At 42.8% G+C, this 72089-nt stretch overlaps 2 protein-coding genes across 3 annotated transcripts; one reads left to right on the forward strand and one right to left on the reverse strand.

Annotated features, from left to right (window-relative positions):
* Positions 1-15380: 15380 nt before the first annotated feature.
* On the forward strand, positions 15381-17937 carry ADO (2-aminoethanethiol dioxygenase). Its single transcript, XM_027062089.2, has one exon. The coding sequence runs from the start codon at positions 15683-15685 to the stop codon at positions 16493-16495; it is 813 nt and encodes a 270-aa protein (XP_026917890.1). The 5' UTR covers positions 15381-15682; the 3' UTR covers positions 16496-17937.
* A 4170-nt stretch (positions 17938-22107) lies between these two features.
* EGR2 (early growth response 2) lies at positions 22108-29689 on the reverse strand. Of its 2 annotated transcripts, none has more exons than XM_027062090.2 (3): positions 28559-29689; positions 25906-26014; positions 22108-24583 (listed from the first exon to the last, which is right to left on the reverse strand). In XM_027062090.2, exons 1-3 carry the CDS (start codon positions 28655-28657, stop codon positions 23331-23333), a joined length of 1461 nt encoding a protein of 486 aa, XP_026917891.2. In that variant the 5' UTR covers positions 28658-29689; the 3' UTR covers positions 22108-23330. The 2 variants fall into 2 exon arrangements, with proteins under 2 accessions (XP_026917891.2, XP_053063748.1); XM_053207773.1 differs by lacking the exon at positions 28559-29689 and adding an exon at positions 27640-28466.
* Positions 29690-72089: the final 42400 nt, after the last annotated feature.

Raw genomic sequence — 72089 nt, forward strand, 5'->3', positions numbered from 1 at the left:
TATATTTAATGTACACTACAGAAGTATACTCCAAAACTACTTTATACAAACTACCAAGCTTATTCCAGCCTAGAACCTCTGCCAGGAATGTTTTACCCAGATCTTAGGATGCCTGGCTCCTTCTTATCCTTCATGTCCCTCTCAAAAGCTACATTCACCAAGAGAGTTTCTCTGTTTCCAGACTAAGGCAGTTGTCCAGTCATAGTCACTATGTGATCTTTATCTCAGTACTCAGGGTGTTTTGAAATTATCTTGTTCCTTTGTTTTCTTTCTTTGTCCATTTCTCTCTTCTAGAATGTAAGTTCTACGCAAATAGGACTCTTGCCCATAGAAGAGTACCTAACACATGGGTGGGTTCATACAGCTTTGTTGGATGAATGAACGAATGAATGAATGGCCAAATCAATGGTGGATTTTCTTGTTTTTAATGGATTTTCTAATAAATGTTCTTGTGAGGAGAATTTCATTTCCCAGTGGTACCTGGCAAATGAAGCATGTAAATGGGAAAAACTGTTGTCGCTGAGACTATCTAAACAATTTAAGGAATAAAATGTCTAAGTCCATGCTATTATTAGAGAATAGAACTACCAGACTATGAATCACAATTGTAAAACAGAATTATTCCTTACTTTTTCTTACTGATACATACCATCACTTCATCTTTCTTCTGACTCCCAGGGAGCTGCTGCACCCAAGGACCACCTCTTTATTTTAAAGCAACTTGGTATGAGTAAAATTATTAACTTTGAAAAGCCCACCAAGAGCTTTACTTTGCACTCTGAGCATCTTTTTCAGTACCTATGCTGTACAAAATGATTTCTGTTTTATCCACGTCCCTGCATCCTCCTTACCTCCACTCCTTCTGTGAAATCTAAGCAGAGCCCCAAGTCCTTACATCTGGAAACACTAGAAGTCAGATGCTACATAAATCTATTATCCCCACCAACATTATTTCTGGCTATGCCAATGTGATTCTACCATGCTAAAAAAGTCACCTGCTAAGCCAAAAATTCCACAACCAGTAAGAAATATCAAGAAGATTTGTCTTTGCAGATAAAATAAACATTGCAGTATTTAGCGTACTTTGCGAATTAAATAATTAGAAGCTGGATGCCAAAGGGCCAAGGTAAAAATATCTGCATCCTCCAGGCTTCCTACATTCTTTATGATGGACTAAAAACATACAGTGAGACTACGGCTAAACAGAAAATTCATTTTCACTAATCCTGTTCACGTAGGCAGAAAATTCTCTGTTTTTGTTTTAGAGCAAGAAAACTGCACTACTACCAAAAGTCCACTTCATACATTTGGTACATTGAAAGAGAAAACATGACAAACTGGGATCTGCTGCTTGTGTCTGGCTTTCAGCTACAGTGCATCGCTGTGGGCTTCCCCAAACAGGAGAACAAAAGCCCAGGTGGGAGAGAACACACATTGCTGACTGTATCAGGGGAGAAGCTAGAAGAGAGGAGATGCTCTTATGGGAAAGTTCGGGCAGGATTACCAGATTGTTGGAGAGAATTCCATTAAGCAAGCCAGACTCCATGCCTCCATGGGATACACCATGCACACAAAGCCAAACAGAAAAATGTGGGACTCTTGCACATACAGACAAGTGGGAAGATTCAGGCTGGGCCTTCCCTCTGAGTTTGTCTGCCTGGAGTTCTCTGCTCTATCCTTTCCATCAAGTTGTTCCCAATTCTTTCGTGGAAATCTGGGTCAGGTTGCACATCTTCAGCAAAGCTTTTTCTAACACATCTTGCCTAGGGTTGACTTTGATGGATTTTGTGAGCCCGTACCTGTCTTTACTAATGTGTAATAGACACTATCCAAATCCCCCTAATCTGCTGTTTTCATTCAAGCCACTTTGTGTCCTGTCCTGAGGTAGACTATAATCTCCCCACCATGAGGGATGTACGTCCCCTATCTCCCCACAGTTTGGTACAGTATTCTCACAAATCGGTTATTTAATAAAAGCTGGCAGAATGACTTAGCAAATTATTTTCTCACAGGATTCATTCCTGAAGACCAGGGGGCCCTTGCATAAGAACTGGACTTTGGGGAACACTGGAGTATGACTGGAGGAAGACAAAGTATTAAACACATTAGGCTAAGGAGGAAGAGGTAAAGAAGACTGGCATTCACCCAGGAGAGGGCAAGGAAAGACCTCTGAACCAAACAGTACACTTTAAGGGCCAAGGAGAGGACAGGAAGCACTGAGGGGATCCAGAAGAAGCAAAGACTCAAGGTCAGGAGAGAATGGTGGCACTAAAACCAAAATGAGAAGAGGGTTTCCAGAAAAAAAATGTGCCAAATGCTGAGCCAAGAGTGACACAAAGTGAACATTTCTGGGTGTGTGTGGGTGAGGGGGGTACTGAGGTAGGAGAAAGGTGAATGGGAGAACAGTCCACAGTTACAGCACAACCAAGTTCATCTGCCAGATATAGAAGAATTGTTAGGCAAAGGTTTCCCCTAAGCTGCTTTCCAGTGCCAGATGCGCTCCCAGGATATTATCTCCCAAGCCACACCCAGCTCTCATGATGTGTGATAACTGAAACCTGAGAGTTTCCAAGGTCTCCCCCCTGATTAAGGTGTTCGTTTCCATGTTGATACTTTCTGGCACTTCATTTCTCTTTCAAGGTAGTATAAGAAATAATTAGATAAAGCCTCTCAGGAACTCAAAGTTGTCATGGCTGGGGCTCAGTTCTCCAAGTGTCCACTGCTGGCCATTCGGGGCAGCCTTCCCAGATCACCTGACTACTCAGTACAAGGGCCCAGGAGAGGACCAGCTTCCCTGTGGGACTCAAAAAAACAGCTGAAGATATGAGAGGCAGAGGCAGTCTCCTCATGGGGCCCTTTCCAGCCTCAGGTAAAACTTGTTCTCTAGCAGTAACACACATGGATCAACAGTGCTCTCATCTTGGCCAAAGTCTGCAGCCAGAGTCATACATGCTGCCCAACTTACGCCCCATGCCAGGGAAAGGAGAGGAGGAAAAGTGACAGTGCCATCACTAATCACAAATTCTTTTTATTTATTTATTTATTTATTTATTTATTTATTTATTTGAGAGAAAGAGAGAGAGACAGAAGGAGAGACAGAAAAAGAGAGAGCAGGGAAGGGGCAGAGAGAGAAGGAGAGGGAGGATCCCAAGCAAGCTCCGAGATGTTAGCACAGAGCCCAACACAAGACTCGAACTCAACAGCCACAAGATCATGACCTGAGCCGAAACCAAGAGTCAGACGCTTAACCAACTGGGTCACCCAGGTGCCCCTTTAATCACAAATTCTTAGATTGACTTATTATGTCTTTGACCATCCATTTTAATGCTTCATACCTGATGCTCAAAAATCTAAAATAGACTGTTTACCTCCCCTCCCAACTTTTTTTTTTAATAGAAAGAGGAAAGTAATTCAGAATCTAACCCTCTGTCACTTGGGCAAATTACACATTAAAGCAACTCTCTGCACCAAATTTTCTTTCTTCCTTTGCAGTGCTGTCCTCACTTTCCCAGAAAATTCCCAATTACTATTCCTTCTGGGAGTGTATTCCAGAACGTGCCTTGATTTAAAAAGTGCAAAAGGAATAAGCCCCACAGTCATTAACGTGTGCTAAGATATCCATGGTACCATTCTGAATTCTGCTAAAAATATGTCAATTAGATGTATGTAGTCTTTGTCCTCAAGAAATGTACAAGCCAATCCATGAATTCCCCCTGCCATCCCTGCCCCCAACAGTGAGGAGATGGCCCAGGTGGCACCATGTTGGATTCCCATCCTCTGGCTGCGCTCTGGGGCTTCTGCCATTTTACCTCTTAGGGTTTTGGTGACTATATTCATCAACTCCAGTAAGACACACAGCCTGAAGTGGGAGTTTCTCAAAAGGAACTAAATTGCGCAGATTTGTGCAAAATCTTAAAACAAATATATTTCCATCTAATGTTGCCTTATAAAATGTTTATAGGATGGTTCTTTGGTTGAAAACTTATTAACTAAAGTGTTTTCTATCAGTAATATAATTCAGGGAATTGCTGCAAAATCCATGGAGTTTCAAGACAGTAACAGACCACTTGTTCTGGTCTACGGTATCTCATGGTTGTTTGCTGACAACACCAAACAATTTCTGCAGTAAGTTTCTCTAAACTGTGTTTGTTCAGAGAAATATAATCTAAGGAGAGCTGGGTGGCATGATTCTTACTGTCCTGGATGTGGACATTAGTTTTCATATCCTGTCCCTGGATTTCTACCTACCTTTGTCTGTTGGTAGTAGTTTACAAATGTCTCTCTGAATAAGTGGGGGCCAGGATAGCTAACAATAAAGAATAAATGGTAATTTAAGTAAGGATAACATGAATTCAGAATCATTAAGGATTTTTTTCCTAGAGTTCCTAAAATCCTTTAAGAATTTTATTCTTTTGGAACAATTTAAACTTTCAGTCTGTGTTTCACCTTGTCTGTAATTTTCACTCTATGAAATCATGCATATGTTAGAGTTAGAAATGCTATAGAAAATGTCTAGTATTGCAAAAACAAACAAAACCTTAAGGGAAACGTGCAACAACATTTGAAAGCAGGATTGGGATCATTTTCAGAGACACTTATATTTTAAGGAGAAAAAAGGCTAGAGCAAATTACTCAAAGGTGAACACTCATATGGCCATCAGTGTTAATGTACTATTGCTATTATTATCAATAATAAAAACCCTATGTCTATGTGAAACCTTGTAGGAAAATCTTGAGCTGAGAAACGAAAGGTAAAAACATAATGCTAGATTGGAAAAATTATGCCAAAAGGGATAATGTGAAACTTGCCAGTGGGGTATAATATTAAGACAACTGCTTACATAGTATGTATAAGTCAAAACTAAAAACAGGAACCATTTAGTCCAGTTTGAGGCAAGGAACCTAAAAAAAACAGTGAGGTCAATGCAGAATGTTACACTATACAGCCTGAAAGTAAAAACTTGTGAACAAATGAGAATATTTTACTTCAATGTTCAGTTTTGAAAGCATGTTGGATTAACCACTAGAAGATATAAGACCAGTAACTAGTCAAGGAATCTATAATCTTTTTTTTTTTAATTTTTTTTTTAACGTTTATTTATTTTTGAGACAGAGAGAGACAGAGCATGAACGGGGGAGGGTCAGAGAGAGGGAGACACAGAATCTGAAGCAGGCTCCAGGCTCTGAGCTGTCAGCACAGAGCCCGACACGGGGCTCGAACTCACAAACCGCGAGATCATGACCTGAGCCGAAGTCGACCGCTTAACCGACTGAGCCACCCAGGCGCCCCAAGGAATCTGTAATCTTACATAGTGAGCAGTAAAATGTTTACATAAATTAATCAGGCTCTGTGCAAGTTCCTGCAAAGCAGATGCCTGTTGTCTAAATCCAGCTGTAATCTGTGATGTATTCTGGCCTCCTCACTTTAGGAAGAAATCAGGAAATGAAGAGGCAAGTGACACTGGATGGGAAAAACAAAAATACACAGAACCTATACTTAGAAGTTTGGCCATGGTCCAAGTGCCATGATACAGTAATTCCCTAAAAAAAAGCCAACCAGACAAATACCCAGCATGAAAAACTGAAAGCCTAGAGCTACATGGAAGCTCAGTGTGGGGAGCTATACTAAGACTTTTATGCAGATACCCTGGGATCAGTTTCAGCATGCTGGCCTTCAGGTATCCATGTCTCTCTCATGTTTTAGAAAGCTCCTTTAAATGGAGAGTTATTTTAATCATTAGAGAGTTTTGCTTGTTTTGTTTTTTGAGTTTTTTTTGGTTTTTGTTTTTGTTTTTTTTTTAGCTGAATATCAGCCTGAACACCTACTTATGAGAGGTTGTAAACTGTACAAGCAGGGCCATCCATTATGGTCTCCACTGAGTGGTGCTAGAAGGTCCAGGCAGCCACCTTATAGGCCTGAAACTACCAGTCACTGATGTGTTGGACAACAAAGGAAGAAAACAGGCTTCACCTGGCTCAGATCTCCTCTATCGGCATGGATGATAGGTTTAGATGCTAGATAATGTAGTCAATCCTTCTGTCGACTTTTAGATTTCATTTACTTCTGACTTTTCAGAATTAACTTGGGATACCCAACACAAAGTGGCAAAGAAAGTACATTAAAAAACAACTACCATACAATCTACTACAGACTTTGCTACAGTATAAAAAGTTTGGGGTGGGGGGACGGTACTACACCTGGGTGGTTCAGTAGGTTAAGCATCCACTCTGGATTTAGGCTCAGGTCATGATCTCACAGTTCATGAGTTTGAGCTGCAAGTCGAGCTCTACACTGGCAGCTCGAGGTCTGCTTGGGATTCTCCCCCGCTCCCTCATGCTCAGGCATGCACTCACCCATGCTCTCTTTCTCTCTCTCAAAAACAAACAAACTTAAAAAATTTTTTAGATTAATGTAAAAAAGGGGGGGGCAGGGATTTAAAGATACAGGGAGTAGTAGAAAAAACAAACTGAAACAAGGCAAGAGCAACTCAGGGTGACCCATTAAAAATGTGGTCTAAAGGATCTTTTTAGTACTTCCCACCTCCCTTTCATCCTTCCTTTTCCCAGACGTGGTGCTTGCTTCCCATACACCTACCAGCTCTCAATTCCTGAGGAAATTTTCTTCGGGGTTCTCTTCCCGAAGGACCTTTTCATAAAGAAAAAGGTAGGTAGATATACGTTAAAACATGCTAGTTTTTAGCTGAAAACTAAAGTTTCAGTTTTAATGTAAAAAATGATCCTTTTAGGAATATTTACATTTTAATAGAAGGAGCAACTTCCAATATTATAGCAGGCCATTTGGAAAATTCAAGTAGAATTTGAGAGCAAGAGTATTCTTTCAGTGCCCCCAAAACCACTCCAAACTGGAAGATCAGCAAGGCTCATTTGTTTTATCTCTACTAACACTTCACTTACTAAACACTATCTAGATGTTCAAATTCAACACACTTTTTTTTTTTCATGTTTTAATACTTGTACAGGAAGAAATTGCCACAGTCTTATTCTACATCATTGATTATCAACCTGGAGTGACTCTGCTCCCTAGCCTGGGGACTAGTCAACATCTGGAGATATTTACTGTTATCCCAGGGTGGAGGGAAATGGGGGACAGTTGGTGCTACTGTCATCTAGAGGGTAGAGGCCAGGATGTTGCACAGGACAACCCCCACAACAATGAATTAGCCAATCCAAAACGTCAATAGTGCTAACGTTGAGAAAACCTGCTTCATATGAACTAACTGCTATACAGTTGCTATCTGGAGGGTGTAAACATTAATGTGGGTGAAATTACTATACCATGGTAAGAGTAAAAATGACCATAATTTGGAAAGACTATTTTCTTAACATTTCTGTAACATCTTAATTCTGGCTCCGAATTATTTAAATTACTTTTTCAAAACAGTCAATTGAATAAAATGAAGAGGCTTTATATAGTTCATGTAAGTTTTTCTATTTTGGAAATAAGAGTTTTGATTAAAATTGGCATTTCTGAAACTCTAATTGCTAGTTATTGCTGAGGAAAGAAAGAAAAAAATTATTTCCAAGACCGACCAGATGGGAAGTCTCAAGATAAGAAATTATAAGCCAATGCTCCTATTCCAATCACAAGAAAATTGCTGTTTATACATTTTTAGTTCTGCTTAAAAGTAAGCAATATATTTATTCAAATGGTTAGCTCACTAATTTTTTAACACTGAATTTAATCCCCTAAATCTTGTTAAATTATTAATAAGTAGAACAGCAATGTTTATAAGAACATTCTGTGTATTAAGGATTCCATAAACTTGAATAGAATCAAAATGGTTTCTGATGTGGCAAAGGATATCTCTTTATAAATGTATAATCTGCCCATAGAAATGTTTAATGTCCAATTTTCAAAACCCATTTCTGGTTGAAATGTAATGGATGTTTCAGTTCATATGCACCAAACCAGAGCACCCCAAATGTCTTCTTAACATTTATACTTTAGTATCATTAATTCTTAGCACCTGCGCACTTTGGTAACTTCTGCTTTTCCACGTTGGAAAACACTCTCTCCTAACTTTATCACTCCCCTCACTTCTTCCTTTTTCTGCCATTCCCCCCATGTGAGGAAAAACCATGATGGTTCCTTCTGTCATTCATGAGATTGAAAACTGTTCCCAAATAGGAAAAGATGGCCAAGTAAGGACTTTCACTTACTGAAATGCATCTCAAGCACTTGCAAGGGCTTCCAAACAGAAGAATCTCCAAGCTACTAAAAAAAAGCAGGTGGGTCTTTTTTGAGGGTCTTGTTTTAGGTAGATTTATGTTTCCTTTCATTCAAGTCTGCTCAAAGCCACTAAGAAAGAACTCCAAATTGCAGTACATCTCTTACTAGTTGCTTGGATTTGACAAATAAAGCAATCATCAAAATCAAGAAGTGTGCACTGCTTTCAAAAACCCTATTTGTTTGACATAATATAGCAGTGGGATGGCTAGGGAAATAAACGGCATTACTTAACATAATCACTTAATGTTGTGCAACCAACAGTCAGGTCTCATTGCTTTATCGCTTACAAAGAGTTTGATGATAATAAAGTTGATTGTTAGTGTGAAGATATAAATTGTTCAGTAGTTAGAGTTGTTAATGAAAGGGAAGAAACACAAAAGAGGAAAAATAGGTTTTAGCAGCTCAAATTCATTGCTAATTGCTTGTGCATTCATTATAGGCTGACCAGGGCTAATTATCTAATTAAACTAAAGTTCTGCTGCCTTAGAGGAATTTCGCCCGCTATGATGTTGGTTGTCAATTACCTCAGCAGGTCCTGTGGAAATGTGCAGTTAACTCAAGGAGTGTTTTGCTTTTCCCAATAGCAATACATGGTACTCTTGGTGCATGATAATTTATGTTGAGAATTTTTTTTTAAGTTTTTCCTTAAAAAATACTGTGGAAACTTAATAACAATGGTAAATATTATTTAAGCAAGAGTCTTGTTCATTTTATTCAATGATTTATATTCAAGAAATGTCTATATAATCTGCTTTAGGTAGAGACAACACAGGTACAAAGGAGAAGTCAAATATCATTGTATGCATGTTACTAAGTGTTCTTTTCACAAGTTTAAAAATACATTTTCAAAGTGTCTTTTGTGGTGCTCTGCAGTATTTCACAGTATGAAATTATATTACTTATTGTCATATAATTATAATTTTTAAAATTCATAGGTTTTTTTTTAAGCTAGAAGGAAAGCGGTAAACCACGGGAACTAAATTCTTCACTTTATAAATAAGAGAAATGAGGTGCCAAGAAGTGAAATGACTTACCCAAAGTCACACAATGGGTTGCTAGAACCAGGAAAAGAACTGGTATCTTCTCAGGTATGCTTTCTTCCTTGATTCCGCTGTTCCACTTTCAAATTATACTGTCACTTTTCATGCTTTCTCTAAAATACTGTAATAGAGCATCTAGTTGGACAAGGTTTTTGGTGTTTGTTTATTTGTTGAGTGGCTTTTTAAAAGAAGGCTGTATAGCATTTCACTCCTCCAAGGAAAAGTATAATTATACTATACCTATTTATTTCAAATCAGTCAAATGCCCTAGGATGTGTTTTGTTCCTAGGGAATTTGATCCCCAATTGGTGGGACCATAAACCATCAAGCAATATTTACTATGCATCCTTTGAGAAAGACATATCCCAAGAAAGTACCATTTCATTCTAAAGAGTTTTTCCCATCTTCATTTCTCTTGATCCTGGGACATGATATCTGTTCCCTGCACCAACACAGAACTCTGGAACCTTCTTCCCCTTCTCCTTCTGCAGTCACTTCTCAGGCAGGCAGCAGCAATGAACATACAGTTCTTTTCTGCCAAGTTAGAGAAGATGATTTTCCTTTTTACTGCCTCTTGAAGATGAACATCAACTGTTTCACCACTTGTGATTCAAATCCATTAATTAAAATAAATATAAAGTAAAAATCTTTCTTTCAGCCAAGAGGAAAAGGACAGATGGGGAAGCGGAGGAGGTGGAGACAGCTGATGTCTTCTTAGAGGGGGAAAAAGGGAAAGAAAAACAAAAAGCATGAAATTGGGGGGAAAAGTTAATTAAGAGAGGTAAAAGGTGTTTGGATTTAATTTACAGTTCAGAACTATTTTGGTTCTCATAATTGCACTCCTTCAAGAAGAAGAGGAAAACCTCTCTAATATGAAATTGGTAGGGGAGTGTTCTCTTAAACCACCTCCAAAAATAGTAATACCTGGCCTTTGGCAGTATTGGCAGACTGAGCACAGCAAAAGCTTCTCCTCATTCATTCTCTTTTATTGCAAAAGCCACACCTTTTTCCCCCCTCTACCTTCTCTCTGCATGCTCCTAATTTTTAACTTCTTTCTCCCTTGCCTCCCCTTGCCTGAAATAAGACATTGGCAAGGAAGAAAAAAGATGAACCAGTTTTAAGTCCTTCTCCATCTCAGTGCTACATGCAGTGGTCTATAGAAATCACACAGTTAGAAAACAATGTCCTATACCTTATATCACACAACACAACCCCTGCAATTTTTTGGTGCCATGTGCACACCAAAAGTCTAACCTGAACACTAAAAATTCCTGAGCTTAGCATATTTAACTGAACAGCCCATACATACAAATGATTTGATTTCAGATAACCACACAAAGTTAAATCAGAGTAGAGTGGAGCAGTTACTTTTAAGATGTTAGTGGAGATGGAAAGAGCCAAGAGAGTTATGGTGCAATAATTTTAGGTAAGTAAAACAAAATACATGGTTTTGTCTGAATTGTCCTTATAATTGTCTCCATCATCGATGATGAGCCAATGAGATGCTGGAAGGAATCTTAGAGATCATATCCCAGAACCACTAAGAAACTAGGATCTAGTGAGGACAAGTGACTTGCTCAATAACACACAGCTAGTTAGTAGGAAAGCCCTGCCTAGAATCAGCTCTTCTGCCTTCAGAAGTATTCTTTTTTTTTTTTTACAACCTGACATTCATGATAATAGATGAGAGATACGTGCTAACATTTTCTAAGAACTGAAAGGAAAACCACAATATAAACCCCAAATATTCAAATATAATTAAGCATGAGTAAGTTAGTCTAAAAGTAGGAAAAATTTTTTACCAATTTAGTTACCATGTTCTATACTAACGTAGAAGACAGATCTAGGAATAAGGTGGCAAGAGCTAAAGAAACCTTCCTGCCTGCCTTTAAACAAACAAACAACTGCAGGCTAGGAACTCTGAGCATTTGAGAATGTCAACACTTTGGTACTCTTTTGACCGGGCCCTAGTATGACCAAAATAGATGGACAAAATGAATCCTGAGGAAGGATTTGAGGGGAAAAAAAAAAAAATCAGAATGTAATCTATCTCATGAATTAAGGAAAATAAGTCCTCATGAAGAGGAAGGCCAGGGGAAAAGATAAAATACAAGCCTATTCCCAAAGAATGAAGAGATCAGAGAACTGTGGAGTTAAGAGGGGGATGTGTGTGTGTGGGGGGGTGTATTTGGGGGTTTTTCCAGTTCTTCTTGCTTCCTGGTTAATTGACTAACTATTTAAAAAGAAATTCAGCCTTACTCATGCTTCTGTGTGCCTTGCCCATTCCTAAATTTAATAGTTAAATGTGGACAAGAGGTGAGATTTAAGTTTTGTCAGTCTCACCCATCACTACATCGCTGTGAACTCATGAAAAAAAATGTGGAGAGAATACACTTTAAGAAATAGGTCATCAAAGCAACAGTTCATCAGCAAGCCCTGTCAGATCCACCTACACAACAGATTCCCAATCTTTACACTAGTTCTTGTCTTTCCTCTGGATTACAGCCTCCAATCAAGGTTTCTTTGCTGTTACACACTTCCCCCACCAGTCTCTCAGAAATGTAAAACAGGTAAGTCATTCTCCTGACCAAAGCTCTCCAAAAGCTCACTGTACTTACCTGTGACAAAATCCACCTCCCCATCATGGGCCTCAATTCCCATACCCCCCTAACCATGTCCTAGAAGGCCTATAAAATATGGCCCTTGCCTACCTCCCCAACTTCATCTCCCTGCAGGAATCTCATAGCCCTTCATTCTTGTCCCCAGTTATACCAAGCTCCTTCCCAATGAGTCAAAGTCATAATATCCTATACCCTGGTTAACAACCTTAAGGCTGTTTCCTGGTCTTGGAATGTTCTGACCCCACATTGTTCCATAGCTGACTCCTTAATATTCAGGAGCAGCTCAAATGTTACCTTCTGATCACCCCTGACAACCCAGTTTAAAGTAACACATCATACACACACACAAATATCACACCATCCTATCATCCTGTTTTGTCTTCATAAGTTTTATCTCTGTCTGAAATTATGCTGCTCACTGATTTATACTGGGTAACGACCTCCACCCCAAAATACACACACACACACACACACACACACACACACACACAGGTAAATTCCTTGCGAAAACAGATATTCCTTGCTGAAACCCCAAAACCTAGCACAATGCCTGGTATCCAGAATCTATCAAATGATAGATTCTGTCCATCCCAAACTTTTCCAAAATCTTGTGTCTGTCTTGTATTTCTATCACTTGTTCACTGTCACTTCTCCTTTGTTCCCTTTTTTGACTTTCTTTTGATCTTCATTTTGCTTGCTCCAACACAAAGGAAAACAGAACAAGGAGCATAAAAAAGGACATTAATGGTAATAGAAACCTACTCACCCAATGCTACTGGCAGTGGTGCAGGTCAAGTGAAGTGCTTCTTAAAGGCAAAAGCTCTTGGGATGACCTCATCCATTAGTGCAGCTCTTAAGGACAGCATCAAAAGAAATTATGGAGGTAGCCTGTCTGTGGCCTAAAAAAAGTACTATATACCCTGTGGACACTCAGTAGTTATTAAAACTTTTAATGTGCAAAAGATTCAGATTCAGTAGGTGTAGACAGGATCTAGGAATCTGCATTTTCAACAAATGTCCCCAAGTTATTCTGATACAACCAGTCTTTGAAAATTTTCAACTCTTTCGCCAAACAATAATAGCAAGGACCTGAAGGATGGCATCACCAGGTAAATGGTTTAACCAATAAAAAGTTTTTATCTCTACCTTGAAATTGATTCTCAAGTCAAATTCCATCTCAATATTTGCTGAGTATTATTTAAATTTATTGGTGTTAACTACTTTTTAAATTGCTTTTAACCACTTAAAAACCATAATAATAGCTACTATTATAGGATAGCTACTATGTTCCATATGCTATTATGACATTTCTACACATGTCTCTTATTATCCCATTTTATAGATGAGTTTCAGTTAAATAAGTATAGGTAACTATCAAGAAGTGATAGATTTGAAAATCAAATACATCTATATGTTACTAAAGTCTGAGTTCTATCGAGTCTATCTATATCTCCCACTAATTATATCTTAAAAAAAGCAAAACCAGTAAATAAAAATCCAGATTTGTAAATAAAGACAGGAATTCTTTCTCTTAAATTAAATATTCCTCACTTTAGAAAAAGACTGGGTGGTTTAGTCAGTTAAGCATCCGACTTCAGCTCAGGTCATGATCTCACAGTCTGTGGGTTTGAGTCCTGCGTGGAGCTCTGTGCTGACAGCTCAGAGCCTGGAGCCTGCTTCTGATTCTGTGTCTCCCTCACTCTCTGCCCCTCCCCCACTCGCGCTCTGTCTCTGTCTCTCAAAAATAAATATTAAAAGAAAATTTAGAAAAAGACTGCATGGGATTTCATTACATGATGAACTTTGACAGTACAATTTAAATACCTTAACAATGGCATGGCAATCTGAAAAGCAAATATTAGGAGTCCTTTCCAAAGCAAATAATCACTGTCTTAATCAAAATCACCAAATATTAAGAACTGCTTCAGAATTTACAGATCTAGCAGTGATTCTCAAACTGGGCTGAAAATTAAGAATCACTTGCATAGCATCTTTTAAAAAAAAAAATCTAGGCTTCACACGAGTTCTTCTGTATCACAATCTCTGGGGTATGACCTCCAAATCTTTATTTTTATAAAGCTCCCAGGGGCTTCTGATGAGTAACTAGTGTTCAGGACTGTTCTCCTAACCCCAACATTTTACAAGTAAATAAATTGAGGACCGAAAGGGTACGATCTGCCTAAAACATACAACTTGTTATTAGCACAACAGGTTGGAAAAAACAATTTCCTAACTCCACATTTAGTGCTTTTAATACCAACTCAAACGTTTGGGTTTTTTTGGTTTTTTTTTTTTTTTTTTTTGTAAAACTGTACTTTTTTCTTCACTACTGATTAGGCCCTGCTGATTACTATCCTTGAGCAACTTATTCGCTCATCTGCAAACTGGGATTAATAACAGAGCCCATCTTTTAAGAGTTGCTATGAGGATTAAATAGTATAATATTGCCTCGCATATATCAAGTGTTCATTAGATAGGTTACACAGCCCACTAAAAAAGCATGCCTTTTTTAGCTGGAGAGGATTTATGGAACCACTATAATTACAAAATGAGCAAAAAACTCATGTTTAGCTTTGGAAGCCCAAAAAGATTTTAAACTCAGGGTGATGATCGAGAGCGTGCCTCGTTCTCGCACACCATTGTTTCTCATAAGATGCCCCAGAATCATCTAGTGAATCAGTTTCTACACGACAACCAGTAATTTGTATTTTTTTTAAGCTCCTCCCTACCTCCCCCTTACAACCAGGTGCTTCTCAGGCAAACCATGGTTTAATAACCTTTGGTATACACAATCCTTGGCCACAGCAAATGGCCTCTCGAATCCCAGCAAAACTATCTGGCTCTTTAACCGGAAGAGCAGCGTCATCACACTCTGATGCAAACAACAGCTGGGGACGGCTGTGCAGAGGAATCCTGATCGCTAGGGACGGCCTCGACCCTCTCATCTCCCAAGAAACTTGGAAAATTACGAAAGTGCTGTCCCGTAATCCCCGTGGGTAGACTGTGCTGCCTAGGTGGCCAGGAAGACATGAAGTTAACTCAACAGCCTCCTTCCCAAAGGTAGGCGCCAGAGAAGAGCGACCCTGGCTGGCTGAACAGGCCGACCGGCGCCAGAAAGGTTAACGACCCTCTTGCCCCGTTCCTGGCGATGGCCAAGAGCCTTCACCACGCCTCAGGCCAGCTGCCGGAAGTGCGCCACTCCGGCCTGCTGAGGATGCCGGGAGTTGTAGTTAACTGGCTACTTCTCTTGCGTCCCAATTCACCTTCTCAAACAAGCAAATACCTTGAAACAGTTAAAGAAAGGCTCTTTATAAGAAACAAATCCAATCTTTCCTTTTCCAGCTGGCAAAGGAAACTCTGTCAGAGCTCATCCGTAATATCGGACTACAAGTCCCAGCATGCTCTGTAAGGCGGCCAGCGCGCCCGGCCACCGTCGTAGGTGTGGGCTGCTTGAATGGAACGTCGGGCGTAACGCAAAGCCTTACACCGTCCGCGCGGCCGGTACCTGCTCGTCTGGCGTGAGTGCGGCGCGTGGGTCGTGCGCGTGCGCGCTCGCCGGAGGCGCGGGGCTGGTGCGCCGGGGCCGTTGCGGGCGCAAGGCTGCTGAGGTTGGCGGCAGCGGTGCCGCGCGCCCGTAAGACCGGTAGTTGCGGGGCCTCTCGCTTCGCCCCGGGCTGCTGGCAGCCGTGGCGGCCACCGGAGACCGCAAGGGGCGGAGGAAAGCAGGGGGCGGCGGGGGCCAGCCTCGACACGCAGAGGATCAGCCGAGCATGCCCCGAGACAACATGGCCTCCCTGATCCAACGGATCGCCCGCCAGGCGTGTCTCACCTTCCGGGGCAGCGGGGGCTGCCGCAGCGCTTCCGACCACGGCGCGGCGCCGGGCTCCGAGGCCCCTATGCCTCAGGGCTTCCCGGAGAACCTGAGCAAGCTGAAGAACCTGCTGACCCAAGTCCGCGCGGAGGACCTGAACATCGCCCCGCGCAAGGCCACGGTGCAGCCGTTGCCGCCCAACCTACCACCGGTCACCTATATGCACATTTACGAAACCGACGGCTTCAGCCTTGGCGTGTTCCTGCTCAAGAGCGGCACGTCCATTCCGCTTCATGACCACCCGGGCATGCACGGCATGCTCAAGGTGCTCTACGGCACCGTGCGCATCAGCTGCATGGACAAGCTGGAGGCGGGCGGCGGGCAGCGGCCACGGGCCCCGCCGCCAGAGCAGCAGTTCGAGCCGCCGCTCAAAGCCCGGGAGCGGGACGCCGTGCGGCTGGGCGTGCTGCGCTCGAGGGCCGAGTACACCGAGGCCAGCGGCCCCTGCGTCCTCACCCCACACCAGGACAACCTGCACCAGATCGACGCTGTGGACGGGCCCGCCGCCTTCCTGGACATTCTGGCCCCGCCCTATGACCCGGACGATGGCCGGGACTGCCACTATTACCGGGTGCTGGAGCCTGTCAGGGACAAGGAGCTCTCCGGCTCGGCCTGCGACCTGCCCAGAGAGGTGTGGCTCCTGGAGACCCCTCAAGCCGATGACTTCTGGTGCGAGGGGGAGCCCTATCCAGGTCCCAAGGTCTTCCCTTGAAGCCGCCAGCGCCCGGTTGCCGTGGGGCGAAGACGTGCCCTGTTCACATCTGGGCCTGGCTACCCGCGACCCACCATAAGGGCTCTCTCCCTACCCGCAGGCCTGGGCTTTGGATCTACTGGAATGGGCTGTAGCTGCTTTCTCCGGAGCCGTGGGAAGCACTGGCAACTGGAGTGCAGCCGCGGGGTCGGGTTAAGGGGCGGGGAAGGCTAGTAGACTAGGTTGTTTCCTGGCTCTGTCACTGCCATTGGGGTTTTGATTTGGGGGAAAGGGGGGCAGGGGACTATCTGAAGCGCTTCCATCCTAAAGCCATAATGAAAATAGTCTTTTCTCTGTTCTTTATACTATACAAAATACACTAAAAGCCCCCACACCCCCTACCCCGGGTAAATAGGATTTGTTTTCCACCTATGTCCCTTTTACTCCTTACTGTTATAATTCTAATTTATTGAATGCATGACCCAGTGGTTTGAATTGTTTTTAGTTCAAGTCACTGGTAAAAACTAGGTTTAACAAGATGAGCTACTATGTAAAGTGAAAATTAGATCATTTTTCCAGAGTTGGAGTATCACCCCCAAAGCATAACTATTCATGTAGAGGACAAGATTTGTTTTCTTTCCTCCTCTTGCCCGGTAGCCACATCTGGTTTACTCTGGCAGCATCTACCAAGAAATCCAGCGCCTGCATATCTCAGTGACAGATGATCACTTAGAGCTTATTGTCCCCTTGAGTCTCCAGATCTGGGAGTTAAGCAGATTTCTTGTTGCAGATTCACCTTTAATGCAAAAACTATATTACCTTCAACTGACTTTTTTCATTTTGGGGGGAGGGTCTTCGTGAGCTTTAAGAGGTGATAGGTTAATTCTGGGTTTTCTAACCAGAAGATTCAAAGGAGCTGAATCGCCATGCTTCCAAACAACTGAATGTAAAACACTTCTAGCCAGTTGTTGAATTCCATGCCCCTGTTTACTTCCAGTTTTTCCTGCAAAAATAGAGAAAAATGTTGATGACTGTTTCAAATTCTCAGGAGCTCTAATGTTCCAGAAGGCTGCTGGTTCCAGCTGTGTTGTTTTGATGGCAGTGTTCTCCCAACAGTAGTGAGCCAGAGCTTGCCTCATCTGGTGTGGTTTCTATAGGAAGAGAGAAGGCACACATGATCAAGGCTACAGAATAGAGAATTACCTATACTGCTGGCCATTTTAGGGCACCAGAACGAGGGACAAAACACTAACCAACCTCTTAAACAGTTGTGCTATCTGTAACTAGTTTTATTTTTGTCCTTTCGGTAAGCTCAGCAACTTTACCTTGTTTACAACTGTATTTACACCATTTGCTTCAGGCTATGGAGCACTATTGTTTCCCTCTTTTTACTATTTATAGGATTCCTTTTTCACAACACTTTTAATAAAAACAAACTGTAGAAATAAACACATTAAAATCTGCCCAGCTGTTGTCTAAGCCCTCTTGATTGACTTGCCCAAATGGCAATCGAGTTCTAAGGTCTGTATGTAATAAAGGGAGACTTGCTATTGGTGGAAAGTGTTGACACTGGAGAGACAGTATGTGCCTTTGCCTCTTTATGCATACTGGGTTACTGTGGCCCAGAGTGAAGGAATATTTGTTCCCAATTTTTTAAATAGATTAAGAAAGCAAATTCTTGATTTTTTTTTAAACAAAAAAGACGCTTATTCCATGTGAAATGCCACCCTTATAAAACCTGAAACAGGCATAATGCCAAGCCTTTCCTCCAAGGTTGCTAACGTTTTATGGTGGCTTCACATGATGCTATAGTTTAATATGCCTTGGGGCAGTTTGAAGCAGTTCATAATGCCATTCAATTTAAAACTAAATCCTAGATATGCAAATGATGATTTTCTTAGAAAAATGTTCACAAAATGGGTTTTTTAATAGCACAGTAATGAATGTGGTTATCAATCACATGCCTACCCGTTCTGAATTATAGCAAAAAGTTGATGAATTTATAAAATTATTGACAGTGATGTATATGCTATAATACACCCTAGAATGCATTAAAACTACAGAAATATTCTAGCAATAGAACAGTAAGCAAGAAGGAATTGTTTTTCCAAACTTTATTGTGAAAAGTTTTAAAGTTCTCAAGTGCAAACAAGCTGAATGAAAAAAAACTAAGGTGCTTTTCAAAAGAACTGAAATTGTTGCAGGCCAAAGTAGCAATATGGTATCTCTCTAATTTAGTTCAGTAAGGACAGTGAAACTTGTGGTTCACTAATATATTGAGTAAATTAATGGTGAAAACAGAACTTGTTTTAGCCACTAAGAAGAATATTCTTACTACAAAGACAAAATGTCGTGCAGCAAAACCTGGCACCTCTGCGCTTAAACTGTTCGTCATGACTGACTTCATGTGCTGCTATTGCGTTTCCGTATATTACTGCGATATAGACTATTTTAGTAACGACTGAGGAGAAAAGTCGTCTTCCCCTACACAGACTGATGAGCACAATGATACTGATCACTTTCCTGTTGAATAACAAATGCAATAATTGCCTCTCCCGAGTGAGAAGTCTGTCTCAATACTTCCAAAGCGTTTTAATTCCCTGATATATCAAAAGCCAGTTTTATTAATGGTGTGTATTGTGTACCTACCTACTACTCTGAGAATTGATTTTTTTACTAAGCCTGATTCACGTGGATTGAGGTTACACTAAGTGCTGTTTGTTAATGAAAATCATGGGCCCATTTTTAAAGTACTAGTTGTCAACAGGAGTGGGTTCTCTGAACTTTCAAGGCTAATAGCTGTTAAATTCTTCCAGAGTCCACACCTTTTATTCCTCCTTTTTCATTGTCCCCTTGTAGATGCCTCTGCCTTGGCATCTCAGGTAGACTGTTACTGATTCCAAATGACTTTGTATCTTGTGCGCTAGCTCTACTGCTCAGCGTAGAAGCAATATGTCTTTAATTCAGGGTTCAGCCCGTTACTATTCAACTCTAACCTGAGGGTAGTGCCACTCCTGTAACCCTCTTCATCTGAATTCTGAGAGCCAGGTTACAAACAGAAACCAACCACTGATTATTTCAGTGTAATGAAGCATCTACTGTCAAGGCAATCCTTTGTTAAGCCCCCTACATACTGAATCTTCAGATCCAGAAATTAAAATCAGTGTACTTATGAAAAATAAAAGCATGTTTGAAATTGTTAAAGAGGTAAATCTTATTTGATTATTGCAAAATGAAAAATACTATGATGTCCAGTTACTATTAAACATTCATTGTATAAGATTATGTTGTACTGAAAACTGGTGGCTTTCTGCAGATTCCAAAGTCCAAGTAGTAGAAACTTACATAGTCCATTTCTTTGTGAGCTTTTTGAAACAATCTGATTGAAAACACATCTGAAATTAATGTGGAATCATGTTATTTTGCTACAACAGAAAATAGTTCCCCTTTATGTTTAACCTAAAGAAAATAAACTAGTGCAAGAAAAGAAAAATACTTTTATCCATGAAGGAAAAAATGTTTGGACTTAAATATTTGTCATTTTCTGTAAAGTTTGTTTAATTATAGTTTGGACTAGCAGCATTTTAGGTACTTGATGATGCTGACCATTCTATACACACACACACACACACACACATATATCAGGGACAGTTAAAATATCACTACAGCCATTTTCAATATATACCAAACAATTTGGCTTAATTTCATTAGCAATTGATACTTAAATACACTCATTTATGAATAATTGAAAACCTTGTTTAGTTTAATAGACCTACTTATTCTCCAGAAGTTTATTTTTAAACAGGTTTACTATCAGAAATACTGTTCAATAAGGCATACTGAATATAAGAAGGATCAGACTTAGCTTTATATACTTTATTTCTTGAGCAAAGTAAAAAATGAAACACCTGGATGAAAGTACGCTGAATGTTGCAAGCTGAGAGTGAAATCTGGTGAAAGATTGACCTAACATGTTAAAATCAAGAAGTAAAAGCCACCAAGCTGTCTCTGAAAAAACACCAAGATATGTTCCTCATGGTATGTTATCTCTTCACCAAGCCCACCTCAAGGTGAAAGTGATTATGTAACCAATTTGACTATCATCAAAATACATTTAATTAACATTAACTTATTCTTTTAAAAAGGACTTCTTAAAAAGCTATTTTAGTCCCGCTTTGTGAACAATTGTTTATATTATCTTGATTGAAGGTGTTCTGAAATTTAAGTTGGCAGGACAAATTACTGTATTTTAATATTATGAAATTTTGCTAGGAGGAGAGTATTCATTAAAACACAATTACCAAAATGTGGCATTGTTGTATACATGTTTTAACAAAATTAGCCAAGCAAGGATGATAATAAGCTGACAAACTACGAAATATGAATCTAATGGAATAACATCAGTCACTAGAACAATCTGGCACTGGGGTTTAGAAAATTTCTATTTAGTAGTTACTGAAAGAGGTATTCTGCATCTTTGAAATACAGAAAGAGAGGAAATAAAAGGATTAATTACCTCCACAAGTTAGATCTAAAAATTCCAGCCCTCTGAAGAGCAAAAAGTTTTGAGGAGTAGTTACTTGCTGTCTGCTGTTCTAAAATACAGGCCAATTACCGACCACATATGAAGGAGGCTGACAGTGGCAAAGGACAGATGACAGTTTTCAGATGATACAGCTGAACAGTTTCTGCTCCAACATGTTATACTTATGTGAGGATCCAGAAGCAATGGGTGAACTTCAATGATATTGAGGCCCAATTCTTCACAGAGGCCCAACCCATTTGCTTTGTATGACAGGTAGATAACTCTTTCATGGTGAAATTTATATTTTAAAATTGCTACAAAAGGCTCACACTAAAATGAACCCTATAGAGTATTCTTTTGCAAACTATTATCAAGTAAAATGGAGAACCGTATTTGCCTATTTGATTCAGAATGTCTTTCTTTGAGATTTTATTAAGCTGGTGTGCAACTATTTTATCTAATGAGCTGGGTATTTTGATAGTCTCTAGGCCCACCAAACATATGGCAGGTTAGTGATCCTTCCAAATAGGGGCAACCAGGGAGAGAAGACTAGAGAGAAATGAGTCCTGGGGTAATTCCTTTGGCAAACCATGAATGCTGTTTTCAGCAGTGTCTGAGTGCATTTTTGATCTGAAGAGGCGATAGCATTTTTCAAAAAGTTTTCTGTGGTCATGAGACTAATCCTGGAACCTAAAAGTCATTTCCAGCTTGACCACGCCACCACACTTTCCACAAAGCCACATCTCGTCTGAGTTCCTGGCCTTGGTCAGAGTTCTGAAAGCAGCCACAAATGTGTAGTCTCCGAGTGGGCACTTGTTTGTAAGTATTTATTTTCCGGAGCCCACTCAGGAGTCGAGAGAAGCTATAGGCTGTTAGAGAGGACGGAACAATGAGTCAAAACAACGCCTCCCCACTTTTACACTAATGCATGGGGGAAATCCCCGGAACGCTAGCATTTGATTATGAATGGAGATTGCTTGGGGGGTGAGAGGGCTGGTGTTGAAAGGCCAGCAAAGAAAACCTGGGAGATCCTAGCTTGGTCAAAGCACTGGATAACTTTTGAACTCCCACCAAGTAAATCTTTCATCAACGATTTCTGCAGCAAAGATATTGTTGAAAAGTATTTATTTACACTATAGTCATAAACCATCCATTATCTGAATATCGGTTAGTGGTTTTGCGTTAGAATAAATCATTTCTATTTCCACAACTATTAAGAGCTAATAACCAAACAAGTCAGCTCCAGTAATATTTACATTCTTATCTGCAATTCAACTACAAAGGTAACACTTTTAAGTCACAAAACAGAGCATACAAAAATATACTTTCTAAAAAAAAAAAATCCAAATATTAATAGGCAGAAATATACAGCCATACTAAACCCAGGGAGTGATTTTTTTTCCATAGTAAGGCAACCCATTTACATGCAGACCCTTTAACATTGTCTACATCACACAAGGCACCAAGGACACTTCCAACACAACTGCATGCATCCTAGTTTCAGAGAATATATGTACATCCCCTTTAAATAACTTAATCTCTGACTCATTTCAGGAGATCATAAATGCTTTTTTTCCCGAAGGTTCAGAACTTGGAGAACAGTGCACATCAAAAATACACAAAATCTGAGTGGATATACACTGAAAAAATAGTCTTTACACTTCTCAAACAACTCAAAAAGGAGCAGATATTGCTATGTCCCTCCCATCACATTGCACTTCCGTTCTCTGAGTTTATAATACATATTGCTTAAAGGGTTGGAACGACTAGATAAGCTTTGATTCACTGTTCTAGGGCCACAGAATGCAGCATAAAGGCCATGCTTCATTCACTGTACAGCATCCCCAAATCAGTCCCAAGCCATAAAGTGCACATCAGCTTTGCTTCTTTTTGCTGCCCCCACCTGAAGGGATCAGCATCTCCCAACCTACTATTGTAGAAAAAGTCTCAAATCAACTCTGACATCCAGAGTCAAACCTGTAATGGGACAAGATATGAGAGAAGGGAAGCAAAACCTAGTCAAACAACCCTTTAAAGCAGGGTCAGGCCTCAGCCCTCTAGGCCAGGGACCCCACCCAACACCCTTCTGCACCTCCCCATTATCTTAGGGTGATAGTCAACCCACCTAAGAGACACTAAAGTGGGCTAAGTTTTAGGAAGGACCGGTTTCTAAGTGAAAAGGGGGCAGTGCTGGGCTCCACCAAGGCCCTTCGCCCAGGAAGGGAGAGGGGGGCAGGAAAGGGTGGTAGTGTTTGTTGTGCAGTTGAAGTGGACCAGTGGACGAAGGGCCTCCGGGGCCTCAAGGAGCTGGTGTGTCAGCCTGAGTCTCATTCAAGGTGTCCGGGTCCGAGAGGAGCAAGGGGCGAGGGACCCGCCGCCGATAGTGCCACTGTTGCTGCTGCACAGGGCCCCCCCAGCCTGCGTGCCTCCAGTGCAAGAGGCTGCGGAGGCAGCTGGCACGGATGAGGAAGGCACACTGCTTTTGCGCTCCTTCTGTCTCAGGTGGATCTTGGTGTGGCGCTTCCTCTCGTCACTCCGGGCGAACTTGCGGCCGCAGTAGTCACAGGCAAAGGGCTTCTCGCCAGTGTGGGTGCGGATGTGGGTAGTGAGATGGTCACTGCGGCTGAAGTTGCGCATGCAAATCCGACACTGGAAGGGTTTGTGTCCCGTGTGGATGCGGATGTGTCTGGTCAGCTCATCAGAGCGGGAGAAGCGCCGGTCACAGCCTTCTGCTGGGCACGGGTAGGGCCTCTCATGCACTGGGGTCTTGCTAGGCCTGTTGGGGTACTTGCGAGGCCTCAGAATGGGCCGCAGCGGCAGGTGGTGCGGGTTATAGGCGGCGGCAGCGGCTGCTGCCGAGCTGCTGCCAGGCAGCCGGGGTCCCTCACTGCCTCCACTGGCCCCTGGCCCCGCGGCCCCAGCACTGGGACCCGCCAGGGTAAAGTTGCGAATGGTGGAGAGCGGAGTGAGTGGAGGAGGGACTCGCAAGGAGTCCAGGGGGCAGGGAAAGGGTTTGCGGTCTGGGCCAGCTGTACCATGTAGGTCTCTCTGGCACTGTGATGGGAAGAATCCAGGATAGTCCGGGATCATGGGAAAGAGACCCGGGTCCGTGGCTGGCTTAGGGGAGGGGTAGGAAGGAGGCGGTGGGTAGGCCAGGGAGGAGGATGTGGAGGTGGTGGCTGCTGACAGGAATGCCGAGGGGTCCTGGTAGAGGTCTCCTGCGCAGCCAGAATAAGGAGGAGGTGGTGGCGGTGGAGAGTAGAGATGGTCCAGGTCAGGCTGGGTCTGAGACATGGTGCACACACCCAGGGGTCCTGTGGCCAGTGGGTTGGGGGAGGCAGAGGTGACGCTGGACGAGGCTGTGGTCGAAGCTGGGGAGGTAACCCCTTGCAGGATGCCTGCACTCACAATATTGATGATGCCTTCTGGGTAGCAGCTGGCACCAGGGTACTGGGGGTCAATGGAGAACTTGCCCATGTACGTGAAGGTCTGGTTTCTAGGTGCAGAGACAGGAGCAAAGCTGCTGGGATATGGGAGATCCAAGGACCTCTTCTCTCCAGTCATGTCAATGTTGATCATGCCATCTGGGGAGGGAAAAGAAAGAATGGAGGTGGAGCAATGAGAATGCAGCCAAGAATCCCTTCTCACCCACTCTCACACAGGTCCATTCCCAAAGCCCAGGATTCTAGCATAGTAGAGCTGGGGCAGAGCCCAACAGGTGGAAAAATTGAAGCCTAGGGGACAGTAAGAAGAGGGTAGCCCAGGATCCCACTGTGGCAGCCAATGACAGTCTGGGACTCAAACTACCTCCAGAAAAGCAGGATGAACTACTCCCAACCCCCACACACAACCATCTGTGGCTCTCCTCCCCAATAAAAACACCCAATAATAGCAACAACAATATTAAAAATTCCCCATCTGCCTGGAACTTCTCTGCCTCTCCTTTGCCTGGGGGTCCCACGGCTGGGGCTCCAGGGCAGACCCTAACCAGAAGACTGATCCCAGCCAGTGCCGCCCGAGAGGGGAGCCTGAGAAAGAGATCAGAGATTTCCTGGATGCTCCCCATCCCCGGCGCTTCCGTCCCTCCCTCTCCCGCTGCGCTACAGCTGACGGCTGCTGGAGGGTATGGGGCTCTGCAGTGGAAGGAATCTATAGGTTTCCTTTCCCTTCCAACCTTCCCGGCCATGCCCAACACCCGCACGCCCTAGCCCGAGGCCGGTGGCGGAGCTTCGAGGAAGGAGCGGGGGCCGCGGGAGACCACTTTCCACTGCATCGCCAAGGAAACCAGCGGCTCCGGTGCCCCCGCGGGCCTCCTTCGCCACCCGGGGGCTGCTTCCCGCCGTTGCCCGCCCTCCACCTCCTCCTCCTCCTTCCCGCCTCGCCAACCCCCTCAACTTGGCGGGCGGCGCGCAGGTGGGGGCGCTCCTTCTGGCCGCACCCGGAACGCGCTCGGAGATTTTCCCCGGGTCGGCTCTGCCCGGGCGGGAGCGGCGGACGCTTTCCTCTGGCGCTTCGCCGCCGCTCGGCTCTCCAGCTCTCCTCCGGAGCCCCGAACTTTCCCGTCACTTTGTCCCTGCCCCGGGAGAGGAAAGGCCGAGGTTCCGCCGGCCCAAGGGCCAGCACAAGCCTGGCGGGGCACCTCTTCTACTCTTATCCCTGCGCCCGCAGGGGGCTGGGCGCGCCGCGGCGCACGCCCGCCCGCTCGCTGACGACCTGGTGCATCTGCCCGCACGCCCAGCTCCAGCGATCTGGTCCTTGCTCCCGCGGGCTCCTCCTGCATCCCGTTCAGTCAACACCATCCACCTCGCACCCAACCCTCTCCTCCAAGTCCTGCACACGCACCGTACCCCACCCACCACTTTCGAGCCGCTTGGGTCCCGGCCCGCGAAGGGGACATGGGGCTTACCTCCGGCCACTCCGTTCATCTGATCAAAGGGGCCTCCCAGTTCGGCATTGGGGAAGATGGTCACCGACGTGGCGGCGAGGTCCTCCACCGGGTAGATGTTGTCAGACAGCTGGTGCACAAAACCACTGAGAGTTACTGGGATTTTGTCTACGGCCTTGGCGGTCATCATTTGCTCCTCGCACAACCTGGAGACCCAACTCCCTCTCTACCTGGAGTGTCAGAGAAGCCGTTTTGGAGAGGGATTGGACTGAGTCTAAGTTGGTACCTCCTTTTGCCCTCCACACTTAAAAGCAACCACAAAAAAAAAAAAAAAATCCAACAGAAATAAAACTAGCAAAACAAGTTGCTGTTTTTCTAAGAAGAAAAATGACTATTTGCCACTGACTCTTCTCCTGTGTTCCGGCTGGGAAGCCAGGAGTTGCTGGTGTAGTGTTATTATAACAGTCAGTGTGTCCCCTCGCCGAGCTATTAATCAATTGCTGCTCTCTCGGTTAGACGGAAAGTGTTGCTGTAAGTATTTATGGGCAGGTTCTCAATGCCCGTGACGTCGCTGCCCATATATGGACTGAGGAACAGGGCTGGGCCAGGCGGCTTCTTGCCGTCACATGGCCGATTTGCATACGGTCTCGGCAGCGCGGACTCCGCCGGGCTCGCGACTCCCGGCTCTCAGACCGCGGGGAATCGCGGGGGTCTAGGACGCGCAGGCCGAGCCGCAGTCCGGTCCAGGCGCCGAGCCTAGCGGGGAGCCGGCGCCCCGCGAGTCCGGCTCAGCCCACGGGGGAAGAGCGTGCGGGTCCTAGCTGCGGCGCTGCCTCCCGGAGCGGGGAGGAATTCCGGTTCTCCGAGGCTTTCCAAAAAAGGCGAAGATCCGGTGCCGGCGGCTCCGCCTCCCCAGCCCTTGTTTGGGAGCCATTCCGGAAAATTAAACTTCGGAAAGAAACCGAGCGGAGCCGAGACACTACAGTCAAACCCCTACTCACTTTCTTGGCAACTCAAAACCGCAAGCAAAAGGAGGCAGCGAAGAAAAAAAAAAAAGCTGCATGCATTCACGGAAGCTGACTGCTTTTTTCTGAATTACTTGGTGGAAAGAAGTGGCTGGTGATAAGAGTGAATGCGGTATTGCTTTTTTGGAAAGTCTGTTCTATTTATACAGGAGCGAAAACGGAACAGGTTTGGGGTTGTTTGTTTGTTTAAGTATTTCGGGCACCTTGGGGGCTGGTGGGGGTAGACCCTAGGAAGAACAGAATAACTGCGGCGAGCTTCGAGAGAAATCCTCAGCCGGAGACACCCCCCTTCCTCTGCCCGCGCGCTCCCAACCCCCCTTCAGCTGCTGCGCGGAGCGGGCGCCCTTCCCGGCGCGTCTGGGCGGTCGGCTGTGTGGGGGCGTCCAGATGGAGGCTTGGACACTCACCCTGCCCCGCCACGCACGCACGCACACACACACACTGCTACACTCACACACGCTCCACTTCCGCTACACACACTCCCGCCCCCGCTGCCTTCTTCACACACCCACTCGCACACCTTACGCTACACACCTCCCTGTTGACAGCGCGCCGGGGCGCCCGCCCCGCCGAGCGGGCGCTGGGCTTTGCCGGACAGGATGCTCTGCCAAGACACCCCACCTCACCTTCTCCGGCCGTATGGCCGCCACCGCGGCCCCCGACCCCCGAAAGCCTACACTCTCGGGAAGTGCGCCCTGCCCTCACCCGAGCCCTACTCCACAACACGCACATTTGGAAGAATCTTCTTGCTTTGCCTCGCCAAGAGCCACCTCGGTAAGCTCAGCGAGGTCCTGAGGGACAGCAAACAGCGTCGCTAATGCCAATTTCAGGCCGCCATGACCCCACACGCGTTTCCCTTTTCGAGTAAAAACAAAAAAAAACAAACAAAAAACACTGACCCCGATGGAAACCTTTCTGGTTAGTTCTCAAAGCAATTTTTTAAAACTTTTCAGAGGTCCAGACAGCGGTGGGTTCTGGCTCGCTGCACGCACCGCTCCTGCCTCCCGGTCCATAGCCGGAGCGCTCCGGGCTTGGCCCGGGCTCCGCGGGAGGCTGGTCCCAGGTGCCCGAGCCTGCGCACCGCCTCCTGCCTGGCTCTCTGTACCGCCCAAAGCCACCACGACCTGGGATGGAGAGCGCGGGCAGCCTCTAGGGCCTGGCCCGGCCCGGCCCTTTCCCGCCCCCGGCCCGGGACGGCCGCAGCCTCGTGGGGGCCCGCGCGGGCGAGAGCCACGACGCCACGCCGTGGAGGAAGCGCGGCGCTGCAGGCGGCTCTCCCGCCGCCGCTCACCTGCCGCGGCCGCCGCCGCCGCAGCCGGCCCGCTCTCACCCGGCCCCGCGCGCGGCCGTCAGGGTCCGGGGGCGACTGGGAGCGGGCTCTGCTTCTCCACCCAAGGGTCCCGTTTCCCCCTGCCCGCCGTGAAATCTTCTCCGGCGGCCGGCCACCTTCCGGACTTCAAACGCCCAGTAAAATTTTGGGAAAGTTTGTCACTCTCACTGTGCGCTCTTTTCCAATTGGAGATAAAAATAAAAAGAGAAAGAAAGAAAATCGCGGCGAGGTTGGCGCCCTTGTAGATACCCCACCCTCGGCATAAGCGTGCAAAGTCCCATTTCGTAAAAAAGAAAAAGAAAGAAAGCTGCGCTCTTACCACGTGCGCCAGCCCGCTCCGCCTGCGCTCGGGCCGGTCCCGCGGCCCCCGCGCTGACCACCGGCAAGACGACGCCTCGGAGGGGAGCCCGACTCGCATCTCCAGCCTTGAATCCGAAGGGGGGGGGGGGGAGCCAAATTATGCAAATGTAGTTCCTGGCAGCGGGACTCGGGTTACGGCCCCCGCCGGCCTCCGAGGTGAGGCACCCACACGCAGCAGGCGCGGGCGCGGCGACTGCTAGAGGAGCTTCGCTCCTCTCCACGCACATGGGCGGGCGGGCTAGTCTTCGGGGCCGCCCCGCAGCGGGCGCTGCTGCCAACCCTGCCCGCGGTCACCTCGCGCCGCCCGGAGGGGGAGCTCCTGGACGCCCGAGTGCAGGCAGAGCTGTGCGCGGAGGGCACGACTCAGGCTGGGGACGGCCCCCGCGTAGGGGAGCTTTGCGGTCCTCGGCTGCTACGTTCCCGAAGGAGGAGGCTGACTTTGGGGAAGGGGGCCCCACCGAGGAGAGGTGGGCTTGCCTGGCCCGTCTGGCAAGCACTTTACAGTAAGTGGGAGTGACTGACCCTCTGGAATTATTCGGAGCTTTCTAACAACTCACACCCCACTTCCGAGCTGGGTGTCAGGGCCGCGGTGGGCCTGGGGTTGACTGGGGCAGGGCAACCAATAATCGCAGCGAGGCTGGGCGGGCTCCCGGGAGGGTGCCTGGGGCCAGTCCTGGGAGGCCGTCCCTGAACCGCTGCTGGAAACCGGTCAGTAGATACTTCCTGTAACCACCTTCTTCTTTTTCTTCTTTTTAGAAGAGTAATAAGGGAACGAAGTCTAGGTACATTCACTTCAAGCCAGCCACTCTGCGGTAGGTAATAAGAAAGCTAACGTGACTTGCCTAAAGTGATGAGTGGTGGAATCCAAACTTGAAACCGGATCTTCTGACTCCAAGTACAGTGCTCTTGGTCGCTACATCATTCTCTCAGGAAAAGCCCGTTCCGGAAGGGGAACAACTCTTTGAGGATTGAAAGCCTGGTTCCGCCCACTAGAGCAGAAACAGGTCACCTTCGCCAACTTCATCTCTTTTCTTTGGCATTTCTGAGGAGAGGAAAGCTGAGGTCAGGGCTTTCAACGGGCAAGGGCTGCACGACTGTCAGGGACACACACCCCTCCCCGGGGTGAAGGCAGAATTTGAGTTCTTGGGCTCTCCAGACTGTGTTATGGATGGAGTAACTGGGTTGGCACAAAGCCAGCATACTAATAGGCCCTGTAATAGGAGAAGTCAACCCCACAGTATCCTTCCTGGAGGGAGTCAGTGAGAAAACAAGGAGGTAGAGACAATAAAAACTCCGAAGGTGTTTACAGAGTTCTGTGCTGGGCTGGGGAGGAGAGTGAGGGAGGAAGGGGGAATGTGGCAGTTGAATACAGAGATGTCAACCCCACAGTATCCTTCCTGGAGGGAGTCAGTGAGAAAACAAGGAGGTAGAGACAATAAAAACTTCGAAGGTGTTTACAGAGTTCTGTGCTGGGCTGGGGAGGAGAGTGAGGGAGGAAGGGGGAATGTGGCAGTTGAATACAGAGATGTACCATGGTCTCTACTTTTAGGCACTTGAACCTATTCTGATCAAAAAACTGAAAGAGCCAACCCTTGCAAATGCACTGATCCTTAAGTTTCCAAACACAAACAAAAACAAAAACCCTGAACAAACAAATGCCTTTCTTGAAAACAGAGTTGTCAAAATGCCCAAGTAAACGGGGCACTCCAAGATGAGTCAGGGTTATTAATACCAGTTTCTGATTTGCTTTGTCCTGAGTTCCAAACCCAAAAAGTAAAAGAGAAAGGAAAGAGAGGAACATTTAGTAGACTTGCCCCTGCGAGGGGGGGATTAAATGGGAGCAAGGGTGACAGCTTGAGGCTTCTGGCCAGCCCTGAGACTCTTCTGTTCATGGCTTCCAGCTTTTTCCCCATGATGTGGACTGAGAATCAAAATCAGCCATAAGGCATATCACAAATAATGTGTTAAGATTTGAATTTTGGTTTATTAAGAAACATGTGTAACATCAGTAGAGGTTATTCCTATTGTGATGTCGTTTTAATTCACTTCCATTCTGATACTGCTCTGGAGTGGGAAACAGAGTGTCAGAATTGCCCGGAACTGTGGACACACAGGACATTATGGATCCGAACTCGAATGGCATAGGGCATGTGCATCTCAATGAAAATCAGGCCAATGGCAACTCTGCCATCCAGCCACGCCTTTCTTAAAGGTGCCCCTGTGTGCTGAGCAAACTGATAAATGGTTCTCTACATTCAGCATCTCACTGGGCATCTGGTAATCTCAGAGTTTATAAACCAAGCCCAGATTATGTCAATCAGAGCTGTTGTGAAGCCTGACAGAAGCATTGCTTCACACCAGTCCAGTGTGCAACCGAAATTGTGTTCTGTTGGCACAAATAACCTGGAGAGGAGGAAATAAGACCCCTATGATTTTATTTTGTAGCAGCGGCCAGCAGCGGCTGCACTGGCTTAAGCAGGGGATGCTCAGTTCATACTAAAGGGTGAGTCAACTTCTTGAACATCTACTATGTATCAAGTGCTATGCCAAATCTTGTGCATACAGTGGTGCCTAAAACCAGGCCTGCTTGCAGTCAATCACACAAATATACAATTGCAAACAATGGTAATATTTGACCCCAGTGAAGGAAAAGGACAAAGAACCCAATCGAGTCTGGAAGGTTGAGGAAGGCTTCCCTGAACCAAGGTCTGAAGGATGAGCAATGACTGAGGAAAGGTCAATGGAGACAGCATTCCCAGGAGAAAGAGCAGGTGTGGAAAGGCCCCAAGGTGGGAGGAGCAAAGCATATTTCCGGAATAAAGAAAGTCCAGCGTGGGTGGAAACCTCCAGGCCGCCTCCTATACCTAGTGCAGTGGAACTGAGGGCAGCCAATACAAGCAGACTCCTTGGAAGCCTCTCTTTAACCTCTCAGGGTCTCTCCTTTTTTTCTGCCATTATCTTTTCTGACTAATGACAATGGCATTATAATTTTAACATTTGAGATTTTTTTTACCACTCAACTTCTGCAAAGGAATGAGAACATGCCAACAAGATTTCAGCAAGAAGAGAGAACATATACAGGAGTGCTTATTGACATCAGTATTATGTTTTAGTGACAGTCTTAATGAAAGAACATTCCTTAGTTGTCTATTTCTCAATAAGGAAATGACAGACAAAGTGAATTTTGTTCCACTTAAAATGAATAGACTAGAGAAGTGCAGCCCTTCTAGTAGAAACACATCATGTCAAACCTACTGATCACGCTACCATTGCTGGCAAAAAAACAAAAAGTAAATGAATGCATCATTTGTCACAATTGTTGAAAACAAAGCACATATCAGCCTAGGGTCCAGGTTAATAAGCGATGGTCCATCAGTCTGGTCACAAAGGCTCGAAGCAAAATCTTCACTCCAAATCACCCTTTTGAATGCCTTTAAATTTTACCTCTTTCAGCTTACACATTTAAATGTATGAAAAATGAAGGTCACTATAATTTGAGAATTCCTGGATTTTTTTGTTGTACATCTCTCTAGCCTGCTTACATCACCAGGTTATGGAAAGCAATTTTCTTTTTTCCAAATAACATCAGACTTCCTATAGAAGCTTTTCTTTTATGTTGAAAAAAAGGAGGAAAAGCCATTGCATCCAGTTGTCAGAACATTTGTTTTGCAGCATTTAAACCAAAAAAAAAAAAGAAAGAAAAATATCAAACATTTCATATTTCAACTGAATAATCTTGGCAAGAATGGTCACTATTTCTTGTGGTTAAGATTAAGAGCTCTGGAGGCCCAGATGGCCTGGATTCAAACCCTAGGTGCTAGATTTATATCCTAATTCTGACAGTACCTGGATGTGTGCTCTTAGGCAATTTATGTAACTTCTCTGTGCCTCAGTTTCCTCATCTATAAAGTGGACAGAATGATTACATGTATCTCATAGGGTATATTGAAGATTAAACGTAGCGATATATGTAAAGCACATAGCATACTGTTTGGTGCATAGTAAGTATTCATTGTTAGCTTTTAAATTACTACTATTACTGAACATCTACTGTGTAGATAAACAATGTACCATGTTCTTATAGTTTCACTGCCTTATTCCCCACAATCACCTTGCAAAATAGGGCTGTTTATTCCTATTTCACAGATGAGGGAACTAAGGCTCAGGAAGATACAGAGCTTACCCAAATTCACACAGTTGGGAAGTTACCGAGCCAGAATACAAACTTTATTTTGTCTATTGCCAAAGCCCACATCCCTCAAATGCATCATGTGATACAGAGAATCTTGCAGTGGATAAAAGCAAAAGAGTAGCTATACTTTCAATACTGATATATGAAGCATTTGTTATATTTATTTCCAAATTCCAGAGTTTCAGCTTCCGAGAATAATGATGTCAGCATTACTGAGGAGTTTCAGGTTAGGTTGTAAGAAGAAAAAGGAATCCAGAGAGCAGTGGCTATTGGCATGCAATTTATAACAAGCTATGCCTTTGTGGAGAATGTCATCTAAACTTTAAAAGCCAAGATCCACATTGATAACCTAATTGAGATAACACCTTTTTTCCCCCAGAAAGATCAAAATGCATAATGATAACACTGTTGTTTTTCCAAGGAGGTTTGGAAGTATGAGGTAGATATTTAAAATTTAGGAAGAATGGGTTAGTGAGTGACTGGCAAAATCTGGTGACGGTGCTCCATAAGAAATAGTCCTAGTCCTCGTATAACCTGTGTATGGGACTTGCCTTGTGCTTTGTCTCATGTAGTCTCTAAACTCCCTGAAGGCAGGGACCCCCAAGTGCGCTCCCTGTCTGTATTCCAGCAAGCAGAGTTTCTGGAAAAGAGCCTGCCTGATAAGTCCTCCCAGCAGTGAGAGGAATGAGACCTGGCCCGTCTGAGATTTTCATATGCGATCTTGTCAGAGAGCTCCTAATTAACTAATTCTACCCAGCTCGTGGTGTGGTATGTCTAATGATTTCTCCAGGAGATGTTGGACATCGGAGCAAGGGCAAGGACCCCAGAAAACATCCTCTGAAGGGCTTCTTTTCAGCTATGCCCTTTTGGGAAAGTTTAAGTCATGAAGTTCCAAGCTGCCACCATCTGTCCTCAGCATAGTGAGTGCCGCTGATATGGTGGCAGCCAGGAGCAAGGATCACTGTGGGGACATCTACCCAGAAGCCCTTTTCAGGCCAGCCTCCCTCCTTCCTGACCCTGCCCTCCCATGGAGGATAACACATGAAGCTGGGGAATGGAGAGGACTCAGGGCAAGGAGCCCCAAGACCCTCCTCGTGGAGGGTGGAACACCATTGCGGCAGACTGACGGCATTATCTTGGGTTGGCAGTTGATGCTAGGAGGAAGCAACAGTGCCTCCTCTAGTGACATCACTCAAGCCCTGGGAGATAGGCTATTCTTTCCCTGTATCTAATGATACTTCTCATCCATATGTCACAAAGATGTAGAGACATCACATCCCCTCATGCTTGCCCAGAATTTTAAATGGCAACCAGAAAGGCCACAGTGTTTGGAAAGAGAGTTTGAGTTTTCACTGTCTTGAGTGAGGAGGGTGGTGAGGGCAAAGGGAAAGGATTCAAGGCAGGGAGAATGCCAGACCCCGATGCTGAGTGCATCACTGTATGGAAAGGCACTAGATTAGGAATCAGGCTCCATGGTGTCTCTTCATCATAATAATATTCTTAATAATAATGATGACTATAAGAGACTCTTAAATACAGAGAACAAACTGAGGGTTGATAGGGGTGGAGGGATGGGGAAAATGGGTGATGGGCATTGAGGAGGGCACTTGTTGGCATGAGCACTGAGTGTTGTATGTAAGTGATAAATCACGGGAATATACTCCCGAAGCCAAGAGTGTACTATATACACTGTATGTTAGCTAACTTGACAATAAATTATATTCAAAAAAAAAAAAAAAGAAAACCTAAATAAATGGAAGATAGACCAAAAAAAACTAAAAAAAAAAAAAAAAAAGACTAATATTTACTGGACATTCAAGGATACCATGCACTCTGCTGACTATGTTGCATTGTCTCTTAGCTTAGCAGCCACACCATGAAGCAGGTATCATTACTCTTTTCACTTTACAGATGAGGAAACTGAGTCACCAAAACCCAAGCCACAGTTAATTGAGCAGAAGTACCAAGATGTAAACCCAAGCAGTCTGACTCCATCCCTTGTCAGCAGGTGCTCTCAGTTCCTACCCTAGCCTGTGTAACTAGACAAGCTACTCAACCTTTCTGAGCCTCAGTTTCCTCATCTTTACAATGGGCCTGAGCATCCCTGCTTTGGCTGCCCTGGGCTGGAATACTGTGGTGAGTCAAAGGGAGAGGATTAAGAACACGTTCTGAAAAGCAGGACATGTACTGCAAATCCATTCACTGTATTCCAGAGCAATTGTGCAAGTTGCTGGGCCTTGAGTGATAGAGGTGAATACAGATTGGGGTAGGATAGGAGGTGACATTTATGATTCCAGGTCAGGTACAAGGCATCAACAATTGAACTGAACTACTACTTGTTCACTTGCTGACCAATAGTGACTCTTCAAAGTGGTCTATTCTCCCACTCCTTCACACTGCAAGGTGGTCCAGATCTGTGTCCTCCTTTTCACTGGAGGATGGGATTGGGGAATATGTCTCCCAGGGGCTCAGGGCCTTTGAGATGAGTGTTTGGCAGATCTGCTTCTCCTGATGCTAAAAAAAAAAAAAAACAGACCTAGACACATGGGCACACGACTGCTTGGATCCTAATAATTACTAGAATGTACATTTCTGCTCAAAGGCTGCTGTGCCTGAGAGAATATGGTGGTTCCAATGTGATCACCACCACAGGGTAACAGAACAATTTCAGTCGATGGCCTTGTAAGCACACAATCAGAAAGCGTCCCCAGAGACCTGGCAACTCCCAGCCTTCTAGAATTAGAAAGTTTGCTCTTTAAATTTTTTTTTAACGTTTATTTTATTTTTGAGACAGAGAGAGACAGAGCATGAACGGGGGAGGGGCAGAGAGAGAGGGAGACACAGAATCGGAAGCAGGCTCCAGGTTCTGAGCCATCAGCCCAGAGCCTGATGCGGGGCTTGAACTCACGGACCGTGAGATCGTGACCTGAGCTGAAGTCGGACGCTTAACCGACTGAGCCACCCAGGCGCCCCGAAAGTTTGCTCTTTAAAAATAGGATTATTTAGGCAACAGCCCATGGAAACTTCAAAAAGAGGAAAACTAGAACAACTTAGATTCTTTCTTCTCTCTGTTTAGATTTTATGAAACAAACACCAAAGACCTTTTCAGCCCCTTCATTTGTGACTCAGAAATCCTCAGGGTGAAGGTGCCTTATTTCCTTGCTTTTCCCTGTGCTTCAGGCTTTTCATCACAGCACTCATATAATGGCAGCTCAAATACAACATTACCAAAGCAATGGAAAATGATATCTGGAAGCCATATATATATATTAGGTAAAAGTGTGGTGGTGCCAGTTGAACTGGAGTGGGCTTGACCTCCCCCACTCTGCAAATTCTCTAGGGTCTGAAAGCCACTGCTGTGACTTATGAAACTGTCCCACAACACCGGGGTTGCTTAGGCTGGGGCTGCTTAGGCAGGTGAATCAGGGAGCAAGTGAATACATAGGGATGGGCTTTCAAATGCCAGGACAAGCTCATGATGTTCTGTTTATGCATTCAGTGAATATTTATTAAGTACCTACATTGCATCAGGTACTGTGCTTGGTGCTTGGGGTGCAGCAGTGAACAAAATCCCCTGTCTTCATGTAGCTTACCACCTGGAAATTCTTGTGAATTTAATTCCAAGAACCAAAAACATGGGAAATCTCTGTTGGTAGTGCAGTATCTTCCCTTATCTACAGCCGGAATCACATGTAAGCCACCTACACTCAGGTACAAATCTCTTGTAAGGCCAATAGAGAAAAAATAACCAAACTTGCTTTACTAACACATTCTGGTATTTACCATGCTTGCAAGACTTCCTTCAGAGGTAGAAAATACCCCTTTTTTACTATGCATTTTATTTTGTTTTCTCTTCAGGAGACATGAAAGAAGTTAGTCATGATGTTCTGAATAAGAACCAGTCACAGGCTGGAATATAGCACTCGACCTTTCCTGCTTAACATGGTAAAATGTCAGTTCCTATAGCCTGTCCTCAGAATTTTTGCCTTTTGATCCTTCCACCATCTATATCAACTCTTACATGAACTTCCTGATTCCCCACACTTCCCAGAGCTTGTAAAGCCTCAGAAGACATTTATGTGGCTCCCCATCCTTCCCAAATATTTTTCACACACATGACTGCCTTTAGGACTCAAAATAACAATCCTGTGATGTTGGCAAGGCCAAGTTGATCTTTCACACTGCCCAGAGAAGCCAAGTGAGACCCAGAGAGGCCAAGGTACTTACGTAAGTTCACACAGCTAGTAAGGGGGTAGAGCCAGAATTCCCATTCAGGTCTCGTGGTGCTGATGTTGAGAGCTCTGTCTGTCTAATGTGACCCTCAACTACTGGTTGGGAAGGCCCAGGCATGTGAATGCTTTTGTAATCTCTACGACACTATGATGGCTGGTGGCCAGTTAACATTTAGGTCATGTGTTTTCTTCCCAAGGTGTGTGCTGACCTTGTTCTGTACCCCCATGTCATTTTACCCCCAGTGGGAAAGGCTGATAGCATAAGGCTAAACAACAACTATCAACAATCAGTGGATCCTGGACTTCTAGGTCACTGAAGGCAACTTAGGGCCACCAGCTCCAGGTCCATCCCATGTAGACCTCGTTTGTCCCATTTCTGTGAGGTTGGCACTGACTCACTATTTGCCACCCTCTGGGTTATCAGCTTGTGGTGCAATCAGAAAAGATACTCATCTGTGTGGGGTGGCTTAAGTATGGTTGGGTCTACCCTACTGGGGTGACCAGCCTGACCAGGGGGAGGAGACAGATTCATCAGCTTCATCGACAGAAGGCCCTGATGGTTTCATTTTTTCCAAACTTAGCTAGCCTATGCCACAAGACTGTGGCAATGAGTGCTTAGTGTTTTTAGGTGACATTTTTTTGTGTGTTTGTGGCTAAAACGTGGTCAATTTTAACTTGTTTGTCTAGTGGGTAACACTTCCCCCCACTTCCATGTTTGCCCAGAAGGTTGCGAGAGGGTCGTTAAATACAGTGGAAGGAGCTGACTTGCAGACCAGGGAACTGGCCAGTAACTACGCTGGTCCATCTTCAGATCTGAGAAGCCTAGTCCCAATAATCTATATTAAAACAATAAAAACAACAAAGAAAATGACAAAGTTAAATTTGATGATGAGCTGACATCCTGATACAATTTTTAAAAAATCCATATTCCTGGGGTGCCTAGGTGCCTTAGTCAGTTGAATGTCAGACTTCGGCTCAGGTCATGATCTCATCATGGTCCATGAGTTGTAGCCCCACATCAGGCTGTCTGTTGTCAGTGCAGAGCCTGCTTAGGATCCTCTGTCCCCTGCTTTCTGCCCCTCCCTTGCCTGTGTTCTTTCTCTTTGTCTCTCTCTTTGTCTCTCTCAAAAATAAACATTGAAAAAATTTAATTTAAAAATAAAATAAAACAATAAAAGTCCATACTCCTATTCATGACCTGTAAGTCTTTACATGTCCTGGCTTTGTCCTACCCTTTCAACCATAGTTCTGCTGTCTCCCCAAGCTCACTGTGCTGGGCCACCTCTTAAACATCCCAAGCTCCTTTCAATCTTAGAGACTGTGATCTCATTGCTCCCTTTGTCTGGAATGGTTCCTGCCCCCACCCTTTGATCATCCCACATCTAGTCCTATAGACCAAATGTCGTATGCCCCTACAATGTGTATGTTGAAATCTATTCCCCAGTGTGATAGTATTTGGAGGTGGGGCCTTTGGATGATTAGGTCACAAGGGTGGGGACTTCATGAATGAGACTAGTGCCCTTTTAAATGGGCCCCAGAGAGATCCTGGGTCCCTTCTGCCATGTGAGGACACAGTGAAAAGATAGCCACCTGTGAACCAGAAAGTGGGATCTTACCATATACAAAATCTGCTAGTGCCTTGATCATGGACTCCCCAGCCTCCAGGACAGTGAGATATAAATTACTGCTGTTTATCAACTCCCCAGTTTATGGTACTCTGTTCCAGCGGCCCAAATGGACATCTCCTTCAGATCTCAGTGAAAGCCTTTCTTTCCCAGACTTCCCCCTCTTCCCCGGTTAGTTCTCTTATCCATCACTGTGAAATGTTCTTGGTGTTGGGCATATACGACAGTAAGGACCACCGCTGTCACAACACCACTGTGTGCCCAACACCAAGAGTAGTATTAGCATAAAGTGTGCAGCAAGCACTCACTGAATGAATGAAATGAAAGAGCAGTGATCAGCCAGGTTTGGGATCCCCTGCCATAGTATGGTCCCTTTCCCTCCCTGGGTCCAGGTGCTCTGTTTGCAAGCAGAAGTATTAACCTATGCAGCATCCAAGGCCCTTTGCAGCTTCACCAATGTACTAACTGGCCCTGAAGACCTGGAGGGTGCCCAAGGGCTGCATCCTTAACATCCCCCAAAACTGGACTGTGCTTTTCTTTAAATTTTTTTTTAACGTTTATTTATTTTGGAGACAGAGAGAGAGCATGAATGGGGGAGGGTCAGAGAGAGGGGGAGACACAGAATCCGAAACAGGCTCCAGGCTCTGAGCTGTCAGCACAGAGCCCGACGCGGGGCTCGAACTCACGGACCGCGAGATCATGCCCTGAGCCGAAGTCAGCCGCTTAACCGACTGAGCCACCCAGGTGCCCCAGGACTGTGCTTTTCTATGTAAGGTGGCATCTCAAGTCATGATAAAGCAAAACAGATTAGGTCTGTAGAAGAGGCCTTCTCTCTTCTACAAAGAAAAAAATTAGGCTCTGCTTTTTCCTAAGAAGAGATCAGATAATTCTCACAGAAATTGTTCTGTATGAAATCTTTTTGATTGAATCCTGTTCCCTTGCTTGTGCCAAGGCATTTGTAAGTGGATGGAGCAAACCAATTTTCAGTTATACATGTGGGTCATGCTTAGAAGGTAGACTGAGTCTGTAACTACGAGATCCCTTTTTACTTTTATAAATAAAGGTGATTTATTCTTTCTCAAACTTCAGGTAAGATCCCAGGATTTCATTAATTCTTTCAAATGGATGTTCTGCTTAAAATGATATAGATATAATGGAAAGGAGACAGTAAGAAGAAATCAAATGATTTTTCTATCTAATTAGAATACAGAAATTTAAAGTAATTTGTATTCTTTGGTCTGGGCAGTTAGGGCTGCATGCTATTTTTTTTAAATGAATACAGTTAGATTACAGTTAGTAAATACCATTATTATCAACATTTTGTTTTGAATACACTAAAGACACCCCCGTGGGCTTACTTTAATTTCAGTGATGTATTTTACTTTGGGCTATTGAAATGAAACTACAGTTTATATAATTTTTAAAAAATCAAGAATAGGTTGGCTTCATTGGGGCCTCGTTATTTAAAAATACACACACACAAATCAATGAATGATATAAAGAGAAAACAGATGTGCAGAGAAAGAAGTCAATTTTTTTATTGTCATGTTCCAAAAGACTCAGAAACGTCAGGTGTAAATTACACCCAACGGTGAAACAAATGTCATCTGTTAGAATTGGGGGGAGGGGGTGCTGATGAAATAATCTGCTAAGTATTTTGAGACCTAGTGAGTGTTAGGCCTGTGCCAGAGGTTACAGAGAATGGAAGATGAATTAGACAGAGTCTCTGCCTCCTAGAGCCAGTAGTCCAGGAAAGAAATAAAGCTAATGCACACACAAATAGAATGCATGAAAGACAGGGTACGTACTGCCAGACATGTTTAAAAATGTCAGGGTCCCAAGAAGTGAAGGACAATCACAAGTGTGGGAGTGGTGACTGGATAAAGCAAAGCACAGGAAAGCCACTCATTTCTTCAGATTTAGGTGGAACCGTGTCCTTCATAGCTTAGTACATCTCTTTATCCTACATCTAAGACAGTGGCATGGCTCTGAGAGATGACCAATAAATACCGATAGATCAATCAATTGGTTGATTCTTAATAAAATATAAAGGAGTCTCTCTTATGGTCTGCCTCCCTCTCTTCTGTTTTTCCTTTCTATTATGTTCATCTGTTTTGTTTCTTAAATTCCACATATGAGTGAAATCATATGGTATTTGTCTCTCTTTGACTGACTTCACTTAGTATAATAAACTCTAGCTCCAACCATGCCATTGTAAATGGCAAGATTTCATTCTTTTTGATGGCTGAGTTATACACACACATACACACACACACACACACACACACACACACGCACACACATCTCACATCTTCTTTATTCATTCATCTGTCAATGGACGTTTGGTCTCTTTCCATAATTTGACTATTATTTGATATTATTCGACTATTATTTGATGTATTGACTATTGTTGATAGTGCTGCTATAAACATTGGGGTGCATGTACCCCTTCAAATCAGTATTTTGTATCCTTTGGGTAAATACCTAGTAGTACAAATACTGGGTTGCTGGGTCATAAGGGAGTTCTGATTTTTAACTATTTTTAACTTTTTAACTTTGAGGAACCTCCATACTGTTTTCTACAATGGCTGCACCAGTTTGCATTCCCACCGACAGTGTAAGAAGGTTCCCTTTTTTCCACATCTTCACCAACATCTGTCCTTTCCTGTGTTGTTAATTTTAGCCATTCTGAGAGGTGTCATTTGGTGTCTCATTGCAGTTTTGATTTGTATTTCCCTGATGATGAGTGATGTTGAGCATCTTTTCATGTGTCTGTTAGCCATCTGGATGTCTTCTTTGGAAAAATATTTATTCACGTCTTCTGCCCATTTCCTAACTGGATTATTTGTTTTTTGGGGCATTGAATTTTGTAAGTTCTTTATAGATTTGGATACTAACCCTCTCTCAGATATGTCATTTGCAAACCATATGAGAGACTCTTAACTATAGACAACAACTATAGACAACAACCATTTGTTGGAGGGGAAATGGGCCGGGGGAGGGGCTAAAACGGTGATGGATATTAAAGAGGAAACCTATTGTGAAGAGCACCAGGTGTTATATGTAAATGATGAATCACTAAATCCTACTCCTGAAACTAATATTACACTGTATGTTAACTAACTAGAATTTAAATCAAAACTTGAAACATTAATAAATAAATAGTCAAAGGAAACATATTCCAAACATATACCATATACCAATTGATAGAATTAATAGACCCTGGGGACTTAACGTGAAGATTGATAAAAAGTTTGGCTACTGTATTTGCAGACCCATAAACATAAGTTAGATATGTGTTTATCAGTGCTTATCAGTTTTTTGGGTGAAGATTATTGAACCCAGTCAAAAAAGGAGAAATATGCTTTTGTGCAGCCTACTTAAAAAATGAACAAGGCTGCATTTAGCAGCAGCTACACATTCTTTCCCCATCAGAATGCTCTGAGAATTACTTCACAGACACCTCACCAAAGGGTGGTTATGAGGCTCTGTGAGGGGATAAGCTGGGCCCTGAATTATGCAGGCTTGGTTTAAAATAGAATAATAGAGAAAAAAAAAAAAGATAAACTTTGGCCTGTGCATGGGACTGGCAGTCTAGAGGACACCCCTCCCCCCGCCCCCAGGACCTGGCAGGCCACAAAAGACAGAGTTTCCCCATTCTCTCCCAGGCCCTGGTCCCTGAACTCTCCCACCTGCAACCCCCATCACCTGATCAGCTTGGGTCCCCATGCACTGTGCCAACAGCTCCCCTGGGATCCACAGCCCCTGCTAGAAATGAACCATGAGGAACACGATTGCACATTTTAGTGTGTGGCCTCTATTTGGTCTTTAGCAGGGCTCCTGGACAGAATAGGAACTGAGAACTCACTTGATCTATAGCTGCAGAGTTTGCAGAGCTGGGGGAAAGCCCATTCCTTCCAGGGGTAAAGGGTCCAGAAGTCAGGAACTTGGGGGACACAGGACAAAATCCCTACTCTGTCACTGTTTTTTTATGTAGACTCTGCCTTAGTGAGAGCCAGGGGGAGTTTGGCAATGAGAGTCTCATCCTAAGGCAGTTGACAGGAAAGAAAGACACCTGTCTCTGGCCCTGGTTCTCAAAGTTTCCATTTGGAGTAAATTTTCATAATGGAAAATTGACTGTTTAAACTTCAGTGAATTAAAAAAAAAAGAATGGACTTTTGTTGGTTCTGTCTCAGTGGTTTTAATTAACTTTCAAAAGTCTGCAGCAATAACTGTTGCCTATGATGCTGTTACAGATAAAATGTGATGGGATAGATAAAATTAAATGCTAATTGGCATAATTACCCAGTTAATATTGTAAGATTTGTTATCTACATTTCCCCGCATTTACCTCCCTGTACATTGCAGCTCCATACAAAGATTTAAAAAAAAAAAAAAACTTTCTCTGCATCTCCACTGAGTTATTTTTCACTTTGACTTTGCTAGTTATTAGTCAGAGATGGTAATAATAATTTTTCTTAAAGGGAGGGCTGCAGCTGAGAATTTCCAAATTGCAGTGAGTCACCTCTGGAGTCGTCAAGTCATTTATCCCCAAACCTCAGACTCAGACGTTGTGCCAGGAAGGGGATCCAGGATTCCCCATCCTTAACACTGAACATCAGTACATGACCCCTTCACCACGTGGGATGGCTGTCCTCACCTAGTGAATTTATGCGAGCAGGCCTCAGAGAAGGTCTCTAACTTCTGTGTCTCTCAAACTCGTTGCTTTCATGCTCTCTACCTCAACATCACTGGACACATGACGCCCCAAACCTGTGTCCTGCTGCCAAACAGTGACAGACAACCATTAGCTTCACAGAAAAATCTACACATGTTACTCTGAAAAAAAAAATAAACCAAACCAAACCAAAACAAAGCCCCGTATAAGGACCTGGACCATTAGAAGATCCAGCTTCTAGTCCCTGTTCCACCAGTAACGTTTGAATTATGGAACCTCAATGTCATGCAGTGCTGGCTCTCTCAAACTTCAGTCATTTTTATTGCATTCTGCTCTGTTATTAATTTTATATTTTTGAGGAGGAGGGACAGAGGGAGAGAGAGAGAGAGAGAGAGAGAGAGAGACTCTTAAGCAGGCTCCATGCCCAGCACAGAGAGCGATGTGGGACTCAATCTCATGACTGTGAGATCACAACCTGAACTGAAATCAAGAGTTGGACACTTAACCAACTGACCCACCCAGACATCCCTAACTTTACTTTTATTTAAGTGATTTATTTTCAGACATAAATATATTTTATATATAAAATATATATAGATATATTTTAATAGAGAAAACTTTTTATAAAACTGCAAAATAGAAACATGTATCATTTTACATAAATAAAAATAAATCATAAGGCTAAATATATTGGGCTTTCTAACTAACACAGTGAAGCAGCTGATGAAGTTCAGCTTCTGGGAATAAAAAAGATTAAATATGGGGAACAGGAACAGTCTCAGTGCTTAAGACCAAGGGCTAAGGCCGGGGTGCCTGGGTTGCTCCGTCAGTTGAGCGTCCGAGGTTGAGCATCCAACTTCGGCTCAGGTCACGATCTCAAGATTCATGCGTTCGAGCCCCAAGTCAGGCTTTGCACTGATAGTGAGGAGCCTGCTTCTGATTCTTTGTCTCCTGTCTCTCTGCACCTCCCCTGCTAGCTTGCTCTCTCTCTCTCTCTCTCTCTCTCTCTCTCTCTCTCTTAAAAAATTTTTTAAGACCAGGGCGCCTGGGTGGCTCAGTCAGTTGAGCGGCCAGCTTCGGCTCAGGTCATGATCCCACGGTCGTGAGTTCCAGCCCCGCGTCAGGCTCTGTGCTGACAGCTTAGAGCCTGGAACCTGTTTCAGGTTCTGTGTCTCCCTCTCTCTGACCCTCCCCCGTTCATGCTCTGTCTCTCTCTGTCTCAAAAATAAATAAACGTTAAAAAAAATTTTTTTAAGACCAAGGGCTGAGGCAAGCTCTTCACTACCGTTTTATATAAAATGATGCATTAAAAAAAATTGTTGACTCACTGTCTGAGGTTATGGCTTAAAGGAATGTGTGAAGATAGACCAGTCTTAAGACTAGGACTTTAACCAAGCTACCAGCTGACAAGTTGCATGTGGTTTGGTGTGTTGGCGGAGGTGTGTGGCCAACTGTGAGTGAAGGTGAGAGGCTTGAAGATGAAGTAAAAGGAAAGTTGAAGCAAGACTAGCCAGGTCTTTCACTTCATCCTAAAGGACCTAAGCTTTAACCTAGAAGCCAGTCAGTGCTCTCCAACCTTTTTTTTAATTAAGCACTCCCATTATTTAAACATTTGTAAGTCCATACTAACAAATAAATGTTATCTATTTATAAATCATGTAAATATATGATAAATAAATATAAATGTCATTACTAATATCCAAGGCACAAATATAGCTTTAAGACAGCATTCTTATTAAATAATATGTAAATTTATATATCAAATAGTCTGTTTAGCAATCTGGCTGGTAATTGTTGTATAAGATATAAGATTATAAGTAGTAATATAAGACCATATTTAGCTACTCTTTTCAAATCATAAGCAATCAAGCATCTAAAGGCATTTTTAAGCTATTAAATTGAATGCAATTAATAAACTACTGAAGGGTCACAAGTCAACACAAGTTCTAATAGTTAATGATGTCCCATTTTTTCAACACAAAACCATATATTCAGGCTAGGGGTTCCTATCTAGACTATAATAAGTGTTCATCCTGTTGGACAAAAATTAAAAGACACTGTTTTCCCTCACAAATTCAACAAAGTTTTCAGTTGCCTGAAGAGTTAACAAAGTTAAAGATGAGCAATAAAATGTAATAGCAAACATTTATTAAGCATTTAATTTTGCCAGACATTATTATAAGCAGCCTACATACATTAGCTCGCTTAATCCTCCTGGCCATCCTATGAATTATTATTGTCCCCACCTCAGCCCCAAGTATCCAAGGTCACATAGGGAGCCAGTACATGAGCCCAGGCACTCTGGTACCATGGCCTGTGCTCCTAACTACTCTATTACAAGAATACTCACCCAAGAATTATTTAAAATAGAGAGAATCTAAATATAAATATCCATAAATTATGGTAAATTTCCAATATGGAAGAGTACATACCCACTAAAAACATGTTGTTTCAGAAATATTTAATGACATAGGAAATGCTCATGCAACTATCAAACTAAAAGATAAACATGATAAGTGACATCTATTCGGTGATTACTATGTTCCAGGTTCATTCTAAATGATTTATAATGGGTTATCTCAATTAATTCATTCATTCAACCAATATTTATTAAGCACTTCTATTATCCAGATACTTCTTAGCAATGGGCTACAACAGTGAACAGGCAAAGATCCTACATTATATTCTAGTGGGAAATAGACATCAAACCACTCATTACAATAGAGTTCAATGAGAACTAAGACAAGGGAAGTTCTAGAGTACCTTGGGAACCAATAGTCTAATTAATGCCTGGTGTGACAAACCTCTTCTTAATCCCATTATGTTTATATATTAGACTGGTCAGAGCACAGTTCAGATGATCAATGAGAGCTCCACACATCCACCTCATGAAAGAAGCAATCTCTGGTTGCTACTTGTTCGATGGCTGACATAACCAGCCACCTTGGCCACAGATTGCACCAGGACCTGCCCAAAGTAGCTATCTTATGCAATGGTTGTCATGCCCCTGGCACATGGTGAGAGAGAGACAGAGAGAGCTGAGAATTCACAGAGATACTCCAGAAAAGACTTAAAGGAAATCCATCAAAATGCTACCCCCAGATAACCTGATTAGTTAGTTATCTCCAGATAGGAGTTGGGTGATACTATTTTCTTTTTGTACTTTTGTATTTTCCATATTTTCTACAGTGAATAATGCATTGCGTTTGTATTTTATAAATTTTCTACAGATGATAGTTTTGTTTCTGTAGGTTTTAAAATTCCAGACCACTCGTGCAATGACAGTCACTTGTAGAAAAGATAGAATAACCAGTTAAAGAGATTTAGCATCTTTCTGACTACAGGAACCAACATTCTATATCCTGCTGGGTTCTTTTAAATTGTGGTGAAATAAATACATAATATAAATTTACCATCAAAACCATTTTAAGTGTACAGTTTAGTGGCATCAAGTACATTCACATTGTTGTGCAATCATCACCAGGAGCCAACTCCAGACTCTTTCCTTCTTGCAACTTCTTGAAACTCTGAAGCCATTAAACAATAACTCCCTGTTGCCCTCCCCATAACCCTGGAAACCACCATTCTACCTTCTGTTTCTATGAATTTGAGTATTGTAGGAACTTCATGTAAGTGGTACCTCATACAGGATTTGTCTTTTCGTAACTGGCTTATTTCACTCAGCCCAATGTCTTCTAATGTTTTTATCCATGTTGTAGCATGGGTCAGAATTTCCTTCTTTTTTAAGACTGAATAGTATTCCACTGTATGTATGAACCACATTTTGTTTACCCATTTATAATCCAAGTGTTTGTTTCCACCTCTTGGAATTGTGAAGAATATTGTTATGAGCACTGATGTACAAATATCTGTTTGAGTCCCTGCTTTCAATCCTTTTGGGTATGTATCCAAAAGTAGAATTGCTGGATCATATGGTAATTCTATGTTTAATTTTTTTAGGAACTTCCATATAATTTTCCATAGTGGCTGCATCATTTTACATTCCCATCGACAGTGCACAAGGGTTCCAAATTCTTCACATACTCTCCAACACTTTTTATTTTTTATTTCTTTTTTTAATGCTTATTTATTATTTTTGAGAGAGAGAACAAGCGGGGAAGGGGCAGAAAGAGAGGGGGACAGAGGATCTGGAGCAGGCCCTGAGCTGACAGCAGAGAGCCTGATGTGGGGCTTAAACTCACAAACCATGAGATCATGACCTGAGCCAAAGTCAGATGCTTAACCAACTGAGCCACCCAGGTGCCCCTTTGGTTCCTTGATAAAAGCCATGATGATGGGTGTGATGAGGTATCTCCTTGTGGCTTTGATTTACATTACCCTGATGATTACTGATGTTGAGCATCTTTTCATGTGCTTATTGGTCGCTGGTCACACTTTTTCAGAAAAATATCTATTCAAGTCCTTTATCCATTTGTTTGTTTTTGCGTGTGTATTGAGTTGTAGGTGTTCTTTGTATATTCTGGATATTATCCCTTATCAGATATATTATCTGCAATTATGTTCTCTCACTTCATGAGTTGTCTTTTTACTCTGTTGATTGTAGTACATCCCATTTTAAATTGGATATTTTCATGAGGAGTGGGGGGCATGGAGTGAACTGATTTTTTTTCCTCAGGCCAGCAACATATGCTGAGCCACTAAATAGGAATGGCCTCAGTGTGTGTGACCAGCTATTCAGGGGGCAGGATTTGATGCTTACAATTTTTGGTATGAAGAAACATAGCAGAAGTAAGGAAGTCTCAGACAGTCTTTGACACATCTCTGTCTCTTGACTCCACACCCGAACAACATAGCAAGCCCTCTCAATACTTCCTTCTCCAATACGGTTGCAGCCTTATTTTTTTCCCCATTGTTCTGCTGCCACCCCCATTCAGACTTTTATGATTCTGCTGTAAGAAGATTTCCAAAGAGGGGCACCTGGGTGGCTCAGTCTATTAAGCATCCAACTTTGGCTCAGGTCATGATCTCATGGTTCATGAGTTCATGCTCTGCATCAGGCTCTCTGCTGTCAATGTGAAGCCTGATTTGGATCATCTGTTCCCTCCTCTCTGTGTCCCTCTCCTACTCTCTCTCTCTTTCCCAAAAATAAATAAACATTAACAAAATTTTTTTTAATATTTCCAAAGAGCTTGCTGCTGTTCAGACTGCCATTGCAAAAAATACAGGCTACAAGCGAAATGTTCTGTGTTCAAATAAATTTGAGAAATATTAGGTTAATAAAAATTAAATACATTTTGATTGCAGGACTTCTCAGGGCTTATATTATGCTAAGGGTATTGCAGATCTTCAAGAAGAGATTTAATGGGCAAGTTTTCCAAGAGTACTTAGCTGCTGAACTTATTTAGGAAGGCGGATGGGGAAGCACTACTAACTTTGAATAGAACATGGAAAAATGCTGATGTATATACAGCAATAGCTTCCTAAATGGTCTCTTGGCCTCCAGTCTCATTTTTCCTCAAAGTTCTTATATTACCATAGTTGCATTAATCTACCTAAGATGCTGCCCGGGGATATTTCCCATAGGCTACCAAAGGAAACACATCAAAGGCTACTTGAGTTCTAACCCGGCTTACCCTTCTAGACTTTTTGCTGACTGTGCCTCAAACAAATCCTACACTTCCAACACACTAGACTGAACATTGTACCAAGAGATGGTGCAAACTTTCTCACCTTCCTACAAAACCCCCTCAATGCTAGCCCCTGTCAAAATCCTGCCATCCACTGGACTCTACCTATTGTCCTTTTCTCCTCTCTACAGGCACAGGGAATCTCTCTTTAATCTGGATTCCCTAACATTTTCCATGGCATCATACCATCGTTACCTATGTATTGTCTTATCCCTTCTATTTAATTTTATTTTGTTTTGAGGGAAGGAGATAGCACCTTATCCATGTTTGAATTCTTTGTCTTTCCCAATATTTTCTTGGGATATATTTCCTCTGTCTTTTAGAAAATTTTTAAAAATCATACAAGTAATAAATGAATACATGCTTGTAAAAATCCAAATACCACCTACCCTCCTCTTTCTTTTTTTAAGTGTGTGTGTGTTTTAATGTTTGTTTGTTTGTTTGTTTGTTTATAGAAAGAGATCTGAGGAGGGACAGAGAAAAGGATAAACAGAATCCCAAACAGGCTTTGCACTGACAGCACAGAGCCCAATGCAGGGCTTAAACTCACAAACCATGAGTCATGACCTGAGCAGAAATCAAAAGTTGGCTGCTTAACTGACTGAGCCACCCAGGCCCCCCTACCTTCCTCTTTCTAATTTCTTCTAATAGGAAACTTTCATGAATAGTTGACTATATATATTTCAAACTCATATATATATATATATATATATATATATATATATATATATACACACACACACACATACATATATATATATATATATATACACATACTTTTTAAATATACTTTAGGTTGTTAACATATAAATGATATTACAGTATACCTACAGTGCTATGACTTGCATTTTTTACTTTACAATACATCTTTAAGGTCTTCCTGTGTTGTTGCATATAGATCTAACTTATGGTTTTAATGGCTTCATGATACTCCACTTATGCAGGCACTGTTCTATATTTAACCATTCCTCTTGGAAATTGAGTTTGCTTATTTTTTCATAATTAAATTAATGCTGCAGTTAACATCCTTGTTTAAATACCTTTATGTTCAGGGGCGTCTGGGTGGCTCAGTCGGTTAAGTGTCCGACTTTGGCTGAGGTCATGATCTCACAGTTCGTGGGTTCGAGCCCCATGTTGGGCTCTGTGCTGACAGCTCAGAGCCTGGAACCTGCTTCGGATTCTGTGTCTCCCTCTCTCTCTGCCCCTCCCCTGCTCACGGTCTGTCTTTGTCTCTCTCTTTCAAAAATAAATAAACATTAAAATTAAAAAAAAATAAATAGCTTTATGTTCATTACATGAGCGATCTGCTCTGTAAAATAAGGGTATAATGTTGGACAAATATTAGGAACATATAAAATTTTGATGCTGACAAATTGTCCACTAAAAATCCAGTACTAACAATAAGTAAGTGTTGAATAAATACATTTCAAATTAAAATTCTCTAAAGGCCTTATCTCTCCGGTTCTGTGCCCAGCACAGGACCACACACACATCGGTTGTCAATGCACATTCTGCTTAGCAACAGTGGTTACCAGTTTTACAAATTCCTATCAGTTGAATATAGGATGGGTAGTAATTTATGTAAAAGCAATCTAAGGGTCTTAACTGACTACGAGCTTAACACAAGGCAAGGTGAAGCAGAATGTTTAAAAAACCAATTCTTTGGTTACACAAATAGAAGGACAATTTCAAGATCACAGGATCAAATAATGAACTCAATTCAACCAGCATCTATCCCATAGACGTGTACAAGTCAGACTACATATTTTTCCCTTTGGAGCACTAGTCATAAAACAGTCACTGACAACCTGGGGGTTACTCAAGATGATGAAAGGTCTAATGCCATGTCACATGAGGCAGAGTCAAAAAACTGATATATTTAGCTTGGAGAAGAGAAAAACTAGGAGCACATGATAGCCATCTTAAACAACTTGAAAGGCTGACACGGGGGAAGAGGAAGCAGACATGCTCTGTGAACCAGCACTAATGGGTGGACTTGTCAAGCAGAGAGATTTCAACCTAGTGTGCGCTGACCACTTTCTAACCACTTAGGTCATTCAACAATGAAATGAGCTGTCTCATGAGGTAATGAGGTTCCCATCACTAAGGAGGTTGCAGGAGGAGTGTGGACTTTTAAGGACTTTGCAAAGGCTATCCTGAGGAGTATGGCATCTCCTGGTGTCCCATAAGCAGCTTCCTCAGGACAAAGGAATGAGCTCCTGGTCTGCTTTCCATTTATTCCAGCAGCTCCATCAGCAGTACCCTGAACAGTTCTCTGTTAACATTCTAACCCTGATAGGGAGGAGCACATGACATAGACTTGATAACCTGGTACTAGGATGTGAGCCCTTGTAAATACCTGAGGAGGAATGAAATATTTTTACTAGCAGTCTATGGGAAGAGAGCAATGTTTAATCCAAAAGGGGGCTTAATAATAGTGGAGACTATAAGCACTGTGGCATTTTAGTGGAGGCCACATCTGAGGGGGAAGAAGTAACTCCTGGCACCCCTATAACCCTATCATAGAGGTGGCCGCCAATTCCATTTCCTGTTGGACAGGCTCTGGGGGCCAAAGGGAGAAAGTGAACATCAACATTTTCTGTATCAAGTGTTTCTAACGTAAGGCCCAGAAATAAAGGTGGATGGATTTTTGCCTAGAGAGATCATGCCCATCTTCCCCTTCCACCTTCTATTCCAAGACCCAAACCAAGGGACTGAAGAGGATAAATGATTTCCCAAATTCTACACACCTTCCTCCTGTCTTTGGATTCATGGCTGTCTGTCTCCTGAAAGTTTGAGAGCCCATGAGCCTCTCTCCAGCATCCCTGCTGCTCCTGGGCCAGACCTAGGCCCTCCATCCCTTCACCAGGTAACTCTGCCCACTCCCTGAGGCTCCCACCCACCTCTCAGAGGTCTGTTCCAAGTATTATGGTGATGTCAGTGGTTTCTGGCTCCCTGCCTGCAGCCCACGCTTTCCTCCACAACAAAAAATGCTTCAATTCTTCTGCCCCCATTGCCTTTCAAGTTGTCGGTCCCTGGTCTGGCCACAAAGGACTCTGTTCTCCTCCTGGTGTCTCCTCAGCACAGACTCAAGACTGCCCCAGGGCAATGGTTGGGGTTGGTGGGGATGAGTGGGGAGACACTCAGGGCCTCACACATACCCCTTTCACTGCATGGTAAGAAAACTCAGGCTCAGAGAGGAGAAGAAACTTGCTCAGGGTAATACAGAGTAGGTGGTGGAGGTGGGACTGGAACCCAGATTACTCCCTATGGTGTTCAGTCTTTCCACCCCACGAGCCTCTAGAAGGCTGGCACTGCTTGATTTGATTTTTACTTTATATACTATAAAAACAAAGCTCCCCCTCCTCCCCCTCCCCCTCCTCCCTTGCCCTCCTTCTCCATCCCCCCCCCCACCCCACCCACCCCCCCCCGCCCCGGCCGCACATTTTTTTCTCCTTCTCTCCTTCTTGTTCCACTTTCTGGCTCTTCTCTTCCCCTCCTCTCATTGTCACTCATCTTCTGTTCTCTCTACCTCAGCTTATCTTCCCTTCTTTTCCTTCTCTACTCTTCTCCTTACCCCTTTCCTACTTAAATTCCTTCTCTCTCTCTCTCTCTTTCTCTCTCTCTCTCTCTCTGACAAAGACTAAAGAAGAGCTGCTTTCCCACTCAAGTTTAGTGTCTTCCACAGGCTGGGAAGGGGACAAGCACTGAGGTATCCACCCCCTTCAATTAACTGGGTCACATTCCTCCAGGCTCCATTGTCTGACCCTACAATCTGCTCAGTCTGTCTACTTTTTTTTAAAGGGGTGTGATTTTTCCTTTATTTCTTCCTTGACTACATATAGAAGCAGTCATGCCTAGTAAAGGAGGCATGCTTTGCTGTTAATCGAAGTGTTCCCCTTATTGAATTTTTGGGGGGAGTGGGGAGAGGGACAACCAAGAGAGAGGGTGGAAGTCACCTGGAAAGGGAGCACTCACTGAAATGCCGATGTTATCTGATGAAGCAGGTCAGTGTGTTCTGCTTCAAACGTTAACAATGAGAGAGGAGTAGGAGTGCAGGTTTTGCAACCAGATACCTGGATAATGTGTAATAAATAAGGAACACAGATGAGATGGCCTTTTATTGTTTTTCTAATCTATGCTGTCAGGTTTCACTTGTGAAATGGAAGAGAGACAAAGCAGACATATTTCTCTATGGAGTCCCCTCAAGATGGGCCTGTGGCTCCTCCTTCCCTTGAAGACTTATGATTTAGAGTTGGCTGGGCCACTGGGAGGTTGACAGAATATTCCCCAAACCCACAAGTGTTGGACTCGTGGAAAGAACTCTAGATCAGGGGTCAGGAGATGGGAGTTCCTTGCACCAGCACAACCTTATCTCTTCCGTATAATCCTGAGTGAACCATTTTACTTTCCAATGCCTGCATTCTCTCATATCTGGACTGAAGAAATCGAAGATCAGTGGTTTTCTAATAAAATTCCTTGCATCCCCAGAGCTCACTACAAATGTTTCCAGGTTTCTATGCACAAATAAATGGTGTCTTGAAAACAGTGAAGACTGAGACTTCCAGAGACCTGCCTGTTACTCTTATTTGTTCAATATATTGAAGTTATAAGTAAGACTTAGTTTGGAAAAAATAAAAAGAGTTCCCCTAAAGTATGAAAATTGCTAGCATAGTTTATTCTTTTCCTTATATAGAGGCTATAGAGAGGTGTCCAAGTCTGGTCAATAAAATAATCCTCTGGGAGAGAAAAGATAAGTCAGCTCAAAATGATTAGACAGCCATCTCAAAGACACTGGCTCGCTCTCAGACCTGCAGCACCTAACTGTGACCTGACTAAACATATCCACAGAAAGGATGGGCTAGTCAGAAGAAAGATCCATGACACAAGGAAGCACTGAAAATGGATGTTGGCAGTTGCCAGCCAAGCACTGCCCAGGGTACCTGAGCCCCCAGTCCTAATGGTATTGTACGTGTGTGTGTGTGTGTGTGTGTGTGTGTGTGTGTATGTGTCTGTGTGTCTATGAATTCATAAGGCTATCTGTGATGGCTTTACACTAGGGATGACTCAATAGAGCACACATATCACTTACTCTTGATCTTGTGTCCATGGCAGACATTGCTAATCAACTGTCGCTTTCCCACCAAGTCTAAATGTGGCCTCATACTTCTCAACACTCAGCCCTTAACAATCAATAAGAATTGCTCATGAAACGAAATCTATCTTTCATCCTCTCATTTAAACATTTGAATCATATAAGTAAGTCCTTTTGTTTAGATCTCTGACTCACCAAGCAACCTTCCAATTATCACATAGTTTCCCATGGAGGTTACAGAAACCAAATGGACTTTTCAGAAGACAGGAGTGTCTAGTCCTCTTAATAGTTATATTTTTCACTAGATCTATACACAACATGCATTAATTCAGTTATAGACAATTTTTCCTCTAAAACAAATCCTCTTTCTTTCAATATAATGACAAGTTAGGTATCTTGATACCTTAAGGTCTGGAGACGAAATCCTGGACCCTGGCAGATCCACAAAGATAATGTCCCTCAGTGGAGGTCTATTTGGACCACCAATCTTCTCCAGATAACTTATTCACCATCTCTGTTTAATATAATAACCTTAGTTCCTTTCAAATTACTGTAATGACTCCTAAAATAACTCCAAACTGCGGATTCTATGACCTAAGAGATATTTGCACTTGTGGATGGAGTTAAGGTCAAAGAACAAGAGTGTTTACCTAGGATTCACGAGAATATGTCCAGCCAGCTTAATGAAAAAGTGAGGATGTGGAAGTCTCAACACAAACCTATACCCTTCCCGTAGCCCTTGTCTGTCAGACCACACTCAAATTCTCAGTCAGAATTCCTACACACAGCTAGCCACAGGGCATCTAACCAGGAATGTCTCCTTTTCTTGCCTGGTTTCTGAGATCATCTCAGAGTCATCATGAGAAGATAAGAACTGAATGCTTACCAAGTGAGACCCTTTCAGAATGTACCATACACTGGCCAGAGAACCATCTGTCCTTCAATCAGCTTTCCTACTTGCCTTTGTTAGTCTGTTAATTAGAGAACCCACTAAGGCCCCAGTTGGCTTTGTCTCCCATGTAAGTGAGTGCTATAGGCACATTCTGCACCCAACTCAGACCTAGGTCCTGCCTATAGTAGGTTTCATAAATTTGCACAGAAAGTCAACTCCAAAGCATATAAGCTTCCCTTGCAGAATTACCTAAATGTTCTAAGATATCAGTCTTTGACTTGAGCAATGAGACCATCCCACCTGTCATGAACTGAATATTGTCTCTACCCCCACCTTCAAAATTCGTATGTTGAAGTCCTCACTTTTAGTCCCTCAGAACATGACTGTGTTTGGAGATAGGTGTGATTAAGTTAAAAAGAAGCCATTAGGGTGGGCCACCATCCAATCTGACTGCTGTCCTTTTAAAAAGAGGACATTTGGATACAGAGAGATGTCAGGATGCCTAGAAAAAAGGGCAGGTGAGGACAGGGGGAGAAGATAATCATATATATGAAGCCTGTCGACCTTGATCTTGGACTTATAGCTTCTAGAACTGTGAGAAAATAAATTTCTGTTGTTTTAACCACTCAGTCTCTGGTATTATGTTATGGCAGCCCTAGCAAACTAATACACCATCTGTTCCTCTTTCTTGTTAAGGTGAGTTATACCAACCCATATAAAAACTGTTAGCTTTCCAAGCCCTCAGCTACGTCTATTGAACACCCAGAGCACTATATATCACTCTCAGATTTTACTTTACTCTTTAGGTCTAGAGATAATGGATTAAGAAACTTAAATTTTCTATTTAGATACCACCACTTTCTATCCTCTCCCCTATAGCTACACAGCTTTCTTGGAGAACAATGTGTTGGGAATCCAGCACTTTCTAGAAATCCAGCACAATTTAGAATTAGAATTCATCTGCTCATCACACATGACCATCAAAATGCAACATTATTCCAAGCAAGGATCTTCAACAACAACAAAAAAAAACATTGATTATTTCAAGAGAAGAAATAAGCATCTGACATATTTTAGAGAGATATATCACCTTGAGATCAAGGATCTGAATTTTCTCTTTGGGCACTATAGGAGAGGAGAAACCACATCTTGTCTACCTTTGTATCCCTGACTGTCATACTCTGTGATTAGCATCGGATTTTGCATAAGATGGTAACTTTTAAAATTTTAATGGAGTGGTTGAAAAAGAACAAGGGCTCTAAGAAAGCCTGGAGGAACGGTCTTGTCTAATACAAATGTGGATACAATGGCTATTTCAATTAAGCTCATAACAGCACATCCACAGTGACATTTTGGAAGTAAAATCCAAATGCTTTTTTTGAATGTGGTATCTTGTGAATCTTCTCAGGGAAGTGTCTTGTTATCAGGTTTCACCTGATCGAATTTACCAGGCAGCCTAGGTTTGTCTGGAACATTGTCCATTCACAACACCAAGATCAAAGTAATCCTTTTTAAATATATGCCAAATTGTGTCACTTCTTTGTGCAAAACCCTGCCATGGCTCTCCCTATTACTCAGAGTAAAGCCTGCCCAACCCCCTATGACCTTCTTTTTCCCACCTCCTTTCTTCCTGCTCCCTCACCACTAACTCCACTCCAGCCACCCTGGTCTCCTTGCTACTTCTCAAACAAGACTGGCCCATTTCCACAGACCTTTGTACTCACTGTTCCCTCTTCCAGGAATGCTCTTATCCCAAGTATCTGCTTGTCTAACTCTCTAACCTCTTTCAGATCTTAGTTTAGGGATGCCTGGGTGGCTCTGATGGTTACCGACTTTTGATTTCACCTCAGGTCATGATCTCATGGCTTGTGGGTTCGAGCCCCTCGTCAAGCTCTGCTGACAGTGTAGAGCCTGCTTGGGATTCTCTCCCTCTCTCTCTCTACCCCTCTCCCACTCTCTCACTCTCTCGTTCTCTTTCTCAAAATAAATAAACAAACTTCTTAAAAAAATCTTTGCTTAGATAACACTATCTCAGTGAGACCCATCCTGACCATCCTGAGCACCTACTGCCACCTTCCTAGTCCCTTTCCCTTCATTATATAATTCCCTTTACTGTGATTTACCTTTCCTTTTCTCCACAACACCTGTCATTCTCTAACATATTAGATTTTGTTTAACTTTTTAAAATGTTTATTTATTTATTTTGAGAGAGAGAGAGAGAGAGAGCAAGCAGGGAGGGGCAGAGAGAGAAGGAGAGAGAGAATCCCAAGCAGGCTCTGTGCTGTCAGTCCAGAGCCAGATGCAGGACTCAAACCCACGACCTGTGAGATCATGACCTGAGGTGAGATCAACAGCCAGACACTTAACCAACTGAGCCACCCAGGCACCCCTAACATATTAGGTTATTTATTTATTTACTACCTGTGTTGTTTACTGCCTGTCCTGTCCTCTTCCAGCATAGAATGTGAGCACCACAATGGCAGAGGTCTCTGTTTGCTTCACTGATATACCTCAGACACCTACAACAGCACCTGGCACATAGTAGATGCTTAACAAATATTTCTTGATAGAATGAATTGTGTTTTGCATAAACTAGATGTTTATATTTTTCCAAAACCAGGATAAAATAACTAGAATCACATTTTCCCATCAGTCATCAAAAGTACACTAACATCTCTCATAGCTTTGTTATGCTGTGTAGAAATCTAGATGAGATGACTGTCTAGTTCTAAAGCCCTTGTTAAGATTATTCTAATATTCTATCAGAATACTTCATGGTAAACAGTCCTCTGGTGGAGAGACAGCACAAATGCATCTCATCTTATGGGCAGTGACCCCAATGTTATCAATGCCAAAAACACCAACCAGTTCAGTCACACTAGAGAAAAGTTTAATAAATAGGTTAGTATCATAAGGTCAAAATAGTTGACTACCATTTCCATCTTCTGACAGCAGAGGGTCTGGAAACTCTGCCTTATCCATCAAGAAGATGAGAACCGGAATTTTTGAAGGTTTTTGAGATCTTTGAAGACCATGTGAGCCAAAAACGTTTTAACAGTTAAGCTGAGACACCTGTTGACCACCAGGTTAGATGGGGACAGACTTCCAGCAGAGATAATATCTGAATTTTTCTGGCCACGCTATTCCCTGGGTAATCCCATGACATCTAATTCTCAGAACAGATTGTTCTCCCCAAGAAAGTGTTATTAGTTATGCCTAGGCTTAGCATAATACCCTCCAGTTCCATCCACATTGTTACAAATGGCAAGATTTCATTCCTTTCCATTGCCAAGTAATATTCCATTTATTCAATCATCAGTTGATGGACATTTGGGCTCTTTCCATAATTTGACTACCATTGATAGTGCTGCTATAAACATTGGGGTACACATGTCCCTTCGAATCAACACTCCTATATCCTTTGGATAAATTCCTAGTAGTACAGAAGGACAGATATCATATGATTTCACTCATATATGGACTTTGAAAACTTAACAGATGGGGCACCTGGGTGTCTCAGTCAGTTAAGTGTCTGACTTCAGCTCAGGCCATGATCTCACGGTTTGTGAGTTCAAGCCCCACATCAGGGTCTGTGCTGACAGCTCAGAGCCTGGAGCCTGTTTCAGATTCTGTGTTTCCCTCCCTCTCCGCCCCTCCTCCCACTTGCACTGTGTGTCTCTCTATATATATAAATAAGTAAACATTAAAAAAAAAACTTAACAGATGTCCATAGGGGACTAGAAGGAAAAATAAGACAAAAACATAGAGGGAGGCAAACCACAAGGGACTCTTAAATACGGACAACAAACCAAAGGTTGATGAGGGTGGGGAAAATGGGTGGAGGACATTGAGGAGGGTACTTGTTGGGATGAGCACTGGGTGTTGTATGCAAGAGATGAATCATGGGAATTTACTCCTAAAGCCAAGCCTACACTGTATATTAGCTAACTTGAAAAAAAAAAAATTATGCCTAGGCTGAGATTTCAGACAACTCCCCAATCCCAGAGAAGAAGCAATTCTGAATGCAGTGATTCTTTTATGCTTTTATTCTCTGAAAAAGTGTAGAGGTGAGTTCTGTCGGAATAGAATACTGTCTCTTGGGGTGCCTAGGTGGCTGTTGAGCATCCGACTCTTGCTCAGGTAATGATCTCATGGTTCATGGGATCGAACCCCACGTGGAACTCTGTGCTGACAGTGCACAGCCTGCTTGTAATTCTCTCTCCGTCTCTTGCTGTCCCTCCCCGACTCATGTGCATGCATGCAGCACAGACTCTCTCAAAATAAATAAATAAACTTTAAAAAAAATAAAAAGAAAACCATCTCTTGTAGATATTTGACAAAGTTAAAGTTACTGCATTTTTTCCTCAAAATCTCTGCCTCTCCTAATGAACAACTTCAGACACCCAAAGACAAGCTATAGAGAAGACATGTAAGGGGGAGCAAGAGAAAACAGACCACTCAGCAGTACTTTGCCTAGTTGGTTTTCTTCTTACTTCACTATCAAAAGAATTTCCAAAATTTTCCATTAATTCTTCCCTCTGTATCCTCCTCCTGTTGCCTTTGTTAAGGAGTCCTCAAAAACAGTTACTTCTAGGCAGAGGTACACATGAAGTGGGTCTTAGGCCCTCAGGGACTCCTAGCAGATGACAAATAACCCCTCCACAAGGTGATAAATGGCAGGATAGAGATGGGTACACAGCACCTGAGATGTGCAGAGGAGAGAGGATGTGAATTAGTTCTACCTGAGGAAGAAGTGTCATCAACAAATGCTTCCCAGAGGAGGAGCTATTTGAGCTTTGCTTTAAAGTTATAAGGCAAAGTTTGCCAGGCAGAAAAGAAATGAAAAACACTTGATCTAAATGGTCTTTGCAGAAAGAGACAGTTGAAATTGAGTTTTCCATAGGTTGAATCCATATGGCATCAAAACAGCTGGTGAATGAAGAGAGAAGTTAGCCAAAACAATGATTTGACCTTGGGCAGATATTTTTTTAAAAACATTCAACTGATTTTTTTCACACATGTTGACAGTTGGAGTCAAGTATAATGGAAACATGATCCGGACAATCCAGCCAAATGCAGAAGTATTCTCTTGGCCCTCCCAACAGTACAATCAAATAGTGGAACATTCCACCTCCTGCCTGTGTTTTCTATATGACACATCTCCAGAGAAACTGTGCAGAAGGACAAGCTCCAAGAAAGTGTGGTCTCTGGATCTGACATCAGTTGTAGAGATCCAGGAGGGCTGGAGGTCCTGGGACCTTATTTCTTTCTCTCTGAAACAGATTCCAAGATCCAGAGCTGCATTTTGAACCCCGGCAGGCTGACTCCAGAGTCTAAAGTTCTAGACATAACATTGCAGGGCCGGCTTGAGTGCATGAACTGTTGTGTTAAACAGGTGGGGAGCTCATGATGGAAGATGCTTTAGTTTAGTCCATTTCTTAAGAGGATCATAGCATCTGAGAGGTGGAAGTGACCTCCAACATCATCCTAACTAGTGTTTTCATTTTACTCTGGGGAACCTGAGTCCCAGAGACTTGAAAGAGGTCACACAAAGTTAGTCAACAAAGTTAGTCAACAAAGTTATCTTTATTTCTAAGGAATAGCTCTATTTAGGAAACTTCTCTCTACATTCTCATGGCTTTTTTCGTACTCCATTTTCACAGAAAAAAGGAGCAAATGGGAATGAATGAAGATGAAATACCAATATACAAAGATGGTATTCTGGTGGAGTAAAGCTATAAAGTAAATACTCTGCCTTGGTCAACTTGACTCTTGAAAATATCTCAATCAGACACCCCACTGGGGACCTGCAGACTCTCTCTCAATGAGTCCAATGCCACCAAAGTTCCCATCTAGTGTTGGAAAGATGGGCTGCTTCTTTAGCTGAGCACAACTAAGGTATTTAGCTTACGTCTGGGGCTGTGTGGAATGAAAAATACACACGCAGAATGGGTTAACGTCAGCTGGTGCAGGACTGAAAGCTGCAACCCTAATTCTCCTAACCACACAGGAACCACGTTGCCCTCCTACTTCTCTAGGTAGTTCCACTTTCTACCCCAGTCAAATTTCACCTTTGCAAGATTTCCTACAGAACCTCTGTAGAGTCAGCCTTTCCCCTTTCTGTGGTCCTCATTACTCATCCTTTTAGATTCTGTTTCTAGTACTTCATCAAAGTAATTGAAAATATTTCCATATAATCTGAGCAGATACAGTCATATGTATTTCCAAAGCCACTTATGAAATGGGAGTATAAAGGAAGGAGCACTGGACAGGAGTCAGAAGACCTAGACTCAAATGTGTGTGGCCAGAGTCTGGGTAAGAAACCCATGATATATTCATTGACTATTCAAGAGAAGGAAACCATATAGCAAAGGCAGGGCAGGGTTAAGTGGAGCCAGCCAAGTCTGGTGAAGCACTCTGAGGTTAGCAACAACTGGAAGGCTTATCATCCCTAGGTCTAAAGGGATAAGGAGAGGCAATGGTTCCTAGAATTGGAGAGATGGCAGCCAGCAGGAGCTGTGGCCTTAGGTGAATGAATGCAATCTTGGCCAATGAGGCTGGTAGGGGGGCTGTTGCAGGAATAAGTATCACAGACTTGCCCTCCTTCATCCTCCAATCTCTTACCCTTGCCTCCCACTCAGCAAATAAAAGGGGAAGCTAGAAAGCAAGAGTTGCAGAGCAGGTTGGAAAAGGAGGGGCAGGGACTCTTGAGGGGCAACTAAAGATTACCTGGCACAATATTTGAGTTTGGTCTTTTTGGATGAGTCTCTTACTCTTCGATCCTCAGAATCTGCATTAGTAACAATGAGTGGGTTGATTATTACACAGTCTCTGTGTTACCTCCCTGTACAACACTCAGTCAATGAAGCTATGACTTTAGATAAAATAATACTCACGTGTTGATATTTTAGATTCCCAGAGGCAGATACTCTCAATAGACTAGGACACAGCATCTATTATAAAATACTTCTTAAAACAGTATGTGGAATTAAAAATCCATGCCTCTGTAACATAATTCAGTGCTTAATAAATTTCTAAGAAAAACAAGCTATTTCTATTTATCATTTCTCAGTTTTAAAAAACGTTACCTATGCAGCTCTGTTTATACAACATACTAATGTATGCACTGATAATTATTCAGTTCTGTTTTATGGTGAGGCTTCTTCTTAGCCCTTGCTCTCTAAATGTCCTCAGTTACCTTATCTGACCTCTTTGGGGCTTCTTTCAATCATTTGTGAAAATATATATAATTGACCTGCCAAAACCCTTTCAAAAAGTTTTAGTGCCCAGAGGTGGTGGAACTCTAAGATATCTTAAGAAAACCCAATGTCTACAACCAAGGGTCCCTTAGTGACTTAGTTCCAGAGATGGGGACTGACTGTCACAGGCCATCAGGTGTATTTCTCTTTCAACCAATCTGTACTGAGCATGTGCCAGCACTGTTCTAAGTACAAGGGAACAACTGAAGCAAAATAAAACCCCTGCTTCTAAAGGAAGAAGAGTCATGGTCCTGAAACACATGCATACAAAACACATAGATACGTAAGATACATTTATATACTAAGAGCAATGAAGAACATAATATAGGATAATGGGATAGAATGATGGGGTAAGGGACAGGGTTGGGGGGGGGGACCACTTGATCCAGGACCTCAGAGGAGGTTGACTTTGATATGAAACTTTTATTTCAAATATTGTGTTTCTTTTTATTTTTTTGCATAAATGTAAAAATGTTCCAAAACTTCCAAGATCTTAGAATATCGCAACTGCAAGAATCAAATCAGTGACACCACTTTAAAGGATTAAGAAATATGAGGCCCCTGGGTGGCTCAGTCGGTTGGGCATCTGACATCAGCTCAGGTCATGATCTCGCGGTTTGTGAGTTCAAGCCCCACGTTGGGCTCTGTGCTGACAGCTCAGAGCCTGGAGCCTATTTCAGATTCTGTGTCTCCTCCTCTCTCTGCCCTTCCCATGTTTGTGCTCTGTCTCTCTCTGTCTCTCAATAACAAATAAACCTAAAAAAAATTTTAAATATTAAGAAATATAAGACTGAGAACTGCAAAAGGTGGAGATCCTAAGCTGAATAATTTATTACAATAACTTGTAATTATGTAAAATGTCTCATAAGGGTTTATTGTTGGGTCTCTGGGCACCTGGGGGTGAGGGATGGGGGGAAGACCCAAGGAGCTCGACATCTTGGAAGGAAAGAAAGCTAGCATTAGACTAGATATTGAGGGAGAAAGAGGAGCAGAGAGGGAGAAGCTGGTTCCTGTGGACCCTGAGATGGGTACTAGCCTGTGCTATGTAAACCTGAAGCCACCTACATATTTGTAAGTGTCAGACAAAGCAGATTCCTGTGATACGGTATGATAAGGTTAATGCTGTTTGTTACGTATATTCAGAGACATTTGAGGTTTGTCTACAATTATTTAAACAGTTTTATTTTAGTACAAAAAAGTTACAAAGGTAGAGATCAGGGAGGAAATAAAACACTTAATTGCAAAAGGAGTTGCAAAATAAATACTCTTTTATAAAATAAAATGTCAATCCACAAGTAGAATTTTGCTTCTTAAGTGGCAGTGAGATAAACATTGAGACCCAATTTGCTCTTTTTTTTTTTTTTTTTTTTTTTTTGCCTTTTCAATTTGAGGAAATGGGCATTATCTGTCAGATCTGGAGCTTCCATGATTCAATGATGAAATAGCTCAAAAAACATGTTCAAAAGAGAAGCGGTAATTCCATATAATGCCACAGAACACAGTCATGGCTTCAGATCTTCAGATTGTACTTCTGAGCTAAGTTCCATGGTATTTGAACTTAAATTTCCATCAGCACAAAACAAACGTATAAAGTAAAAAAAAAAAAAAAAAAATTGCTCCAGGACCTCAAAAGATTTAACAACACGAACTGGTAAGACCTTTAAGTATCAGCAGTATGACAGCTTCAGCTAACCACAAAAATCAAAAGGTTGTCCCTATATTAGTAAGTTATTTTAATGAAATTCCTGGAGATAACGTAAAAGTTCTTGAACTTCATGTCCTGCCAGGTGAGACAAGTGACCAATTAAATGAATATACTTTCTCTGTTCTGAGTACAGTACACTGGTCGATAAGATGATTAGCATGTCAGCTGATAACATTAATATTAACTGCAGAGATGGAAAATTCTACCAGTTCAGAGACATTTTTTTCTAGAAACTGATGACTAACTTCATCAAAACATCAGTGAGGACTGATTCTAACAGTAGACTCATATTGACTCTATGAATAACACATCTGATGATTTTCCAGTCTTTGAGGAAAGTTGTTCTTGTAAAAATATTTTTATATTGATATAATATAGTCACTATAATAATTTGATTAGGTCCAGGTGTGGCACAAATAGTATTATATTAAATCCAAGATATCTGAGACAGATGCCTTTTTTTGAAAGAAGATTAAAATGTTTTGAAGAGCTTGTGAGTTTAAGAAAAGTAAAAAAATTCAAGGTTCTAATTCAAACCATTCATTCAAGACATTTTACGTGATGCTCTTTGTTTTTTTAAATTTTTTTTTAAGTTTATTTATTTATTTTGAGAGAGAGAGAAACAGAGAGCAAGGGAAGGGCAGTGAAAGACGGAGAGACAGAATCCCAAGCAGGCGCCACACTGTCAGCGCAGAGCCCCACATGGGGCTCAATCTTACGAACTGTGAGACCATAACCTGAGCCGAAATCAAAGTCAGACACTTAACCAACTGAACCACTCAGGCACCCCTTAGGTGATGCTCTTTCTAAAAGAAGGGGCAAAACATATCACCGAAGAGTGTGCTTTTCTAGCAGTGTGCAAAAGTCATAAATAATTCTAAGTATCCACTTTCATTTCAAACCAAGGGAATTGTGAAAGAACATCACTAACAGTGGTTTTCACTCTAGTTTATCTGCTGCTAACAGATAAACTACATAAACTGCGTTATGTAGAAACTGTCTAAATCACAGAACCTTGGGAAAGGTAAGGCTAAATAGGGTCCATCATTAATGCTGGATTCAGCTGGGGGAGAAATTATAAATAACATCATACAGAAGAACCATAAATCCCTTTCAAAGTGCCATTCCTTCTTTATCATGCAATGATCTTTTTTAATGAACACCATGCCCTTAAATTATAGTTTAAAGAGAACTGACTAGCCTAACGGGTAAGGAGAGAGTATCTACAAATGAGAAACAACTGAATATGTGGAAAGACTATTTTTGTCCTGTGTATATTACTATTCTAGTCTTAGATTTCAAAGTAAAAATTCATCCCCCTTCCTGGGTACACCATGGTGGAGAGGCAAATTTCAACAAATAACAATTTTAGAGATCATGAAATATCTTCAGTGAGCGTTGAACCTTCAGATTCTCTCTTAGTAACTCAAATTAATTCTTGGTTAGAGATATTTGAGAAAATTAGGCAAAACGCACAATTATTGAACAAGCTGAGTTCTTTAGAAAATGCAAGTAAAATAATTTGTTATTAGCATTAGCACTAGATAAATGATAAAACTAAAAAAACAAATATTACATTAAATTATAAAATATATGTTTTTCACTGGAAAAAATTTTCTCTGGACTTTTTTTCCAACACAACAGTCAATTTTACTTTTCTTTATTTTTTAACTAAATAGGCTTTACTTTTTCAAACAGTTTTAAGTTAACAGAAAATTGAACAGCTATAGAGAGTCCCCATGTACTCTCTTTCTCCCAAGTTCATGGTTTCCCCTACTATGAACACCTTGCATTACTGTGGTACATTTGTTATAACTGATGAATCAAAACTGATACATTCTTGTTAACTGAAATTGGTACTTTAGGTTTCACTCCTTGTGTTATATAGTTCTATGGATTTTATCATACACATTTATCTAATTCGATTCTTTTATATAAAGAATAAAGATCTATGCACAAATGTAATGTAATGTACTATCTGTATTTTGTAACTCTTTTCTTGTAAATGAATTCTAGGAAAAAAGTCCTTGGTTTCTAGTTTGGATTCAGAATAAGAGGACACTGCAGATAGCATCAGAAAGAACATGAGTAGTTCTGGGAAAAGAAACTTCAGAATGTGAAGACAGAAACTACTTTGACCTGGGTTTTGAGCACCACAGTGTCATGCATCCCTAACTCTTAGCAGTGAGGTTCAGGCCTGGCTTTTTCAATGCACATCCGACACGAGACAGCCTGGTCACAGAATCCTCTTCTGCAGCCAGGCCTCCACTGGCCACTCAACATCCCATCAGCCTTGCCGGCTTCCATTCCATAGTGAGGACTGGTGTCTCTCCCACTTTGCTCCAGGGACCGCCTTCCAGCTTTATCATGTGCCTCTCTCTGCCTGTTGCTTTCACAGCCTGTGCTCCAGCAGGATCACAACCACTTAGCTTTTACCCAGCAGAGATGGAGAACACATATTTCTTTTGCTCAAGGTATTCACAGTGGAGTTAGTAGCAGGGGTTACATGTAGCAGGTGGCCCATGAACCACTTCCAGCCTCTTGATGTATTCGGTTTTGTAGCATAGTGTTGGCTCGTGTGCTGTTTTAAATTTGAATTTAGTTGCCAACAATTAAAATTGGAAAATTTCACACACACACACACACACACACACACACACACACATTTGACTTGTAGCTTCTTTTGAAAAATCAGAAGCAACACTGCACTCACATTACTAACAATCAACTGGAGATGAGTGGTATTTACTCCCTCATTTGGCACATTCCCCACCTCTCTCCATTATACTGCACTCAGGTCACTTACTACATTTACGTGATCTACCTGGACTCTGTAGACAGTTGAGTTTGCAACTCTTAGAGTAGGAGGGAGAATCTAAAACATAACCCTACACCAAGCCCCACCCCTCACCATCCATCGATGGAAGAAACAAATGTCCAAATATGGTCACTCATGCATTTTTGTGCCAAGAAAACTGCAAGGCTACATTTCTCTTGTTGTACCTCTTATTTTAAAAATCCAGCTGGTTCAATGAAATGCACCTTTACGGGAAAGGAACTCCTGACCACTAAGCCAAATGTATGGTCTATAAGCATTATCTGGAGGGTCTCTTGAACCTAGATATGATCAAAATGGATCCAGTGTACTTGGACTTTGAGTACCTTAGCCACTTAAGGGATTCTTTGTTCTAAGGATTTCACAATTCTCCTTACAAATTCTGATGTATACTTTGAATGGTCTTCATCATTGGAGGTGTCATTTCTTTACTTCTCAGACTTACTGACATACAGGAGAAAGTAGCAAAGATTCTTCTCCATGCCTGCCCTCTTCATCCTCTGCCACTTGCTCCCAGCATCACAGAAGCACATGCTTCATGCCCCACTGGGTTCATTTTAGCCAAGCCCCAAAGGACCATCCAACCTTTCCCCATTTGCCTCCACAATAATAATAAAAGCATCAAAAAGATGATTCAGGGGCTCCTGGGTGGCTCAGTTAAGCGTCTGAGTCTTCGTTTTGGCTCAGGTCATGAAATCACAGTTCATGGGTTTGAGCCCTACATTGGGCTCCACATAGTCAGTGCAGAACTTGCTTAAGATTCTCTCCCTCTGTCTCTGGCCCTTCCCCACCTGTGCCCTCTCTCTCTCTCTCTCTCTCTCTCTCTCTCTCTCTCTCTCAAAATAAATAAACTTAAAAAAAAAAAGATGATTCAAACCATAGACTTGCTTGTCTCTTTAACCTGGTGATTGGGATAAGTTGAAGTTCAAAAATTGGATTTGCAAGCAGGCATTCACCTGCACCCAGAGCACCTAGACTTTATCTGGTGTGAAGAGAAGGGCTACCTAAGGGGACAGGAGATGCACCAGAAGCACCGTTAAGGTAGAACGCCATGTGAGCACACACTGGGAACAGCCTTTAATAGACATGCCTTTGTCCATCCCATATTCCCAATGCCTGGAATGGTTCCTAGCATATTATAAACATTCAGCAAGGAATTCTAAAATAAATAAGCAACACTCATTTTCTGTAGCCTTATTTGTCCCTGATCCTTGGCTTCTGGTTTTTTCCTCACACTCTACCTTTGGCATCTTTCACTGACAGACTGACATAAGACTGACCTCCCAACATTTTAGATGTAACATTTACTTTTTCCTTCGCCATTATGGTTCCTGACTACCTCTGTTTTTAGTGTTTTGTGCTCTGTATTTCTCCAAATTTAAAAAGCTGGGGATGCCAAGTTATTTGGCTTCTGGTTCTTGTTCTGACCGAGGGCAAGTCTTGCAACCTCCCTGGGCTTCCTGTGAAAATGGGTTGGGTGACCCAAGTGTGGGAAATGGGGGTGATATCTCCTACTTGCCATGTAGGAATGTTGGAAGTTCAGGGGAGTCTTGCAGTAATGAAAACCCATCCAATATTGTTTAAATGTAGCATTTCCCAACATTCTCTTGATTAAGGACACTCTTCTTTTCTTCCCCACATAATATCTATTGACATACATGGGACTAGGATTCCACCTAATAGACACACTTTGGGAATTGCTAGAGTAGAGACTCTGGAGTCTGTTAGAGGACTTAACACAATCTGATTAAATTCATTTGCATTAACATGAAGGGCGAGGACAACTCATCACCAAACGAATGGTATAAAATTAAGAGAATGACAGGTCTGAAAGCATTCTCTAAAAGGAAACTATCATGTCCCTCTTTGCCAATTTCCTTTTGTGGGCCCTGTCTCATAAGTCTGTCATTTATCAGCAATTAATGAGACCAAGTGGAGTCAGAGCCTCCACCTTCCTTATAGGGGGGATCTAAGTTGGATTGAGAGTGGGGGTGGAGGACCCAGCTGCAGCTTTTTATCTTTGGTGACAACAAGCAGTTGTGTTCCTTCTTGGGCAGTCACCGGGTTCATGAATAGTGCCACAGTCTTTTAAAGCCAGGCCTGCTCTTTTGATCTACAAGTTCATGTGACTCCACCATGGGCAAGGCCTTCTGTCCCATTCCACCCCCTCCCCTTTCCTGCATTTGTCTCTGCCCTTGCAAGGGTCTAGGCTCCCAGCCAGAATGAAAGCAGTGAGTTGCCCAATTCAGAGAAATAAAGGCAAACATCCCCCTCCCCAATTTGATGGTCAATAGCTGTAGGGAAGATATAATAAACCTCTTCATTAAGCAAATGCAGCAAATTAGATAAGTGAAGAGCTACAACTCTAAAGGTACACTTCAAAACTGTGATGGTTCCACATGGTCAGAGGCTGTCATGCTGCCATGGAGATGGAGTTTAAGTATAGAATTTGAGGGGCTTTAGCCTACATGGTTTTCTTCTTCCCAGCCCCACCTTGCAGTTTGGTATATATTAAAAAAAAAAAGTAAACTGTAAACTAAATGCAACTTCTGATGCAAAGAATTAACAAAGCGCATGGATACTTTTTTAGTGTAACTTATTTTTATTTTTTGGGATCTATCCATTTTGAGTAATATTGACGTGTATCAGCCTTGCAAAGACTGCTGGGAAGACCCAGGCCTCCTGCCAGCCACAATAGTGCAAGAGGTGGGGTGAGGGACCCTTCATCACTGGTGTTGCCTCTACCAAAGGGAACAAGAGCTTTGATGTTTCCTGACCAAAACCTCTCTTTTCCTTCCTGTGACTGGGCATTTACTTGATTCTTGGCAGAGCAAGCCCCACCCGTAAGTAAAAGATGGCCAAGTACATCTTCTTCCCAATGACTCAATTCCCATAATTAGGGCCACTCTGTAGGATTTCAGCATCATCTCCAGAAGATCCCAGCTAATTACTTTCCACATATCCTGCTGCACACTCTCTCTCTCCCTCATTCTGCTCCATCCCTGCTGGCCTCCTTACTACTCTTCAAATGCTCCAGGCATGTATCCAGCTCTGGGTTTTTTGCATTTGCTGTTCCCTCCAACTGGAATGCTCTTGCCTGGATATACACATGGCTCACCCTCTCCTCTCCCACAAGTCTTTACTCAAGTGTCATTTTGTCAGTGAGAATGTCCTAACCACCTTATTTAAGACAGCAGTTTTCCAACCCACCAATTCCCAGCCTCTTTCCTTGTTTTGTTTTTCTCTACAGCATTTACCACTATCTAATATATTTCTTTGCTTATTTGTTTCATTCATGGTCTGCCACCCCCACTAGAATGCTCGTCCATGAGAATAAGAATTTTGTCTGCTTTATTTGTTACTATAATCTTAGCAGTAAAATGTCTATAACAGTGCCTGGCCATGGTAGACATTCAGTGACTATTTGTTGAATGAATGAATGATGGCCTAGCTAACTGCCATCTAATAGAGACCAAGGCCCTGAGACAAGAGGCATTAGGGCTGGTATGATTTGACCATTGGTGTACAGATCCAGGAAGAGAATCTGAAATCAGAGGGCTCTGGGCACAGGGATATAGGTGTTGAAGACACTAATTTCTCAACTCCCAAGAATAATACCTAGTCGTGTTTTAAGCATTTTCACAAGTACTCCTCCCTACCGTCTATAAGTTTCTTCTCATCACCCCCAAATTTTAACTGTCTGCTATTAACCATTAGCACCCCTGTTCCTCTAGGCACAGCCAGTGATGTATGGTTCCTTCAAAAATGGGCACTGTTTTGTCTAAACCAATGCATAAATGAAGGAGACTCCCAAATACTCCTTATAAACCAGCAATTTTGCCTCAATTAGTGGCACTTCTACTCTCTTCCAACCTCCATATTAAGACCACCTTCCAATTCTCTCTCTTCTTCTATAGCCAACCAGTTGAGAGGCTGTGGCAATTTTATTTCCAGAATGCCTCTTACATCTTCTGCCTCCCTCTCATTCTCATCACCACTGCCCTAACCTGGTCCTTGTTAGCTCTTACCTGGCTATGGCAATAGCTGCCCAACTGGTTTCCTGTCTCTGGTTTCTTTTTCCTCCAACCCATGCTTTGCACAGCTGCCACAATAATATTCCCAAAGAACAAATATAGTATCACTCTCACTATTTTTATAAAATGCCAATAACTCCCCATCACCTTTGAGCTCCCCTACCTTCCAAGCTTCCCACCCACTAGCCTCCTAAATGAGCCTTTCACCATAGCCTTGTCTATTCATGGACCCAAGCACACCTTGTCTCCCAAACAAAATGTATGCTTTCCACTCTTCACATCTTGGCTTTTCCCCTCCCCATGCTGTCTACTAGCCATATGCCCCCATTTCCTACCTGTGTCTGTTTGAAACCTATCCAAGGATCCCTCAAAGCCCATCCGTTGATTCAGTAAGTCAGTCAGAAAAGAAACCTCTTTTCTTCACAGATCTCCTAGATCAGAAATGATCTTTCTTCAGTGTGTCTCCTGTGCACTTATTGCACACTCCCTTGGTTGGAATTATTATTGTCATATAAATCATCATTTCTCCAGCCAGTCTTTGTGCATGGTCCTTGAGGGCACAGACTTTTGTGTCTCTATTTTATTCCCAGAGCACTTTACAGACAGCTTGCTCATAGCAGGTGCCCACACCAGTTTGGGGCTGTTAACAATACATCTCACAGGTCCTCTAAGGGTCGCTACAATCCTCCCAAGACCATGTTTTTGGTTATAACTGGTGAACCATCACCCAGAATTATTTGTCCTTCCCCCATCCCTACAGTCATCAGGGCTCATAGTTTCAAGGTGGCTGGTTGTTATTCAAAGCTGGGTGAGTTAGAAGCCCAGGGTGGAAAATAAATGTTACACAACTTCCTCCAAGATGAATTTTAAAAAGGAAATCATCAGGGTGAGAAGAACAGAGACTTGATTTACCAGTTGAGGCTGTTGTACCAGGTGCACACACATAATTTACCTGCCCGGTGCCCTATGGCACACACCTAGATATCCTCAGTGCCACGCTTCGGGGGCAGGCAATTTGGTGGCATATAAAACAAATCTGAAATTAGAGATGTAGTATGAGAGAATAAGGAGAAAAAGAAGAAAAATGGAAGGAGAGAAAGAAAGAGGAAGAATTTAGTTTCATCTTGCCTGGCAAGAATATTGTGAGTGGAAACAGGAAGAAAAGATACCTATAATGTGCCAGTGTGTGGCCTCTGCTATTGGCTTTCATTCTAACTCATCACTGTTGTCTATGATTTCTGGCTGCCTGCTGTGTACCCTGCCTCACCATCAGTACAGACTTCGCACATTTCCC

Source organism: Acinonyx jubatus, chromosome D2 (assembly GCF_027475565.1).
Source record: "Acinonyx jubatus isolate Ajub_Pintada_27869175 chromosome D2, VMU_Ajub_asm_v1.0, whole genome shotgun sequence".
Classification (NCBI taxonomy): domain Eukaryota; kingdom Metazoa; phylum Chordata; class Mammalia; order Carnivora; family Felidae; genus Acinonyx; species Acinonyx jubatus.

Coding starts and splice junctions, on each gene's coding strand:
- ADO (XM_027062089.2), top strand. CDS start 15,683: ATGCCCCGAGACAACATGGCCTCCCTGATCCAACGGATCGCCCGCCAG.
- EGR2 (XM_027062090.2), bottom strand. CDS start 28,657: ATGCGAGTCGGGCTCCCCTCCGAGGCGTCGTCTTGCCGGTGGTCAGCG. Junction 26,015..28,558: donor GGAGCGGGCTGGCGCACGTG/GTAAGAGCGCAG, acceptor TTTGTGCACCAG/CTGTCTGACAACATCTACCC. Junction 24,584..25,905: donor GATGAACGGAGTGGCCGGAG/GTAAGCCCCATG, acceptor TTCCCTCCCCAG/ATGGCATGATCAACATTGAC.